The sequence below is a fragment of the Piliocolobus tephrosceles genome, chromosome 2 (assembly GCF_002776525.5).
Source record: "Piliocolobus tephrosceles isolate RC106 chromosome 2, ASM277652v3, whole genome shotgun sequence".
Taxonomy (NCBI): domain Eukaryota; kingdom Metazoa; phylum Chordata; class Mammalia; order Primates; family Cercopithecidae; genus Piliocolobus; species Piliocolobus tephrosceles.
The window spans coordinates 142,857,686-142,929,774 of NC_045435.1; the positions used below are offsets into that span (position 1 = coordinate 142,857,686).

The 72,089-nt window shown below is 37.6% G+C and overlaps 1 protein-coding gene across 1 annotated transcript; it reads right to left on the minus strand.

Annotated features, from left to right (window-relative positions):
* Positions 1 to 35,616: 35,616 nt before the first annotated feature.
* Positions 35,617 to 35,971, minus strand: LOC111539464 (cytochrome c-like). The gene is made up of 2 exons (XM_023207283.1): positions 35,730 to 35,971; positions 35,617 to 35,692 (listed from the first exon to the last, which is right to left on the minus strand). The coding sequence occupies exons 1-2, from the start codon at positions 35,969 to 35,971 to the stop codon at positions 35,617 to 35,619; spliced, it is 318 nt and encodes a 105-aa protein (XP_023063051.1).
* Positions 35,972 to 72,089: the final 36,118 nt, after the last annotated feature.

A 72,089-nucleotide genomic window follows, 5' to 3' on the forward strand; every position in this document is an offset into this window, starting at 1 on the left:
AGAACCAACAACAAAAATCACATGATTATCTCAAAGGAGAAAAGGCCTTCAACAAAATTCAACAGCCCTTCATGCTAAAAACTCTCAGTAAACTAGGTATAGACGGAATGTATCTCAAATTAGTAAGAGCTATTTATGGCAAATCCACGGCCAACTGAATGAGCAAAAATTGGAAGCATTCCCTTTGAAAACTGGCACAAGACAAGGATGCCCTCTCTCACCACTCCTATTCAACACAGTATTAGAAGTTCTGGCCAGGACAATCAGGCAAGAGAAAGAAATAAAGAGTATTCACTTAGGAAAAGAGGAAGTCAAATTGTCTCTGTTTGAAAATGACATGATTTTATATTTAGAAAACCCCATAGTCTCAGCCCAAAATCTTAAGCTGATAAGCAACTTCAGCAAAGTCTCAGGATACAAAATCAATGTAGAAAAATCACAAGCATTTTTTCATGTGTCTGTTGGCTGTATGAATGTCTTCTTTTGAGAAATGTCTGTTCATATCCTTTCCCCACTTTTTGACGGGGTTGTTTGTTTCATCATCACTGGCCATCAGAGAAATGCAAATCAAAACCACAATGAGATACCATCTCACACCAGTTAGAATGGCAATCATTAAAAAATCAGGAAACAACAGGTGTTGGAGAGGATGTGGAGAAATAGGAACACTTTTACACTGTTGGTGGGATTGTAAACTAGTTCAACCATTATGGAAAACAGAATGGCAATTCCTCAAGGATCTAGAACTAGATGTACCATATGACCCAGCCATCCCACTACTGGGTATATACCCAAAGGATTATAAATTATTCTACTACAAAGACACATGCACACATATGTTTATTGCGGCACTATTCACAATAGCAAAGACTTGGAATCAACCCAAATGTCCATCTGTGACAGACTGGATTAAGAAAATGTGGCACATATACACCATGGAATACTATGCAGCCATAAAAAAGGATGAGTTTGCGTCCTTTGTAGGGACATGGATGCAGCTGGAAACCATCATTCTTAGCAAACTATCACAAGAAGAGAAAACCAAACACCGCATGTTCTCACTCATAGGTGGGAACTGAACAATGAGTTCATTTGGACTCGGGAAGGGGAACACATCACACACTGGGGCCTATCATGGGGAGGGGGGAGGGGGGAGGAATTGCACTGGGGAGTTATACATGATATAAACGATGAATTGATGGGTGCTGACGAGTTGATGGGTGCAGCACACCAACACGGCACAAGTATACATATGTAACAAACCTGCACATTATGCACATGTACCCTAGAACTTAAAGTATAATAAAATAAAAAAATAAATAAAATAAAAAAAAAAGATTCGAGATGAAAAAAAAAAAAGATTCGAGATGAAAAAAAAAAAAAAAAGAAAAATCACAAGCATTCTTTTACACCAAGAACAGACAAACAGAGAGCCAAATCATGAGTGAACTCCCATTCACAATTGCTTCAAAGAGAATAAAATACCTAGGAACCCAACTTATAAGGGATGTGAAGGACCTCTTCAAGGAGAACTACAAACCACTGCTCAATGAAATAAAAGAAGACACAAACAAATGGAAGAATATTCCATGCTCATAGATAGGAAGAATCAATATTGTGAAAGTCTCCATACTGCCCAAAGTAATTTATAGATTCAATCCTATCCCCATCAAGCTACCACTGACTTTCTTCACACATTTGGAAAAAACTACTTTAAATTTCATGTGAAACCAAAAGAGAACCTATATAGCCAAGACAATCCTGAGCAAAAAGAACCAAGCTGGAGGCATCACACTCCCTGACTTCAAACTATACTGCAAGGCCAAAGAAACCAACACAGCATGATACTGGTACCAAAACAGATATGTAGACCAATGGAACAGAACAGAGGCCTCAGAAATTACATGACACATCTACAACCATCTGATCTTTGACAAACCTGACAAAAACAAGCAATGGGGAAATAATTTCCTATTTAATAAATGGTGCTGGGAAAACTGGCTAACCATATGCAGAAAACTGAAACTGGATCCCTTCCTTACACTTTACACAAAAATTAACTCAAGATGGATTAAAGACTTAAGTGTTAGACCTAAAACCATAAAATCTCTAGAAAGAAACCAAGGCAACACCATTCAGGACATAGGCAAGGGCAAAGACTTCATGACTAAAAGACCAAAAGTAATGGCAACAAAAGCCAAAATAGACAAATGGGACCTAATTAAACTAAAGAGCTTCTGCACAGCAAAAGAAACTATCACAGTGAACAGGCAACCTACACAATGGGAGAAAATTTTTGCAGTCTATCCATCTGATAAAGGGCTAATATCCAAAATCTACAAATAACTTAAATTTACAAGAAAAAAAAAAAAACCTTCAAAAAGTGGGCAAAGGATATGAACAGACACTTCTCAAAAGAAGACATATATGCAGCCAACAGACATATGAAAAAATGCCCGTCATCACTGGTCATCAGAGAAATGCAAATCAAAAGCACAAGATACCATCTCACGCCAGTTAGAATGGCAATCATTAAAAAGTCAGGAAACAACAGATGTTGGAAAGGATGTGGAGAAATAAGAATGCTTTTACACTGTTGGTGGGAGTGTAAATTAGTTCAACCATTGTGGAAGACAGTGTGGTGATTCCTCAAGGATGTAGAACTAGAAATACCATTTGACCCAGCAATCCCATTACTGGGTATATACCCAAAGAATTATAAATCATGCTAATATAGAGACACATGCACATGTATGTTCGTGGCAGCACTATTCACAATAGTAAAGACTTGGAACCAACCCAAATGTCCATCAGTAATAGACTGGATTAAGAAAATGTGGCACATATACACCATGGAATACTAGAATACTACACAACCATAAAAAAGGAGGAGTTCATGTCCTTTGCAGAGACATGGATGAAGCTGGAAACCATCATTCTCAGTAGACTATCACAAGGACAGAAAACCAAACACTGCATGTTCTCACTCATAAGTGGGAGTTGAACAATAAGAAAACATGGACACAGGAAGGGGAACACCCCACACTGAGGCCTGTTGTAGGGTGGAGGGCTAGGGGAGGGATAGCGTTGGCAGAAATACCTAATGTAAATGATGAGTTGATGGGTGCAGCAAACCAACATGGCACATGTATACCTATGTAACAAACCTGCACATTGTGCATGTGTACCCTAGAATTTAATGTGTAATAACAAAAAAATCTTAGCCAACTCCCCAAAACAGAAAATTTAGCAGCAGCGTGACAAAAATACAAGAGATTGAATATTTTTACCTAAAGAAGTTGAGTTTAAGCCCTCCCTCATCCTGTATAACAGGGGAGGGAGGTTAGAGAAAACTATAGAAAACTTAAATGTATGTATTCTCTTTCTGCATCTCAGTGTAGCATGAACAAATTTGCATCTCATTAAATCATTTAATTAACATAACAATGATAATTCATTAGAATGTAAGCTCTTTGAAGGCAGGGATTTTATCTGAGCTGTTTTCACATACCTCCCCAACACCGAAAACAGTGCCTGGAGTGTTGTAAGTAGGTGCACAGGAATTTTTCCTGAGTCAACAAAAACCGAAAAAAAACCAGTAATGTTAATTTTATAAATAACAGTTATAATAGTAATTATCATTTATTGAGCAACTAACATTAGGGAGATAGAATTAGGACTATCAGCGCATGCTACTTCTCACCATGACAGCCAGGATTTGATTTCAATAGATAAACTGATATTCATGATACAGATTCTAACCCCAAATCCCTATGCCATACTATTCACTTTAAATGAAGTCCAAGTACATTATTGTTTCAATCTATTTCAGGAACTCATTTCAACTTAATTAAAATTAAAGACAATTTAAAATTCACTGCCTAAGTCACACTAGCCACATTTCAAGTCACCAGTCAATAGCCATAGGTGTCTGTGGCTACCATACTGATTGGCCAGTGTGCCTCTAAAAGCTAAACAATCCAACCTTGTATAACCTTTCCATCAAACTTTTATTGGACAGCACTGACTAGAGTGCAAATGAAGCTTCCATCTATGTCTAAAGACCTTTCCAAAGCTTTCATCTTCTTTAAAATGTTAATGGTTGAGAGTGTTCCTTATACTTGTTTCAGTGGCTAAGAAAGGTGTAAGTTTATATTTGCTGATACTCATTTATAATTTCTTATGTATTTCTTTCTGTATTAAGGCTTAGGGATACTATATATCTGTTAATGCACATATTGATTTGATTTACCATATTAGGAGCCTAACGAATCCATAGACAGCCTTATTGGGAGGGAATACCATTATTTAACAGAGATTATTGATGTAATGGTGAATAAAATAAGGAGATTTGCTTCATCTCTTTTTCAGAGGCCTATGCTGAGTCACTTGATGCGTTTCATCATGTATTTTAACATCCATGACACTGGAACCAAGAAAGACAATGTGGCAAACAAATTAATAGAACAACTCCTGTGCAAAACTCTTATCCTCCAGGTGGGCTCCTTTTCAAAAACAAAACTTCTAAAAGTTAGTATTTATTCATGATACAAGAATCCTCAATAAAATACTAGGCAAACTAAATTCAACAATGTGTTTAAAAAATTATTCACCATGATCAAGTGGAATTCATCCCAGGGATGCAAGGATAATTCTACATATGCAAATCGATAAATAACAGAACCAAGAACATAAACCGTATGATCATTTCAATTGATGCTGGAAAAGCATTTGATAAAATTCAACATCTCTTTATGTTAAAACCACAAAGAACTGGGTATAGAAAGAACACACCTCAAAATAATAAGGGCCATATATGACAAACCCACAGCCACCATCACATTGGACAGGGAAAAATTAAAAGCCTTTCCTCCAAGATCTGGAACAAGACAAGAATATACACTTTCACCACTTTTATTCAACACAGTACTGAAAGTTAGAGCAATCAGGCAAGAGAAAGAAGTAAAGGGCACCCAAATTGGAAAGGAAGAAGTCAAATTAGCCTTGTATGCAGATGACATAATCTTATATTTTAAAAAATCTAAAGGCTCCACCAAAAAACTGTTAGACCTGATAAACGAATTCAGTAAAGTTGCAGGATACAAAATCAATGTACAAAAATCAGTAGTATTTAGATATGCCGACAGCAAACACTCTGAAATTACAAAAGCAATCCCATTTACAGTAGCTGCAAAGAATATAAAATACCTAGAAATAAATTTAACCAAAGATGTGAAAGATCTGTATAAAGAAAACTATAAAACACTTCAAAGAAATTGAAGACATGCAAAAAAGTGGAAAGATATTCCATGCTCATAGATTAGAATATTGTTAAAATGAGACTAAACAAAGCAGTGTACAATTGAATGCAATCCGTAACAAAATATGAGTTACATTCTCCATAGAAATAAAAATATTCTAAAATTTATATAGAATCATAAAAGACCTCAAATAGTCAAAGCAATGCTGATCAAAAAGAAGTTGGAGGCATTATACTATCATGCTTCAAAATATACTACAAAGTTATAGTAACCAAAATAGCATGGTATTGACATAAAAGCAGATCAATGGGACAGAATAGAGAATCCAGATATAAAGCTACACTTTTACAGCCAACTTAGTTTTGACAAAAGTGCCAAGTACATACAATGGGAAAGATCAATCTCTTCAATAAACAGTGCTGGGAGAATTGAATAACCAAATGTAGAAGAATGAAACTAGACCCCTATCTCTCACCATACACAAAAAATCAAATAAAAATGGATTAAAGACTTAAATCTAAGACCTAAACTATGAAACTCGTAGAAGAAACTTTTGGGGAAATACTTCAGGACATTGGTCTGGGCAAAGCTTTTTTGTGAAAAACCTTAAAAGCACAAGCAACCCAAGCAAAAAATAGACATGTGGGATTTAGATCAAACTAAAAAAGTTCTGCATAACAAAGGAAACAATCAAAATGAAGAGACAACACATTGAATGAGAGAAAATATTTGCAAACTATCTATATGACAGGGGATTAATAACCAGAATAAAGAGCCCAAACAACTCAGAATACTTACAAATGGCCATGGGGTATATGAAAAAATGCTTAATATCACTAATCATCTGAAAAATGCAAGTCAAAACCACAGTGAGATACCCATCTCACCCCAGTTAACATGGTTTTTATCAAAAAGTCTGGAAATAACAGATGCTGGCAAGGATGTGGAGAAAGGGGAACCCTTGTACACTGTTGGTGGGACTGTATATTAGTATAGCCACTACAGAAAACTGTACGGAGGTTCCTCAGAAAGCTAAGAATAGAACTACCATATGAACTAGCAATTCCACTGATGGTACACATCCAAAAGAAAAAAAAACAATATAGCAAAGAAATATCTCTACTGCAATGTTTGTTGCAGCACAATTCACAAGAGCCAAAATGTGAAATCAACTTAAGTGACCATCGGTAGATGAATGAATAAAAAGAAAGTGCAGTATATATACACAATGGAATATTATTCAGCCACAAAAGAAAGGAAATCTTGTCACTTACAGCAACACAAATGGAACTGGGAGTTATTATATGAAGTGAAATAAATCAGGCACAGAAAGACAAATATCACATGTTCTCACTCATATGTGAGAGCTCCAAGAGTGGGTTTCATGAAGACAGAGAGTAGATTGGTGGTGATAAGAGGCCAGGAAGGGTGGTGGGGAAGGGGGGCTGAAGACAGGTTGATGAGTGGGTGCAAATACTCAGTTAGACAGAAGAAAGGACATCTGGTGTTCAATAGATCCATAGGCTGACTACAGTTAACATTAATCCATTATACATTTCAAAATAGCTAGAAGAGAATAACTCAAATGTTCTTAAAGAAAAATAAATATTTAAGGTGACAGGTAACCCAATTACCCTGATTTGATTATACACATGTATCAAATTATCACATGTAGCCCAAAAATATGTATATCTATTATGCATCAATATAAACAAAAATATATTTATTCATAATACTGAGAATATACCGATGCTTGTCATGGAATCACAAAATTTTGCTTAACCTCAACATAGAAGGATTATAGGATAAAATTTTGTATTTTATACACCAAATAGCCAGCCTATACCAAGCCCAAGTTATGCTAATAAAAATGTTGATTATCCTTACTCTTCCAGAAAGCTGAAGCCACTGCTCTGATCATGTAATCACCCTCTTTTTTGGTACTTTTAAAGCAGCTATGTGTTGCAAATTTTTTAGAAAGCTACCAATGTATCTTCTAAAACAGCACTTTAAAAAAAAAAAAAAAAAAACAGCTTTGGCACTTAAAGAGTAAGCTTTAAAAATGTAGAAATATCATTACAAGTAATACTTCACAATATCAGATAAATAAGGAATGACTGGCATTGGTCTACTAGAGTTAAAACACTGTTATCCTAAATCTTTTACTAAAATTATGCCTATCTTCAAAAACTTCTATGGATAATTATTATTCAAAACACTACATACACAATTTTGCTTCTCATGTTTTGCTTTCAAATAACATCAATCTAGAGTCCAAACATCAGGGAAAAAGTAAATAGCTAAGAATTAAATGACTAACCTCCTAGTCTCAGCTTCCTTATCCATTGAATAAGAATAATAATGGTATCCATTTCATAGATTTGTTTTGAAAACTAAATGATATAATGGAGACAATTGACATGGTACTTAACACATTATAAGCCTTCAATAGATATCATTAGAAATGTCATTTATATGATCTCACCTGTTAGGCTCTGATTATCTTTGCCACATTTAAAATGATATCCATGTCTCCTGTAATGCATATAACCTGATAAGAAAGTACATTGGAACACTAGAACAATGATACTGGGAGCACCAAGATGAAGAACTAGTACCAGGGTGAGCAGTTAGTTGAAAGGAGTACAATTGTAACTGATGAGCTGACTCATTAGAGAAAATAGTCTAAGCATCAAGTAGAAAGTTATTCAATTGACATGAAAGTCAACAAGCTCCTTAGAAGTCTTTCTATTCTCGTGACTTGGAATTTAGAGTAGGTAAAACAGCAGTCTTTAAATCAAGCAGTGGGACACGTAAGTTGATGAACTAGAATTACTCCATGACAAAGTATTCATGAAGAATGAGGAAAATACATTTTACACAATGCTGTATTTTTTTTTTTCCAATTAAAAGGACTATCCTTTAGGTCTTCTCTGAGTACTAAAATGAAGTGTCTTTCTTGTGCTACAGGTGGTAGCTGAGGGTGTGTGTGTGTTTACATGACTTGGTGGAATTTATTTTAATTAGCAACTGTTGGTCTGATACATTTTCTGGTCTTTGACATTTAAAAGTCCAGTTCACTACACCATTATCAATATCCAGTCTTCAAATATCAAGGACCCACAGAGTAGACTCCCCAGTATGGACTAATCATAAAGAAGACAGAATTGTCTTCTTGTATGGTTATCTTAAAATGCCTGTGGATAGCATCACATTCCAGAGGAAGCTGAAATACTCGTGGTGGTTTGGTGGTTTCGTTCTCACCGCTACAAACAGCTATAACTACATCTTAAACTTTCTTAGAAAATAAACGTTCTTTGCTTTGCTGATTGCTTAAAAGATTTAGAATTCCTTCTAAATCAGCAGTGGGTAAGCTACAGCCACAGGCCGAATCTGACTGACTGTTGCTTTGATAAAGTTTAATTGAAACATAGCTTCAGCCATTCAGTTATCTGTTGTCTGTGGCTACTTTGCCTACAAAAACAAAGTTGACTCATTTAACCAGAGACCTTATAGCCCACACAGCTCCTGGTCTTTTATAGAAAGTTTGCTGACTCCTGTTTTAGGTGATCATTTTTTTTTTTTTTTTTTCCTTTAAAATTAGGTCGTGGTACATAGTGTCCTATCCAATCTAAGATTAAACTGACAGCTCTGAGCGTTTTTGTAGTAGTAGAGCTCTTTACACACAAAGTTTGATAGAGAAGGAAATACATAGCTAAAAGTATATTTAACAATGAAACTGTAATGGTCTAAATGGACACGCCACTCTTGAGGAAACCTCTTCTCCACATCTCCTATTATCCAAAGCTCTGAAGCAGAACTTCCTGCCTCATTGCAGTCATCGGGAATTACACAGAAGCCTTAGTGAGGAAATAGTAATTGAAATTCAACACACTGTCTAGCTCTCTTCTCCTTCTTAAAACAAAATTAGTTGGCACTTTGATGTATTGAGAAAGACATAAGTATCTAAGCTCTGGTATGGTGAAATGAGATGGCACATAAATAAAAGACAGAGTAACCTTACATAAAATTATACAGAGATTGAGCTCAACACCTGAAAGTGGACAAGTTATAGAAAAACAATGGCTGGCCTAGAGAGAGTTGTGGCTCTTGTATAATCGAAATGTCACTTCTGGGAAATAAGCTGTTACTGACATCATTACTATTATTTAACAACAATAACAACAGCAGTGGCATGAGGCACTGTGGTTCATAATAATGCCCCTCACAGAGCATTTAGATGGTGCTTTCTTTATGCTAGGCACTAGGCTAAGCTTTTCGCTGATTTCGATAACAATTGTATAGGGAAGGTACTTTTGCTATATTCTTTTTATAGTTAAGAAAACAGATTGAGAGGGAAATAAACACGTATAAACATCTGACAAATACAAATACTTCTACATTTATGTAATATTTATATACATAGATTTATACAACTTCAGAAACTTTACCATTTATTCAAAATTTTGTGAATAATTCTAAATGAATATTGTATCAGAATTACAAATCACAATTTTTCTATCCTGTGCCTGGCAGGTAACTTGATTGTAGAAAGTCTCACTCTAAGGAAAAAAAAACATGACCAAATATACCTAAAATTACCCAGAAAAGTACTTAGCACATAGAAGGTATTTGATAAATGTGAACTGATTGATATGTATCTGAACCCTTGTGGTAGACAGAGTAATGACCTCTCATTTATATATGTTTCCTTGCATCCAAGTCTGTTTGTAGTCTACCCACTCACACTGACTCTGGGCTTAGTCACATGACTTGCTTCAGCCAATGGTTCAATAGCAATTGTAAGGCAGAAACTTAAATATTTGCACATTGGAACTTGCCCTGTCTTCCTGTCTTTAGAACCCCTTGAATCCTATGAGCAAGTCTGGGTTAGCCTATGGGAGAATGAGAGAGATGTTATCCATTTACCCATAATGCCATAGCCACCCACCAGATATGTGAGTGAGGCCATAAGGGACCGATCAACTCCTAGGTCACCTGTCAATTGTCCACAGAAACAAGAGGTACTCCAGCTAAAATCAGCCCAACTGATCCCAGCCGAGAACTGTCCAGCAGACTCATGAGCTAAATAAATGGTTATTTTAATTATTAACCACCACTAATTTCTAAGGTGGTTTATTACACGGCAAAGTTAACTGATTCTCTAACCCCAAAAGTATGTTATTTTAGTCATGGGAAACAAGAGAACTATAGTCTTGGCAAAAGAATGAAGATCTTTTACCAGTCATTACAGAGGACATTGCTTCAGGGAGCCCTTTAAAACTGATTTACTTAGTAGAGCTATAAAGACAACTAGTCACTTTGGACAATGTGGCAGATGCCATTAGATTTACACATATTTATGTAGCACACCCTTAATTGTCTGCTTTACTGTCCATCTTTGGCCCTCAAGTAGATGATTATTTTCAAGAATTATAATACTTTAACTGATGCTCCAAACACAGCTTCTTCCTTTCGATGCACTAGGAAAAAAACCAAACCAAACAAAAAAGACACCAAAGCTCCAAAGAGCTATTATAATTGTTTTACAGTTTCATTAGAAAACATCCTGTCTGTTATGCTTGCTTCCGGAAACTCTAATGATAATAGTGTTTGTTGCTACTGCTTAATTCCCCCTTAGGGTGTCTGCCTTTTACAGTTACAATTACAATTGGAAAGTCATTCAACCACATGTTCACATCAATTTATCCATTAATTTATTTGACCTGTTAATCCATTAGTTACTCATCCAATAATCCAATAAACTGCTTAAAATAATGTTTGCAGTCTCTAGTGTGGGATGCCTTTGGGTCAAAGATGACGAATCCAAATTATTAATGATGAAGCTATTTTATTCATTTTGGAAACTTTGATAGTGCTATAAAGCAAACTGTGAATGTCTTCTTAATTACATGACTGCAGAGCAGCTCATAAAGGGCAGTGGTAGGGTAATAACTCATTCCTAGGCTCTTACTATCACTCAACCAGTTCATTCTCTATCCTGGCAAATCTGCTGAAAGATGTATGTATGTGGGAGAAACACTCTACTTGGTACTATCAGAGACAAAGTGGGAAGGAATGAACTAGATTCTACTCCTAGAAGTTGACCATCTCAGTTGAGGAGACAAATTTACAAAACAACTACTTATAATTTGCGGGGGTAGTGAAGAAACACAACGCTAATGGAAACAGAGGCTTAGGCAAATATAGGTAGCCTTGAGAGATAATCTGGCTTCTACTGCAAGGTCATAAGCTCAAATCTTACAGGAGACAGATGCTTTCAGAGAATGAATCTAGCTGAAGGAAGAAAAGTAAATGGGAGTGATACCAACTGTGACCAACCAGAAGCTTATCTCCTGTCAAAGTAACGGCCACAAGGCAGCTCTGGCCATTACTATGGAAGCCCATGATCTTCTGATTTTTCAAGATAATATGGAAATTTCTATGTGAAATTGTTGACTTTTGAAGGCTATGTGTCTAATTCAAAACAGTAAATAAAACTGCACAAAGTAAATGAAAGACATGGACACATTTAATTTTGCATGTGGGCATCTGGCTTGTGACTTCCATGATAGAAAGCATTCCAGGATGAGCCAAGTATGCGAAATTAAAATGTATGGTGAATTCAGGGCGGGGTGTGTGCTTCAATACAGTCAAAACGTGTAGGACTTTATTAATTAATGGATATAATGATCACCTGAATGATTTTAACATAGTACAGTTATCTATAGAATATTTTAAGAATTCATGCTGATCATCAGAAAGACAAAAATTTAATGTGAATCTTGCTGTTGTTGTTCTTTAAAGTGGGTGAACCCATACTTTAGACAACCCTGGTCTGTTAAACATCTGCCCAGTGTCTTTACTGTTCTGCTTCTTGTTAGAGACTTCGGGGCCGGCGGGGGGGAGATGGATGTAAACCAAGGTCAGACACAGATGACCGTAGAAATGACCTTTGACATTCCTGTACTTAATCAGACCAAGGAGTGTGCTAAGAAAAACACACACTGAGGTGTGGAAACCATAAAATATCACCAGGGAAATAAGAGAGAAGGGTTGGTTTGAAATGCAAGCCACCTGCTGATAATGCACAAGTGATAGTAAGACACAGATAGGAATAGAAATCCCCAAGTGTTAAACCAATACTCACCTCCTTTCATTTGTTAAAATTGTTTCTTTTAAGTAATTAGGCATTAATCTCCTACAACTCCCACATCCCAGGCATCATCAATCTCACCCTTGGGCTGATCTAACAGTCTCTTTTACCTCCCCCTCCTTCTGGTTTCCCAAATTCCAATAATAGTTACATGTCCACTCTCTCCTTTGGAATGTCTCTACAATTAAGTATTAAAAAATGCCAAAGGTCAATGCCAAAGAAAAATAATTTAACAAGCTAAAACAACAACAACAACAAAAGATTCAAAGATAAAGGTGCCTTTTTAGTTGCATTTCTAAACTTTCTGAATGTTTCCCAACTTATTTGCTTTAATAAGGCTAACCAGGCCAATGAGACTTTCCATGTAAACCTGCGTGTTTTTTCTAATACAAAACTTAGATGTGCACAAAAAATGTAACACTGATACCACATTACTTTTCTTCAGTGTTTTGCAATGACAAATTCTTTCACAATTATCCTGTATTCCTTATAAGAAGAGTATGACGTATCATTTTTTTCTGGAGGGTCGGGGGGATGAGGAAACGGGCTCAGCTAAAGCAACATTTCCAATAAAAGTGACAGAATCATAAGACTATCATAATAATGAATGGATCTGAGGTTTGACTATGCAGCAGGCATCCTCTAAACATTTCATGTGTATTATTTCATTTAATCCTTATAACTATGTGAGGCAGATACTAAATTTTTCTGTATTTTATAGCTAGCAAATCAGAAGGACAGAGGAGTAACTTGATGAAGGTCATCCAGCAACCTTTAGGTTCGTATTGGAATGTAAATGAACAATCTGGCCTGGAGTCCATGAGCCTCATGGTCATAAAATATCACCTCTCCATTATGAAAACCCTGATTCTCTGATTCTAAATCTATTCTTCTTTTAGCTTTACCCTGATTGTTTTACTCATAAACCTGGATGACAAAGCCTACCTACTTTTTCCATAGACTGAGAGTCAGTCATCAGTCTTGCTCAAAATGACCTCAATTAATGTATTTCTGGTTTCAAATACTTTGACATTTGTTGTTCTGCTTTGGCATGACCACTCTATTCCAGGATTTGGAGATTCCATACATTTATTTTTATACTCTCCTAGGCACCCAGATGGCTACAAATTCCTGACAAAAATACATTCAACACAAGAAATTAAGTGGGAAAAAATGAGAACTCCACACATGTTGATGTCATGAGATCTTATGCCCTTAACCGGAAGTGAACCTGGTAAACATGGCTCTAAAATTTCTTGCACCCAATGTAGAAAGGATAATCAATTACATGGGCTAGTGTTTCTGTAAATCTAGAACTTGGTTCCAGTTCTGTCTTTAGAATCAAAGCAATTCATCTTCATAGTATCTTTGGTTGCCAATACTTTTAATCACTATATATAGTTCATAGATGAGACCAGTACAAATGAGTTTCTTCCTATGTGATGTGAATTAAGAAACCTATCCACAAATACCTTTCCCACCAGCCTGAGGGTACCCAATAGCCCTGCTATTAAATAACTCCCTTGAGGGAGAACATAAAGGAGGGGCATCGCCTTTAGGGGACATCAATAAGCATGTGCAGAATGCCTGGCAAGGAGACAATTGCTCAGGTACATTTCTACGTATCTGTGAAACATACCTCAGCACTGAAAAATCATCAGATTAGTCAATGGTTACTCTCAACTTCATTGGCTTATAGGTACCAACTTGTGGACAGGGCATGCATAAGCATCAACATATACCCCAAACCATCTAAATCTCTGCCTGTATGTGTACACAATAATCGCACACCAGCTATTCTCAATCGTGAGTGTGCTTTCAAGATCTAAAGTTTTCTGAATGTTAAAAGGGTTAGAATATAAAATGGAGAGTGGTGGGTTGATTAAAATGTTCTCTTAGGCAACCCGGTCTTGAAAAGATGACTCTAATGGTTTATGCTAGAGGCCAATACCAACAGTATTACAAAGCTAATGCTTCATGTGATATATGCAGGAAAAAAAAAAAGAGGCTATTTCTCTCTTAATGAGGATTAGCAATGAACAGATTCCTATTTAATTTGTAAATCAAATTTGTAAATTTGATTTGTACATTCCTACAAAATATCAATTCCTATACGCATAGCCTTTATATAACCAAATTAGCAGAAAACATTTCCACAATGCTAACCTTACTTTTTATACACAAAAAAGGGCTGGTTATACCTTATACAGTATATGGGGTGGGGGTGGAAATCAACATTTTGTAGTTCAGTAAAATCTCAACTTGAAAGGACTTTGGCAATCAAAACAGAAGGAAAACAAGGAGAATGAAAAACAATGATCAAATACTGAGAAATTCTGTGTCCCTTTTGTTCTGTTCTGGCATCATTTGTCAGGTATGGAAGCCCTCTGCTGGTCAAGATTATATACAAGGCAATTCACTAAAACTCTGGAAAGGGCTTTTAAAAGGGAAGGTAAATAATTTTTTTCTCCCAAAATGCAGTTGGACTTGTCTCTGAAATTTCTTTTAAAGATTAATCAAATATTGATTGCACCTAAGCAAGTTATTTTCAGAAAAGACGACACTTATTCTAAGTTCCTAATTGTATTACGTATTTTCTCACAGGTGCATTCCTGTGACTGAAAGCATGAACTCTACTCTGGCAGAGACCCCAGGCCCACACTGCCTTGTTCCTCTCCACTTAGTGCTTAGGAAACGTTCCTCGTCTGTGTGACTGGTGAGCTTTAGCCAGGTTTCTTGAATTCTCCAAGGCCAGTAGGTTTTTCAGGATTTGGAGAATTTATTTCTAAAAGTTATTCTGCTTCCTGAATTTGGGTTATTAAGCAAATAATAGCCATAATGTAATGGAAAATAATCTCATTTTCAGGGGAGGCGAGTGTAAGACCAAAGCAAGCATGAGAAGGCAAACTAGATCAAGAGGCCATGAGCGTGACAAGGAGGGGAAGCCATTAGGCCCTAATGCTTTAGCTATAGCACAGCTGACCAAGGACAAAAATAGATGTGTTTCCAGTGTCTTGCCTCTGTGAGAGCATTTCCAATTAACTCACTGGCATTTATATCAATGCACTCCTTTGCTTGATGTTGCAAAGGAACTTGCCCAGAGCTTACCCCCTTTCAAACAGCCAAGGGGCTAAGGACAGATTCACCATGCCCTGTGGATCAATATGTAACTTTCTTTTAAAAAAGAGAGATCATCATCAACACCAAATCAGTTTAAAAACTGGAAACAACATCAAGAACAAATCCTCAGATATTTGAAGAGAAGTCCTCAAAGTTTATGGTTCATCAGGAGGCACAAACCACTTCTGTAGAACAAAAAGGAATAAACAGTTAAGATTATAGGGATCCACAGGCAGGCTGAAGGAATTAAATTATGGATGGGCAACTTCTGCAAAGTACTTAACCACCGGTATCAGTTCCTCATCTGAAAAATGGGGATGATAATAATGGAATCTACCTTAAAAAGCAGCTAAGAGGATTAAATGAGTTAACACATAAAAATGGGCATAAAAGGGTGTGTGACACATGATAGTACTCATTGATACCATTTAGTGCAGCAGCCCCCAACCTTTTTGGGAGCAGAGACTGCTTTCGTGGATTTAGGATGAAACTGTTCCACCTCAGATCATCAGGCATTAGTTAGATTCTCATAAGGACATGCAACCTAGATCCCTTCCACGTGCAGTTCATGACAGGGTTCGTGCTCCTATGAGAATCGAATGCCACCACTGATATGACAGGAGGTGGAGCTCAGGCAGTAATGCTGGCTGGCTTGCTGCTTAACTCCTACTGCGCAGCCTGGTTCCTAACAGGCCATGGACTGGTATCAGTCTGTGGCCCAGGGATTGGGGACCTCTCATTTAGTGTAGCAGTTTTTAAGCCAGAGTGGTTTTGCTCTCAGAAAATATTCAGCAGTGCCTAGAGACATATCTGATTGTCAGGACTGAGGGCTGGAATGTTAACTAAATATCCTACAAGGCATGGGCAGCCCACAGCAATCAAGAATTATCTGGCCCAAAATGTCAACAGTGCCAAGGTTGAGAAACCCTGATCTTTCGAAGGATATTCTTTAAAAGACACTCAAAGGGAACACTAAGGATTTTACGGCTATTTTTTCTCACATACACACTTATAAGAAAACCAAAATGCTTTGTTTTTGTAGACGTTAAGTACAGGGTGTTCTCAAGCCTAGATTAAATGGAGATAAATCAAATTAATCCATTTGAGTCGTCAGCTTTGCTGATTGTCCAATGGTGTTTTGGAGCCTCAGTTTCCTATAACATTAACTCCCTGTTCTGAGTTGATCCATCACTTCCAATAGTCTGAGATACCTCGATCCTCAGAACTCCGTGCCCTGCCGCCCCGCCCTCCCTCCCCACAGTGTGGCAAGGTTCACTGAATTCATCTGTCTGAACAACCTGGAAAGTCTCAAATGATTCGTTCCATAGATAAAGAGTTATTACCATTATTAGTAGAGGATTGCTTGATCTAAAAAAATTAATTCTGCTTTTACAAACTGTCTCAGATACAGAGAACAGCCAATTGTAATGTGATTTATCAATTTCAGCATCAGTTAATGTCCATGAAACTGAGTGATGAAGCCGTTAGTCTGTTAGGGAGATTTCAGTGAGAACGTGAATGTTATTTCCAGTTATTCATTGCACAATATTTGCATATTTATTCTTGGTCTGGAAAAAGGTGGAAAAATTAGAGCTACTGTATAACTATTCTAGCAGGGTACCTGGTACAGTAGATGTTCAATAAATATTTATTTTTTTAATTGAACAACAGAAACTCTTTGGTGTCTCAACTAAAATTTGCAGTTGAATTCTAGATTCCTATTTATCATTAATTATAATCACAAAGTAACTTATAATGACAGAATAGGTTTTTTAGTTTTCAAAATGCTTTCTCAAGTCTCTTATTTAATAGTTTTATCAAAACAGATTGCATTAAATAAATGTGACAAATAAGAAAATAGACCTAAGAGAAGTTAATTCCTACCCCCTGCCAGTCCCTCTCACACGCCCGCCACTAGTTACCATCAAGATTTCACAAAATGTTCTTTTCCATTCTGTCATTCCTAGTCATTGCTCCCAATCCTACCAAACATTTTTATGTTGATGTCAAGATACACTCTGCCTAAAAATCATATATTCTAAGATTTATTTTTTTATTTTTATTTTTTTATTATACTTTAAGTTCTAGGGTACATGTGCATAACGTGCAGGTTTGTTACATATGTATACATGTGCCATGTTGGTGTGCTGCACCCATCAACTCGTCTAAAAAAAGGAAAGTGTCAATGTGACACACCAAAGTTAAAAAAAAAAAAAAATCCAAAGGTCCAATTCTCAACTGGCAATTACAATTTTCTATTCCTTTACACAACGTATGATTGTAGCTACCTTGCCAGGTGTTAAATCATTCCATTCACCGCATTTTATTTTGGTTTTGTTTTAATCAGAAGGAATAGATCACATATTTCAATTTAGCATACCTGGAGGGTGTCCACAATTTTCCATTTTCCACATTGTCTCTTGTCACCACCTCCTCTGCCTTACTCTGCCTGTGAGCCCAAGTATAGATACAAAGATGTGAGTACCCACAGGCACACACTCACACAAACTGGCGGGATGTCTGTTCAATTGAAAAGAATGGAGCCCATCATAGGTTGGGAGAAAATATTTTCAGTGAGATTTTCTTTTCCTAGGAAACAAAATGTTTCTCCCAGGAAAACACCTCAACATTTATAAAAGTCATCGTGCTGCATAACTTACTTTAGCAGGTAGTACATAGATATATTCATAGAATACACCAATTTCATAAGATATATTATCAAATAACATTTTAAAGGCAGCCATCTGATATTCACAGATGTGTGCCCTAAAAACTCCAATTTAAGTATTAGAGGAGGTTTTCCTCAAAATATAAGGCCATAATCCCATTATAACTATCAGGAGGTAGAACCTGAAAGGGAAGGAACATTGTAGGAGAAACTAGAAGAGCAGGAGGTAGAACCTGAAAGGGAAGGAACATTGTAGGAGAAACTAGAAGAGCAGGAGGTCTCCACATGTTCAGTTCCATCTTTTCCCCTGCTGTGATTTATTGATAGTTCGTTCTTTGTACCACTTCTTTTCAGGATTAGCCACTGTCTTGGGATTGGATGGACTGGAACCCAAATCCTAAATCCAACAATTAACTGAGAGATCTTGAATAGGTCTCCAAGCTTCTCTGAGCAACCATGTCTTAAAATGTAAAGATAATAATGCCAATTTCCTAGGGTTCTTGTGGACATTAAATAAGATCACTATAAACAAAGGGCTTAGATTAGGTGCTTCTCTTTCCTGTCTCATTCCCCTTGTTCTTTGCTTGTAGTCTCCCTTCCCCTTTCTTTTTTGTTAAACATAAAGGAAATATCTCATTGTCAATTATCCTCTGGCTTTTCATTTTGTTTTAATCTCAGCCACATGTGATAGGGCCAGGAGGCAGAGAAATTCTAGACAGAAAAGGACAGTGTCCCTGGCAAGGGCCCCACCCTCAAGCCTGGAACCTCAGCCCAATGTGAGAACTTTACATCCCCATCTTCCCACTAGAATTCTGCCTTTTCCAAAACTACTCCTGGCCTACCATGCCCCACTCCATCCTATACCCATAAAAACCCCATGTTCCACTGGTAGAGAGCAGAGAAGGGGAGAAAAGAAGCAGCAGCTGTATGTTGGAGAGATGTTTGACTCCAGAGGGATGGCTTGATGGTAGGACTTCAGGGGAAGAATACCTTCCTGCTCCATCCCCTTTCCAGCTCCCCTTCCCACTGAGAGCCACTTCCATGGGCAATCAAATCCTCTGCATTGACCACCCTTCAAAATTCATTCATGTGACCTGATTTTTCCTGGATGCAGAACAAGAGCTCAGGGGCTATGTGTGCAGATGCTAAAGGCTGTCACACTGCTGGCAGAGAGCAACTGCCTCACATGAAAAGGCAGAGGGCCCACTCAGCTGTTTACCACTTAAGCTGTCCATGGAGGCCGAAGCTAAAAGAGCGCACTGTAATGCATGCCCTCTGGGGCTTCAGGAGTTGCTGGTACTCCCCCTCCAGAAGCTACTGTGGGGCCTGCACTGAGTTTTGCTCCTGCTGATGCTTAGAAGCACTTGCCCTGGCTCCTGCACAAGCTCACCTGTGTGATCCGCCTTCCACAAGGGATTGAGGGCTGCGGGCTGAGTAAGCAAGGCACCCTGTCCTGAGGTCCGTGAAGGAGTCAGGGAAAATTTCCTGTTTCACATGTTTGACTTAAAATACTGCTAGAAAAGACATGAAAAATCTCAAGTGCAAATCTAAGGTAGGAGCTATGTTTTCATGGCCAAAGACTTATCTCATCAGACATCAAGAAACATCTGATTAACAAATCTAAAATTTTACAAACTCCAGGACTCGATAACTTCTATTTAATTAAACACATGCTTTAGTTCTCTGCTTCTGAGTGGTCACTTCCGTGAGGTTTACCCCTCATTATGTGCAAACTCGCGCTGCCTACGGTCAGCCTGAAAGAAAGCACAGATAAACTCCTAACCAGTGAATGAAAAGGAAAAAGTGAAACCTAAAGAGAGCAGCGTGCGTTTCTAAAAATCAGGGTGTAAGAGAATTTTAATGACTCTGTTTGTTTTAATTAAATTGCCTTTATACTTGCTTTGGCAGACATCTGGGAACCAAATGACTAATTAAGAACAGAAAGAACGGTTTTCTCCTTGCCTTTATTAGAGGGCATATAAGGAGAATGAGTTTTCAGTAAACTATTAATTCCAAAGTTCACTGAGTGCTCCATGACAGCTCAAAAAAAAAAAAAAAAAAGAAAAAGAAAAAAAAAAACAACCTGAGCAGTTCAGGAAGCTTCAGGTCTTCCTCAGATTCTGTGATTTTTTAACATGTCCAACACTTGAATGCCTCCCTGTTATCCTTTACTATGAGAGTTCAAAAATGTAACTATCAAAAGCTGCTGAGCCAGGGCTCCAAGAGCCCTGTCGGAGTGTGTTGAACCTGGCTTGTCTGGGTTCACAAGAGCCAGATGTGAAATTTTTAGGATTTTGGTGAGCAGGTTGTTAAACACAGGCACCAACAAAAATTATTATATTAACTTACAATCAAATTATGCTAAGACAAAGTCAATACATTCTCAAAACTCCTATTTGCTAACTGTTGGTCGTATTTTACTATTACCTTGGAGTGATATACACTTGTTTTATCTGTGTGGTATCAATACTGTACTATGGGAGTGAGCACTGCTGTGATTATACTGGAGATATGATCACTTTTTGCCCTGCCTCCCCACTCTTTTCTAAGGGGATCTAACTCTGCCTGCATCATAGACAGCCACTTTTTACACTCTGACTGTCCCTTTCTGAGAGCTGGTTGGATGCAGATGAGGCCAAATTTGAGTAAGTTACCTGAAAATGCTAGTAATTGGCAAAGAACTTTGCTTGAAACCTCCAAATACTCAAAATGATAGACTATTATAGTTTTAAGGCTCAAAGCATCTGAATAACAATGTTGATTTTTCAAATTCTGTAAATAATCATAGCTTTCCTGAGAACCATCTTTTCTTCTTCTTCACAATTCTGATTGTGTACCCTGGATCTTTAGCCTTGGTCACTCTCCCAAAAGAACAGTAAAGCAAACTGGGAGAACATTTGACATCTTTCCACTTCCATAGACTGACAACTCTTACGGGCTGTGGTCAGCTAGGGTTCCAAGTAAGACCCCTCAATAATATTTATAAAATAATGATTTTTGTTAAAACTTGAAGGTCTGGTTTTACATTTCTGAGGGAAGGACAAAACACTACTTTGGCGGTCATTGTAGGTCTCGCGGTATCCTGAGAACAGCAAAGCAGTACTCCCTAGGCCACTGTAATATATTTGGAAACAACGAGGGCTTCTGCGTTGGATTCTTGCTGCTTTGTCCAGATTCCACTTCAGAAGTGAGGCACTCATTAGCCCTGCTGGAATGCTGTCTGCTCACAGCTCTTGGTGAAGGCCCTCTCTGGCAATTTCCCTCAGCAGAAGACAGTCACCTTGTTCAATATTACTCCCTCTCTCCAGGGGCAGCCAGCATGTAATAGCTGATTGGTATGAAATACAGAGATCCATCCCTTTGCCTCAGTTCTCAACCATTCAAAATAGCATCTCGACTCCATAACTCAGAGGGATTGGCCGATAACTGTACTGGCTGTTGCAACTGTATTGAATTCTTCCTTCTCTCTGGTCCAGCTTTCCTCATTCCCTTACAGGCATAGAACCCAAGGAAACTTTTCAATAACCTTCCTGTGTACAAATATCTAGCGGACAGTCTGTTTCCTGGGGAAGTTGACTTAAGTTCACTTCCTAAGCCTTTGTATGACCTGTGAACATGATCAGACACTACAATGTGAAGAAGATCCAGTGTACCGTCTTCATTAGACTTGAGACAAAGTTAAAGGTAATTTCATACATGTGGCCCTATTTAGTCATTTTTGGCAAATAGTCAACATGTCTATATATTACCTTCCCAGAGTAGTTTCAAGCCACAAATTGTGTCTGAGATTATAACGACAAGAGACACACAGCTTGAGGCCAGGTTTCAGATCCTGGTTTCAGAGCCAGGCAGAATTTGTTTGTACTTCACTAACCTTCAAAGTGTGAAAAACCAGCCCCAGCAACTCCAGACCATTGATAGGTGAGTATTGTTCATGTGAGGGTGGCTACAAAGAGTTCAGTCACAAATCCAAAACAGCATTAGTTACTATTTGTTTAGTACATGGTATATATTAAGCTCTCTAAATAACATTCTCATTCATGACATCTAACTTGTGATGCAGGTATTATTATTCCCACATTTTACAAATGAGAAAACTGAGACCTGGAAATGTTTCTAATTATTATCTTCTTTGTCCCCTTCTCTCATCCTCCTCAGAGTGAACTTCAGTGTCTCTCTTGTTGAAGCACAGAAAATGATTACCCAAAACATAGCACTTCAGTAGTCTTAGTACTTGGAAAATGGAAAGGCTCAGAAATGAGCCTCAGAACCAAGGTTTCTCTCTTTCTAACCCCGCTCTCCACCCCAAGCCCTCCATTCAGAGATCAGGGACTCTCTGAATTTCCTAATCTGACTAAGACAGCCTGAGTGCAATTGTTTTAAGACTCCCTCCCTAGGAATTTCATCAAATAATCAAGAAAGATTCCAGCTCAACCTCAAGAGGAGACTGGATGTCATCCCTATGCCCAGAGAGACATTTTACCAAGGGCAGTACTAAGAGATCAGCCAGGGGACTTGATCTACATAATAAGACCACCTTTATTCCTGTGCAGCTCCACTCCTTGCCTTTCCTAAGGTCTGCCTTCCACCTCCAGGTACATTTATTCTCCCTGATGAGTTGCTCTCCCAAAAAATTGTTAACATCCCCAGCTCCCTTCCATCCCCTATGAAAAATGGCATATAAGCTTGTGCACATTAGGGTAATCATTTTCCCAAGGATTCCACATAGAAATAAAATTTTATATGCCTTTTCTCCTATTAATCTGCCTTTTTTTCAGGTGCTTTTCAGCAAAGCCTCCGAGGACAAAGGGGAAGCTTTCTCTTGGCCCCTATGCTGTTGATATGGACAGGAGGCAGGGAAATACTGGATAGGAGAAGGTGGTTCCCTGGCAAAGGCCCCACCCTCAAGCCTGGAAACCACAGCCCTAAATGAGAACAGTTATCCCTGTTTTCCCATCCAAATGTTGCCTTTTTTGGCCTGCCCCACCCCTATCCTGTGTTTATATAAACTCCAGACCTCAGCTGTCAAAGAGACAAGTGGCTGAATGTCGAGAGGAGAAGCAACTGAGTGCTGGAGACTACAGACAGACGCAGCTTAACTTCAGATGGCATGACTTCAGAGAGGAGCCTGGCTAGAGACAGTTGAGCTTACCCTTCTTCTTACACCATTCCCTTTCCAGCTCCCCTTCTGCTGAGAGCCACTTCTGCTGCTTCATAAAATCCTCCACTGAATAAAATCCTCTGCATTCATCACCACTCAAACCCTTCATGCTACCCGATTTGTCCTGACTGCCAAAAAATAACTTGGGTACCAAGAGGGCAGGATGTAAAAGGCTGTCACCCTGACTCTCCACTGATCTGGTTAACACTTAGCAGTCCATTGACAGCAACTGCTAAAAGAGCATTATCTGTAATATACCCCTAGACACTGTCATGAGACCAGAGCCCCAAAACACTCCCCTGGCTCCTGCAACCACTTACCTGCATGCTCCCCACTCCTGTAAGGGGTTTGAGCTCCTGACAGCCAGGTAAAGGAGCTACACCCTTGTTGCAGGTCCTATGAGGGAGTCAAGGGAATTCTTCCATCTCATTCTTATCTTAGAACTGCTTCCTTTCTCCACTTTCCTTCAGCTTGGGGAAAGACCCCCAAATTCTACTATTAAATCCATTAGCAATAATGACTCTATCCCCTTCTCTCCCTATCTATTGTCTCTCACAGCTTTCCATAATGTGGACTTAGTCACTTGATTACAAGTCAATATCCCTGGGTTCTAGATTGATGGAACTGCCATTTATAAAACTTTGAGTAAATCACAAGTTCTGTGCACCCCAATTTTTAAATCTGTAAAATGAGGGGATTAAATTTATTCTATGCTTTTTCTAAAGATGACTCAGGGACCACATCTTGACTTCTGATTTTGTTGTAATTTCACATGTAGGACTCACCTGCTGCTTAAGTCTGATTTTTTCAAGCTGTCAAGTTGCACTGCAGAGGAAATAATAGAATTCAGCCCCAATTCTTACCCACTAATTCCACAAAGTCCTTTCCTATTATCCATACCAGCAGACACATGATGAATTTTGAGGAGGACTTTTCAAGGTCCTACCTCACCATCATTTTATAAAACATGTATATGTATGACTGAAATTGTCTATTGTTGTTTCAAGAATTGACTGGCCTCACAATCTGGCAGGAGTGTTAGAATTTCTATAATTCCCAGAGGTACCTATAAAAAGAGCAGGAACAGAAAACAATGAGGCAGGAAAGTCAGACACATATGGGAAAAAGAATAGGGAGAAACAGGAAAATAAGGAGAAAGAGAGAAAGAAACAAGTAAAAAGTAAGGAAAAGGACAAAGAGACAAAACTCATCTGAGTACTCAGAAAAGAAAATAAGAACAAACAAAGCTCAATTTATTATAAAATAAAGAAACCCTAGTGGTCCCGTGTCTACCCTTTTCCCTCTAGCACTGGTCACATCCAAGCCTTTGAAGAAAGTTAACCTCCTGGACAAGAAATCAAGTAGGAGTTGAATGGGCACGGCACATCATAAATGTGATAAGAAAATGCTTTGGAAGAGTAGGGGAATATATATGAGGTAGGAATAAAGAGAGTTCTATTTTTGATTTGACAGAAGAATTGTTTTTGAAAAAAAATCTGTAATTTCCTAGGCACAAAGGCCTCTTCTGACATATGAGATCATTTATCTACTATCTATTCAGTGTCTATCTATCATCTAGCTATCTATCATCCAGTTATCTCTATGGCAACGATAACCATTGCAGGTAGGTGTTTTGACACTCCAGAGCCAAGCTTTGAGTTCATGGGATCTGTCGCCTGAGGTGAACACAATGCAAGAAAGTGCTCTCAGTCCTTTCTTAAATGCACTCGTGTTTCCAGAAGACTGTATTGCTCAGGGGTACTAAGTGAGGCCCTGGTTCTTTAAAGCAATTCTAACCAAGATGTTTCCATTTATTTTAGAAAATAAATCAGGTATAGATTGCTTTTTCAGGTTTTTGCTTCCTAATTTTCATTTCTTTTTTTTTTTTTTTTCTGATCTCCTTTTGAATATGCATTTCTTCCTCCCACCGTGCCTGCTGGCAAACTTCCAAGGATTTTTATCAAATGTTCTAGGGAGTGAATTACTCATTTTTGGTTATTTAAATGAAAGAGATGCATAATACCACTTCACATTCAAATTTCATGAAACCCTGCCCATGAACTCTTTTATCTACATGCATTATATGCCCCCAAACCCCAGCTCCAGCTCGCTATTAGCTTTCCCTAGAAGATGTAACAGCTAAATGGAGTTCATTTAATACTAAACAAGCAAAGGGTTTTTGGCCACGAGTAGATTCAATAGGCTATACTATATAAATATTCTTTCATACTTAGCATGCTTTGCGAGCTATGTTATGCCCTGACATTATGCAGCTTCTGATGCAAAAAAACAAAACAAACAAACAAAAAAAAAAACACCAACCCTCCCCACACCCCACACCCAAAAAAAAAAACAAACAAAAAAAAAAAACAAAAAATCTCACCAGTTTTACTGTTGGGGGTTGTTACCTTAAAAGGTAACAACCTTAAATTCAATGAGTTACATAGACAATTTAGAGAAACTGAGAATTGGGTTTAATGTTTTTGTAATGAATCTATCAGGGAAAGGGAGAAAAAAAGAGGGTGAGAGGAGATAATGGGAGAGGCAGAGATTTGAAAAGCAGGTACACAAAGCAGCAGCAGTCTTCAGTAGCAATTAATTGGTTTAATGAATGTTTACTGAGCACCTGCTGTGCCAGGCACGGAGCTAGATAGAGACTGAGGGTGAGTAAAGCCCATGTGGTCTTTTCCTTCTAGGACTTGAAGCAGAGGCCATTCGAACTAGACAAAGGGTTAAGTCATGGTAAGCAGTTAGCGCTGGAGTGTAGGTAGTGGGGGATGGGGGAGTGTCATTAGCAGAGAATACAATATATTTTAGTAAAGGAAACCCTAGAAAAGAATTCTTGAGAGGGTCAAAAACAAGTTTAAAATCTCAGATAATGTGTATTTCATTGGGTGGGGGGGTATAAAAGTTGGGGGTAAGCTCCTTCAATTAAATAAAAAGAAAGTATTTGTTAGACTACATCTCACTAATCATTAATTGTCTAAATTTAAACCACTGAAAAAAACAAATGTTACTTCGAAAAAAAAAGAGACAGGGTCTCACTATGTTACCCAGACTGGCCTCGAACTCTTGGCTCAAAGGATCCCTTCCATCTTAGCCTCCCAAAGTGGTAGGATTATAGCATGAGCCACCACACCTAGCTGCAAATGTTACTTTCAAAAAAAGAAAAGTTATGGAGAAAGCTATTTTAGCTATTTGTGTCTAGCTGAACAGATAGTAAAAGAGTGTGATAATCACTCGAATACAGGGCAATTTGCAATGCACTGCATAGAGCAAGGGTGCATTATGTTTCCTATAATCCAAACTTGCAGAAACTATTCTCCAAAAACAAAGGTGAGTCAAATCCCTCCTGGTGTTACCTGTAAGGTTAATCAATAAATTGTTTATCCTGAATATATTTGTGTCCAAAAAAGTAGGGATCAAATGACCAAAGGAGCAGCATCTCTCCTCTCGCATCTTGTGCCCCTTTGGGGGGTCACTGGCATTGGTTTCCTATTGACTAAATAATTTTTATTCTCTCAAGTGTCTACAGACACATCTTTTGGACAAGTGTTCTAGAGTGAGTGTGCCAGAGACAGGCCCCAGAGCCCCACAATGGATGCCTAGTAGAGGGATGTAAGCCATTATTGATCTTATGTATCATCGGACCCAAAACTTTGTCACTAGGAACACCGATCTTATGACACTTCTCAGCAAGCATTTAACTAGTCATGTAATTGTCACAGATTGTAAGTACATCACTCTCAGGATTACAACACTCTTCCTCTGGAGTGTCCGATGCCCTAGGACACAGCCTAACTTGTCAGCACTGCACACGTGGCCTGTTCTCTGGCCATGGCTTCCTCCTCTCTCTGTGTTCTGGATGCACTGACTCACATCCAGTTCTTCAGAGTACCGTGATTTTCCTCCTCTGCACCGGATGTGTCTTCTACAAGGAGCCTCCTTTCTGCTTCCCCTCCTAGAGATCTTGCCTACTTGTAACACCATGACTTGGAGCCTGGTTGGAAATGCGACCATCCTTCCTTGAGTGGTAAGTGCGTGCACATAAAGCCCTCTGTTGGATAAGCTTCTCTCCCTGCCTCGTCATCATAAAAGTCATTGAAAAGGTACTTTCAAAGCATTTTATCCAGAGGGAAGAAGTATTCCCATAGATCACTACTAGCTTGCCCTGTTCTTCTTGTCCTTCAGGTCTCCAATTCTCCCAATCCTGCAACTGGGCTTGGTGACACACAGAGAAACCCTCCTGAGATCATCTAGAAGTGTTGATCGGATTTCAGGGTGTCCCGTCACCATTGTTTGATTCAGCAGGGTGGAGGTATTTGCATTTCTATGCCAGGCATGTTGATGGTGCTGGCCCAGGGACCACACTTTTAAAAAATCACTGCTCTACATTATGCTTTATTTTTATTAGTTGGTGTGTTCAAGCTCTTATTTGTATAATATTTATATAATATCCTCTCTTTCTCTTGCCAAATCACCTACTTTTTTTTTTTTTTTCTTTTCCTGCTTCCTCTTCTCCTGCCTATGCCCTAGGTCTTCCAGTAACCCTGCTGGGTGTTGTTTAGCTGTGCTCATAGCAAACATGACAACAATTGTTCCCATCTCTGGCTCTGTTATGTTCACCTCTAAAATATCAGATGTAGCTGTGCATTCTGCCAGCCAAGCTAATGTGTGATATTTCAAATGCATTTCCTGGACCAGAAAAAACTAGCATATTTGAGCAAAGCTGTGTTCTGGATATATTAAAGTGTAAAAAACTGGCATGAAAATCAGGTCTCATGTAAACAGGAGATTATTATTACTTAGAATCCTATAATGTGCCCATCATATGGATCTCTAGGGCATTTGCAAACCCATTTTTACATAATTATGTGAAGAACATGTATTTTATATGAGATGGCGAAATTAAATACAAAATAGGGCATTTTGAAATGGCTGTAATGTTTTAAATGAAGAAATGAAACTGTTTCGAGACATATGTAGGAGAGAAAATTTATAGACGGCAGTTTTTAAGAGGCTCTATTAATTCCGAAGAAAACACAGAATGAAAATGAAATACCTAAAGAATAAAATGAGAGGTCTCCCATAAAAATCAGTCTTTGTGATTCAAGCGATTAGGCTTGCTTTCTCACAATGTGAATTTTACAAGGTGATGCTCACCTACATTAACATTTCAATGGCACAATATTTTTGTTACACATTGTTGCAACTGCTATAATCTGCCCTTTCACTCTTCCCTCTGATCTTGGGTGTGATCCAAAGGTACAAAATATGACTGGCTGGTGAATCTGGTGTCAGTTTCCTTACCAGTGCCAATGTAGGCTAGTATTTATTTTTACCCAGTTGCCGGATATTGGAGGAAAAAGTAAAGGAACAAATCAAATTCATCTTGTGACCGTTCAGAAAGCAACCAATTGATAAACTAGCTTTTGGAATTAAAGAGTACTTTATCCTATCTCAGAGACTCTAGTGTAATGTCCAGCACAGAGGGGAATCCCAGGAATGCTAAGACCTGAATACATTTTAGACAGAATCGAAGGATTCAAGAAGTACATATTCTCACTTCAAAATTTCATAGTCACATTTTGTTTTCAATGGAATCAAAGGATCCAAGAAATATGTATTCTCGCTTCAAAATTTAATAGTCACTTTTTGTTTTCAATTTTCTAATGCAACATATATCCTTATAGGGAGCATAAAAATGTAAATGTGAAATCACATTACAAACTTTAAATTGCTATGAAGTGAGTTATTTTAACAATTTCCCTTTCCTCCTATTTGATCTTCGATTTTACCATGCACCCTCTTCCTAGTAGGTGAATTGAAGGTCTACCTACTTGCACAATATGTTCAGCAGGGCAAGGGGGAAGATAGAATATCTTTTCCTATCTCAGAGGAGGTCCTTCGGCTGCCTACATCAGCTCTGACCAGGAAAGATGTGTGTTTCTGTTACACTTTTTCCCATCTGCAACACAGCTGCAAGAGAATCATGACTGTTCACCCCTGGTCAGCAAACACTCCAACACCTGAGGTCACCGGCAGGGAATAGCTACACCCCTCTTTACAGGGGGAGTTATAATTGTTGCTTTGACGTTGGAAAGCTCTGGTTCTAAAAGATGGTGAGAAGGAAGTGCAGTGAGGTTTCCCAAGTTGGTAGGCAGATGCTGACATGCGCCAAATGGTAACCAGGGCTGAGAAGACCCCAGTCTTTCGGCAGGAACAGAATATGTCCTGTGACCTTCCTCTGCAGAAGAGATAACTGCTGTAATGGTTCATTTATGTGTCACTATAAAGGTACATCTAAGACTGGATAATTTATAAAGAAATTATAATTATCATGGTTCTGCAGGCTCTACAGGAAGCACAGTGCTGGTATCTGCTTCTGGTGAGGGCCACAGGATGCTTCCAATCATGGCAGAAAGCAAAAGGGAACAGGCAAGTCACACATGGCAAGAAGGGAATCAAGAGTGAGAAGGGGGAGGTCCCGCCAGATCTCACATGAACTGAGTGAGAACTCATTCATCACCAAGAAGACAGTGCTAAACCACTCATGAGGGATCTGCCCGCATGATCCAATCCCCTTCCACCAGGCCCACCTCCAATATTTTGACATGAGATTCAGAGAGGGCAGACATCCAAACCACTAAGACAGAGTTTCTCCATGGGGAATAGGTAGGGAAGGGATGGGCCGTTAAATAACACTCAATCACAGCCTAAGAATATTTTTACCTCTTCAGTTGTCTTTCAGTCTGGATGAATAGAAGGTCTAGAAGTTTGCTAGCCTAAAAGAAAGGAACTTGATGGAAATGATGGGCAGAAGCAAACATCTTTTTAGCTTCTATTTATCCACACTCTGTGTGGTCTACTTTCCACCTCTTGCAGATGAAAAGAAAACAATGTCACCTAGCTAGGAAATGGAGGATCTAGAACTTGAATCCAGAATTTCAGTCATATGTGTATTTCTTTTCCTGTATCTCTATCTGACCACCCCTCTGCCTGGACTTCTCCCATCACCGTGGGCAGGGGGATGTGCTTCCCATACCTGGCCTTCCTCTAGTGGGTACACTGAGACTTCAGGTCTTCAAGGCTGCCAGTGCTTCCTACTCAAAGACCCTTTCAACAGTCTGAAGTAATCTGAGCACAACTCCCCAAACCCACTGGCCTGAGAGATGAGCCTTGAATCCTGGCCAGAAAAGGCTCATGTGATTATATGAACAAAGACATTATCAAGTAGGTACTTGTCTAGATGGAGCAAAAAGAGCTGACAGACCTATACATGTTCTTTACATAGCCACTTTCTGGAAAAAAAAAAAAAATAGGTAACATAATTATCATTAGGCATGCACTACAAGCCTTGCCTTATTCTTAACCACCTTATTGAGGTCCATATTTTACAGATATGAAGAGAAAGAAATGATTCTAAATAACTGGGTCAGAGTCACACAAAGCTACTAAATGGCAGTGTTGAGACCTGATTGCAGTTCTATTTGACTTGAGAATCTGGTCTTCTCGGTATCCTTACCCAAGTTCCTCCCTTCTTCACATACTATGGCTAAAGACCATGCTTTACTAGGGTAAGGAAACCAACCATGCTACTGTTACCATACCAGACTGGATGGAGAATCTTTGACACATACCATTGTCACCGAAGGTCATCTGTACTTGTGAGCCTTTCTTGCAGCTATAAAAATGTATCCCCATGGAGCACCATAAATAAAGATGTCCATGCTTCCACAAAGTGGAAGAGATGTTGGCTCACAGCCTGAGCCTTCCTTAGTCCAACTTCATGATTTACACATGTTCTACTTCTCAAAATGAAGTAACACTCCTCTGAACACATATAATATCCAAAATTTAATCTTGCGAATTACCTTTCCAATGTCCTGATAAACTCAGTAATTTTGCTATAAAATGTGCATCTGTAACACCAATTAACACGATAGAACTGGTAAACAGAGAAATGATGTCATCTTAAAGGAAGATATTATATCGGTTCATGTATGACTTTTCCCAGTACATTCATATTTTTCAGTAAGACACAGAAGATAAACACAAGATATTCTAGTACAGAAAGCTGTGGAAGAATGTACTCTATATAATTTGCCCATGTTTCTCCTCTTGGCTCAATGTAGACATATGTCTTGTCTTGGAAAGGCTTATCATATGCTTCTCCCCATTTAGTCTTATCTCTAACTCAGCAGCCTCAATTCTTCCATCAAATTACCTTCATTTTTATTAAAGGTCAAGTTTCCAATATATAATGCACTATTATGAGAAATTCAGCAAGTCTTTTCAATGGCACTAATTTTTAATTAGGTTTATGCATGCTGAGATTCATGCCTATCTTTTGAGTGGTCTGTTTTTTCCATGAGCCTTGCTATTATTATTATTATTATTATTATTATTATTATTACTATTTTTATTATTAGATACAGGGTCTCACTCTGTCATCCAGGCTGGAGTGCAGGGGGCACTATCATTGCTCACTGCAGACTCAACCCTCTCGGCTCAAATGATCTTCCCACCTCAGTCTCCCAGGAGCTGGGACTACAGGTATACCACATCTGGCTGTTTTACCTATTTTTTGTAGAGACAGGATTTCACTATGTTGCCTAAGCTGGTCTCGAACTCCTGGGCTCAAGTAATCTTCCCGCCTCAGTCTCCCCAAGTGCCAAGATTACCTGTGTGAGCCACCACACCCAACCAAGCCTTGCCAATGTTAATGTATCATTTTTTAGAACTCTAGGTTTTTTTAAGAACACACACGTTGTGTTATAGTAAAAACATCTGCATTATAAATAGCTTGGCAACCATATTTGCAAGACATTTTGCAAAGAAAGAACAGCACTCTTCATTATATGCTGTCTCCAACTTCCCACCACCTTCTAATTTCTAAAGGCAATGAATTAAGTTATAAAATTATCACTCTGAACTGGCTGAGTTTTCAAAAAAATTAACCCAACTCTGGAAAAAATACTATATTGTCCATCAACTATACTTGAATTTCAAAGATTTTTTTTTGGTTTTTAAGACGGAGTCTCACTCTGTCCCCCAGGCTGGAGTGCAGTGGTGCGATCTCGGCTCACTGCAAGCTCTGCCTCCTGGGTTCATGCCATTCTCCTGCCTCAGCCTCCTGAGTAGCTAGGACTACAGGTGCCCGCCACCACGCCCGACTAATTTTTTGTATTTTTAGTAGAGATGGGGTTGCAGCATGTTAGCGAGGATGGTCTTGATCTCCTGATCTGCCCGCCTCAGCCTCCCAAAGTGCTGGGATTACAGGTGTGAGCCACCGTGCCCGGCCTTCAGCGATTCTTAAGTAATACATTAGAGTCAGTGAATTCCAAAGAGAACACGTGGTAGATAAACTTTGGAGGATGACTTACCAGTTTGAAGGCAAAATATTAACTATGATGCATTAGCCTTGTTGTTCACCATCCTCAAGCCCTGTGGATGCCTCACTGACTTTAAAGAGAAGTAATGCCGCAGGGAGTTGTATAAGGTGTCAAGGAGAACAAGAAATACATCTATTTCAGGTTTGCTCTCTGTTGGCTGGAGGCCAGCATATAAAGATGCTTCAGCAATCAAATGTGCCAAGGGAATTCCCTTTTAATTCTTGCCAAAGAGAATCACCAAGGATAACATTCTGGAAATACGCTCATTCAAAGAAGCCATCTTTCTTCAGTACTACAGGAATTGGACAAACAAGATACCCAGAGAAAGAATTATATGGGAGAGGCAAGCTGCTTCATGAATTGTTTGAATCAAGAGCTAAATAGGTTGGCCCCAAGATATGCTAGTCAACCATCCCCTCAAACTCCCACTGCTATCACTTGTGTCTCAAAGGCATTTGCAGGTGCATGTGTGCATGCACACACACTGCTGTTATCCTGATTTAGCTTCAGTTCAGTCTCTGGGGATCATGGTATGCCCAAAGACAGATGTAGGCAACTCTCACCTCAAAGGGTGTACAGATCCCTTTAAAAGGGAGAGAGAAAAAGAGATTATGGCTCTCTCCCAAATCTTGACAGACCTATTCTTACATAAATATACACAAATATGAAATTGCAAACTCTTTATGTCTAAGGTGCACTATGGCCATAAAACCGAAAGAAGTTTACAAAGAAAAGCAAACCCATGAGACTATAGAAAACTAAATTTACCACATAACTTCAACATAATAGATAATATTAGTTTTATTAAAACTATATCACTGTTTCCCAAAAACTATGTCACTGTTCTCCATGTGAATGTTCCCAACTGGAAAGCCACACATGTTCACACACGTGTATTTTCACTTCATCATTGCTTTGTGTTTTGTGGGCATTTTTTCCCAATTTCTCTGTTGAAGCTCCTCCAAACCCTTAATGTTACTAACCTTCAATGGCATAAACCTATTATCTTCATATCTACTTTGCCTCTGTTCCTCCCTGAATCATGTTCTATCATTGAAGCAACACTAGTTGGCACTAACATCATAGTAAACACCACCACAATATGGTCACCCAGATGATCAAGAATATGCTCATACCTGTTCTACTTAGAATACCATTCCAATAAAAACAAATGCACAACAAGTCACCCAAGGAAAAACGCACCAGTCCTCAAGAATATATACAGACCCAAATTTGAGGATAATCACCTTTGCACATAAGTGTCTAAAGGACAGAATCCACACTCTGTATGACTGAATGACAGGCACAGGGTCAGGCATTTGCAGGTTTAAATTCCAGCTCTATTACTTCTACTTGTGTAATTTTAGACAAACTATTTGGTTAATCTCCCTTAGACTTAGTTTCCACATCTGCAAAGCAACAAAGGCAATGCCTAAGAACACATCAGTATGGATTAAATGAGATGATGTGAATCAAGTATTGAATACATAGTTGAATCCTCTAGAAATGTTAGCTATTTCCATGCTTTCAACAACAATTATACAGCAAACGCTTATTATGTATCAAGCACTGGACTCTGTGCTTGAGACCTAGAAAGAAAAGGCAGAATTCACATCCCCAAGGGGATCAACGTCTATGGAGAACAAATGAGAAGGCCAAAGAGATAAACCTCAAGAAGTCCATGACTGAGAGAAACAAGAATGTAAGTGAAGTCTGCCATGGGCTTTGCACCAGGCAATCACTGTCCCATCTAGGACTTCATAATATCCAGTAAAGAGGATGAGTCAGGCTTCAACCAGGACAGGGTTCAGGGTCCGAAATTCTCCCTTGGTCACTTCATTTAATCTATTACAAGGCAATATTTTCCTGAATGACTATATACAGAGAAAGTGTTATTCACAATATTATTATTCACTCTTGCTCTGAATCGGAACCATTTTTCTTTTTCCCCTTCTCATTTTCTTTTTTTTTTTTTTTTTTTTTTTTTTTGAATCTGTGGTTTTCTTTTTAATTATCTTTAGTCTTGCGATCACACATAATTTTAAAATTTGTGTATATCTCCGCTACTTTAATCCTTTTAAGTTGGCAAAAGCACCATTCCCAATCACAAATACACAGTTCTACAGATTTATGTTTCTGAATGGCTGTTTAAAGACAATCCTAAATTATAACTTAGTTTGACTTAGATTGTAAAGAATTCAGAGTGAAGTTTAACTTGCTACTATTTTAAAAGCAGGTGACCTTATAGATTTGTAAGATGTGAGAAGTGTTGAATAATCTTTAATATTACACATAAACCATACTAAAATGCTTTTCAATAAGTAAAAGGAACCATTTTAAATACAGGGAATTATAATTAGATTGGTGTCGTTAAGGCCAAAATTCTAGACATTGCTACCTTATTTATCTTCAACCCTTGCCTTAAGAGGCAAATGAACACAAAACACACGTGAATCTTGCTTGGTTCTGAGACAGTGAAGGAATTTCCCCAGTATTTAAATATATTCACATAACCAGCTATATAAATCTAAATATAAAACCAATCTCCAGTAAGTTTTAAGATGGTACTCACCACCTTTGCGAAAAATTGAACATTACTAATAAAGTCTAATCATATCTTTAGAAGGGGTAAACAGTGATAGCATTTACTGAATTGGAATTACTATTAAAATTCAAAAATTGAACATATTCATTTAACCACAAGCCAGTCTTAGTTTTAAATCAGGACTGCCCAACAAAATATTCTGTCAGTCATTCATGATCTGAATTCTGGTGTATGAGATCTATTAAAGTATGGTACACATAAAAAAGTCATGAGACATTTGTTTTGTAATAAACAAGGCAGCGGCCAATTATTACTCATTAGTAGCTTTTTTGAGATAAGCTATCAAGTCTGCCCTTTCTTCCTTCTTCTTAATGCCGACAAAGATCCATTTTTGTTTTGGACCATTTTGATCCATTTTGTTCCATTTTTGTTCCAGGAATGTACTTCTTGGGATTCTCCAAATACTCCATCAGTGTATGCTCTCCCCAGGTGATGCCTTTGTTCTTATTGGCGGCTGTGTAAGAGTATCCAGGGGCCTGACCTGTCTTCCGCCCTAAGAGACCATGGAGATTTGGCCCCGTCTTGTGCTTGCCTCCCTTTTCAACGGTGTGGCATTGGGAACACTTCATAATAAAAATCTTCTTGCCTTTCTCAACATCACCCATATTTAATTATTTTTTTAGTCGCTGGCGCAACAAAGATTCCGCTCCGAAGCAGGACGTCCCCACTCTCTACCCCCTTCTCACTTTCACTTTGAAAATTAAAATGCAAGAATGTCTGACACTGAAATATCCTTCTAGAAGTCTTCAGCCTCTGTGACATAATGACCATGACAACTGACCCCATTGAATGCTAAGTTTTCAAATGCATAGAAGACTGCAGATTCTAATCTTTGATATTCTGTCATTTCACTCTGCTTATTCAGAAAATGGATCCATCTGTAGGTGCAAAATGCAATTTGCAGGAAAATGGCACCTTAAAATATTCTGACACAATATTCCATCAGTAGTCCTTATAGTTAGACAAATAAAGACAATGAAGAGGCTTGCAGACCTGTTAACATCTGCTCAAAACCTGCACCCGCGTTTCCTTGCCTCTGCTAGCACTAACTCAAGCTAGAATTCATTTAGATAATTCCTTAAGCTCGGAATGCTTAGCATGTCACATTTCCACCAAGTCTCATTTATATAATTAGTGCTAACATATGGCCCACAATCAACATTGGAGATTTGGAATCATTTTTAGCATGCCATTAGACCTAAAGGGGTATGGATTCAATATGGAGGGAAGAGAATTAGGCATGCAAATTCCATTTACGATAACAAGAGCGTAGCAATGGAAATTTACCCCCAAAAGGTTTGGCTGCTAATCACATTGCAAGCAGAAAGAATTACATTCTTAATAACCTTCACCAAGTGCAATAAAAGGAAATAGAAGTTTGTTTTATGTGATGCTTTTGGTTACTATTTCTCCCCCTAAACTCAGAAGTATTTTACAAAATAGTACTAACAATTGAGATTACCCCAACAAAATTCTCCCATACGTAGTCCGATTTAGGAATCTAAGTCAAGAAACTGTCTTGGTGTCATCCACTAGGAGTTCATGGACTATATGCCATAGAATTCACAGTGGTCACTCTTTCTTTGGATTGTACTAGCTGGTCTTCCTACGGACTTTTCATTCAATTCTTATTCCAAATATTGATCTTTCCAAAACTTTTGATAGCCCAAATCTACCTTGTTTCTCTTACATTTTTATTAATAATTTTTAAAATGAGGTAACAGGAAGATAAAAGAAAAACAGCTAAATGATGGAGCCAGGTTCTAGATGATTTTGTGAAATCTTACGGATTCAGATATTGAATCCATAAGTTGAGAGAGAAAGAACTCCCCTAAACCAACATACCTCACTTTTTTCCTCTATCAATGTTACTAATGCTCTTGACAGTAATCTTTACTGAGTACTTACTATGTGCCAGGCAACATAGTGTGTATTTAACAAGCATAATACCATTTGATACTCAAAAACCCCTCAGAATTGAAATGATCTTGACTACAAAGAGGAATGAACTGAGGTTACACGATTTGACTAAGGTCACTTAGGTAGTAATGGCACAGAACTCCTAGGTCCATGCTTATCATTCTGTGTTCAAGTTCTTAATTCTCTATATATCTTGGATTTCTCTATCTTTAAACCTTCATGGTTAGTCGACCATCGGATCTTGTTAACTCTTAATACCAACATTACTCAAATCTGTGTTCATCCCAAGCCCCCTCTTCAGATGAGGGCCTCGTTTCCCTACATATGAATTAGAGTAAATAAACCCTAAGGCCCATTTCAAATTTAAGATTTGATACTTTTATCATTATTGCTTTCTAGATGATGCCATCCTCCCAATTCTAACAATTATGAGCATAGTTACAGAACTATTTTGGTTTTTTTAATATCCCAGCACCTAATGCAGTGACAGCATACAGGAGGTGTTAAAATGAGTGAATGTTTAGCTGAACCGGGAACCATGAAACCTGGTTTCAATCCCAGTTTTACCACACAATAGCTGTGTGACCTTGAACAAGTCCCTTAACACTTCTACACTTAAATGAAAACATCTGTGAAATGAGGCCATCGGACCAAAAATTATCTAAGAGAGCTTTCACATCAATATGGCCAAATCATTTCTGTGCTGCGGAAATTTCTTCCCCACTCTGGGGGAAAAAAATACATGTTTCAGCCTGGGATCCTGATTAGCAACACTTTCTCATGAGAAAATCTGATGAGGTGAGAAGAGAACTGCAAATTCAAAAGATTAAGTTTACACTGAAGTTTTTGGCCTCTCAACTGTGTAAACTGGGCAAGCTACTTCCTATAGATACTGGTATCCTTAGCTTTATGAGGAGTGGAATCTGGATTCAATATTCTAAAATGTTAGTGAACGAAGTGTTCTACAGTCCACAGAAAAATGAGGCAAAGATAAAGATAACGTAGTGAATTTTTCATAAAGCTATTTTATTCTGTTTAAAAGACTGTCTTTTGGCCGGGCACAGTGGCTCATGCCTGTAATCTCAGCACTTTGGGAGGCCGAGGTGGGCGGATTACAGGTCAGGAGTTCGAGACCAACCTGGCCAACATGGTTGAACGTTTAGAAACCCTGTCTACTAAAAATACAAAAATTAGCCGGGCATGCCGGCAAGTGCCTGTAATCCCAGGTACTCAGGAGGCTGAAGCAGGAGAATCACTTGAACCAGGGAGGTGGAGGTTGCAGTGAGCAAAGATTGTGCCACTGCACTCCAGCCTAGGTGAAGAAGTGAGACTGTCTCAAAAAAAAAAAAAAAAAAAAAAAAGAAGAAGGACTGCCTTTTATTAGGATTGTCTCATATTTTTACATTAAAATATTTAAGAAAGAATTATGTTTTTTGAAAACATCCTTTAGACGTAATAAAAATTGTCAACGCATAGTCCAATCTCTCCAAGAATGCTAAGGAAGGCCCCATTTCCCTAACAATCACTTTATTTAGTTTTCTGATTCTGATGAATTTCCCTATCCACCCTCCATCCTTCTATTCATTTCTGCAGTCTCTATTAGTTCAAAAGTCGAACTCCTTTCCTTTACCTCATCCCCATTCTAAATGAAAGTATCAGCAATAACAATAATAATTTCCTCATACAAGTTAATAGTAACGGAAAGGGAGTTCTATTTCAACATAGGATGGTAAATGATTCAAAATTTAATGTTGGTTGGCCCTGTTCTTAAAAGTTCCTTAGGAATTATCTGGGATGAATTTACCTCACTGACCATCTCTCCCTGGTCCCAGCTCCCATTTTCTCCCTAAATTCCTATATTTTTCACAAAGAACATATAAGATGGAAAAGCTTACTGCTTCAAAAACTTAACTGACTTGCCTAAGTTGACAACGTCAGTAAGGGACTGAAGCCGACCGACCTCAATCCCTGAGCCTTGTGACTCCAGAGCCTATGCTTTCCCCACTTCTTGTCACTGCCAAGCAGCAGAATGGTAGTCTATGGTCCATGCCTTTCCCTCAGCATGTGGTAAGTTAGATTGGCTGGTTATTCTAAGAACACACATGGACAGGAACTCAATTTGGTCCAGCTAAAGGAGGGTGCCCTGGGGAGTATTGCCATAGAGATGCAAGACAAGGAAAAAACATAGGAAAGGAATTGGATGGAGAGGAAATTTGAGTTGTTGCTTAGCCAGGCAGTTCACTTGAATGACTATTTTTAAAACTAAAATGCTATGAAATCCTTCCTATCCCCTTCTCTTGTTGTATAAAGAGGAAATGAAATTAATTTAGGTCTTTAAACAAAAGACATTGTTCCTCCCTTTCCACATTGAATCTCCTCTCTACGTCGCCAGCATCACAGACCTGTATCTTAGTCCTGAGTCTTTTTGAGCCCATGAAGAAATTCCCACCCACTGAGCTGTTCCCATTATTTCCATGGGTGAATAGAAAGAACTATTCAGTATGAAATTGTTAAATGAAACTCCTTTTGTACTATGAAAAGATGAAACGACGTGCCACACCTTTGATTGCAGACACAGACCACCGCCACCATTTAAAGGAGACGTGTCTCGATTACCGCCAACAATGACATTTCTTTTCTACTGAAATAAATAGTGAAGGGTTTCAGAGCTTACGTTAACTCTACACAGTCATCCTCAGAGCTCATTTACATAATAACATTAAAGAGTGCTTAAATGAGTGAGAACATTGTTTTGATTGGAATCACAAAATTTATCTAAAATGAGTGACGTTTGCTTATAAGGAGATGTATGGTACAACATGTTATTTGTGTATATAGACTGTATTGAGAACTTTCTCCTCAGTGTTATGTATATTATTCATGGTCATAACACACATGTTTATGTATGATTACATAAAGGCACTTTTAATACAGAATGCATTGTAGGGTACTAACAAATTAACTTCCAGTATTAGAACAATGAAAGCCCAGAGGAGTGTAATTGTTAGCTTTACAAGGAACATGCTCATCAGCCTGATGGTTTTCATAGAGGAATTAAAATGTAAAAATTCATCACCAGAACAGTTCATCTGAAACCAAAATGTGCTGTATATGAGCTTGAAAAAAGAAAACGATGGTGTTGATCTAAGTTTGACCCCAGTGAAACTTATTTTGACTAGAATATTTAAAAAGAGTTTGCCTTTTTCTGACCCAACAAATCTTTTCTATGGCAAAACAAAAGAAGAGCCTGGCTTTATTGTGATATAAAAGAGAAGTACTATAGTACTGTACCTGGATTTAAAAAGACTATATAATGCAGCTTGCGTTTGTCACCTCTATAAAATATGTAACAATTTGACAGTTCCTCAAAAAGTTAAACACAGAATTAACACATGATCCAGCATTCCATTTCTAGGGATGTGCTCAAAAGAATTGAAAGGCGGGACCCAAACAGACACTGTACATGAAAGTTCACTTAAGCATTGTTCACAAAATGTGGAAACAAATTAAACGCCCATTCAGACCACTTGAGGTCAGAAATTCGAGGCCAGCCTGGCAACACAATGAAACCCCATCTCTACTAAAAATACAAAAAATTAGACAGATGTGGTGGTGCACGCCTGTAATCCCAGCTACTCAGGAGGCTGAGATAGGGGAATCACTTGAACCTGGGAGGTGGAGGTTGCAGTGAGCTGAGACCACGTCAATGCACTCTAGGTTGGGCAACAGAGTGAGAGACTGTCTAAAAAAACAAAGAAACAACAACAACAAAATCCTCATTAACAGATAAATGAACAAAATGTGATAAATGTGAAAAATGGTGTATTATTCAGCCTTAAAAAGGAATAAAACTTTGATACATGCTACAACATTGATAAACCTCAAAAACATTATGCTAAGTGAAATAAGCCAGATACAAAAGGACAAATATTGTATGATTCTACTTATGTGAGATACCTAGAATAGGCTAATTCATGGAGACAAAGAAGAGAATGAACATCACCGGGGACTGAGGGCGGGCAGAAGGTAGATTCACTTAATGGGTACACAGTTTCTGTTTGGGATGATAGAAAAGTTTCAGAAATGGATAGTGGTGATAGTTGTTCAACATTGTGAATGTGCTTTATGCCACTTAATTGTTCATTTAAAATTTACCATTTTAACTATTTTTATGTTGTGTATATTTTAAGTGGGGGGAAATAGATTGTAGATATAAAACTGCCAGTGTTCAGTTGATGTTGACCTAAAAGTGTCAACTTCATATGGTTCGACTTAACACCTGGAAGGCTACCTTACCATACACTCCCTTCTTTCATCTTAACATTGGCCCAGCCAAGGTTAATCTTAATCACCTCTCAAGCTCTCCATCCCTCCCTCAAACAATCACCACCACCACCACCATGCAAATCATTCAGAGTGTGTGTGCATGTGTATGCACAGGGGGTACACATTCCAATCCATATAGAGACCAGGAAGAAATGTACTGAATCAAGTGAGTCATCAGTAAATACAGTCGCCCTTGTCATGCGTAGCCTCCTCAGATTTAACTCAGAGAACACAGACACCCTGTTGGCCCTCTTCTGGATTTTTCAAAAGAAACAAAAAATCTAGATTTGGGATTAAAATCTCTTAATTTTTAAAGTGTTGTCCCATTTTTTACAAAAAAAAAAAAAAAAATTCTGCATGTCAAACAATATCTGTGGGCCAACTCGCTCCACCCACCTGTCAGTGTGTGTCCTCTGCTGTATAAGGATACCCCAACAGTGAGGAGCAACTGCCTGAATAAATGTTTTGATGCTGTCTCCCTGAATGGTTCTAAAGTTTCCTTTGTTAAGCCAAACCACAGAAAAATGAGGGCCTTTCCCATACTGCACCCTGCTTGCTTGCTTGTTTGCTTCCTGCCTTCCCCTTCAGTTGGTCCAGGCCCTAGGATTTGCCTTGGGATCTGGAATGGAAAGGAGTTTTATGTCATCTGGCACATATGTACATGTGGGTGGGGAAGCGTTGCTGGGAAAGGGTAGTAAGGATGAAAAGTAAGATAAAGTAGGACAGTCTCAAGTTATCTCTGGAATCAGGGCAGGTTTTGGCACCAGGGTAAGACTCTTCCTGCAAGAGAATTGGGTGTGTTGAGAGCCCCTCTCCAGCATACTGCACTGCACATAGAAGCGAATTCTTCAACATACATTGAACCAAATTGAGTGGCAACTAGTTTCTGGCAGAGAATGGAGATGTGTTACAGGAAAAGATAAAAGCAAAAATAAAGAGAAGGAAGACACGACTTTAATTTTCATTTCCATATAATAAATCTGCTTTACCGGTTATTAGAAACTAGGACATGCCTTATATGAGACAATCACTTTTTGAAGTAATATTCTTAAATTACACAAAAAGATGAATGTTATATTCTTCTCCAGACAATAGTCAAGAAAGTTTCATTTTTATTTCTCATGACAGCTTCAACAGTCATATATGACTGGCACTGAAGACTTATCCAGGCTCCTCATAGATATTTAACCCAGAAATGGTCTTTTCCTTCGGAATTTTGGCAAAGCACACCATACACACTCCACAGCATTTAATTAACCGGAGACCATTCTCAAGTACACTTAATTATAGGTCAGTATTCTGACTATATAAATCATGGAAGAGGAAAGGAAATGACACAAAAGCCCTAGACTAATATAATTTATAGCTATCTGAACTAACACAAGGAAGAATGGTACTGTGCTATAATTAAAGATTAGGTTAGTGCCAAAAATCTTAATTTTCTGCCTGGCTTTAAAAGCAAATGTCATGTTAATGACAGTTAACTTTTGATTAGGCGGAGATGATTATATATAGTTTGTGGATTATCTATGCCCTCATTTTCTTTCCCTCTTTCTCATGTTGCTTTATTGCTAATTAATCCCTCTATCAGAATTCTGATTAAGGAAGAGAAGTAGAAAATCAAATTAGTCATTTGAGCTGATTGTTAGCTGCCTCGGTTAAGACTCTTGGTTAAGCTAATATGAAAAATGCCTTTCTGGATTTCAATCCTCTATACTATTCTGTGACTTTTAAACAGATTATCTGAAGTTGAGTATCGTGGGAAGATACACAGATTATAGTCTTGGGATATTTTAATTTTATTGTGTGATCTGAGACCCTAACATGTAAAATTTAGAAAACTCTTCTACTCAATATGTTAATTTGTAAAATAGAATCTCAGGAATATTTCTGTGTTCCATCACCATCACACATCTCCAAATTATGATGCTATCTATGAAGTATTTGCACCCATTCCATACTCTATACAAACATGGACCTTGGACGGGGTGATACAATTTCTAATCATAAAACACATTTCAAAGAGTGTCTCTAGAATATAATTCTGGAAACCTAAGAGGCTTTCCTAAAAAGGTATGTTTTGGATCCTCAGCAACTACACTATTTTCAAACGGTGACGTTCCAGAAGACATCCAGATCCCCTCAAATTAAGTTTTCAATTTATACATTTTCCTAACATATCATGAAACAAAATTCACCTACTCTGTGCCAATTTATTGGTGGTTAAAATGAGAGAAGATTAAACATGAGTAGAAACAATAAACAATTGGACAGAGCTCTCTGCCAACAGGCCTGCAATAAAAATAAGCCAACAGACTGCCATGTTGTTGCAATTCAGTTACGATTATGCCATATTAGAGTAATCACACAGGCAAGTGAAAACAAACAATCCAATTTTTGAATTTTAACAAGATTTTCTCATCCTGCCAGGCCTACTTGAAAACACTCCACCGATTTCCCATCATAAGTCATCTTCCTCTAACATATGGCAGTGCATTCTACGTCCTAGGGATTGTGAAAAATCAGCATAAAACTAGTTTTCCAATATTTGCCTATAGATTAGGGGTGTGAATATTTCAGAGCATTAACACAACAGATTTTTAAAATTAAGCCCACTTCTGCTGTGAAATCATAACAGACTACTGTATGAGCAAGGGTTGAAGCAATACAAAAGAAGGCTCAGACACAAAGTAACAGAGCTGAAATAGGATAGATTTTTCAGGTTTTCATAAAATGCTGTAGTGTGTCTGAGAGTGTGGGTGTGTGTGTGTTTTAAAGATTTCTGTTTGCCTTTGGAGGTCATATACCAGGGAAGGAAATAAATTAAGTACTGTTTTCTTTTTTTAACGACTTGAGCTCAGTGGGATATATTAATATACACATGTAGGATGACATAATGCCTTTGTTCTATACCTAAATGTAACAAAGCAATTTGACTTCTGTTTAAAACCTGCAACAGAGTATGAAAGTGCCTTATGGATTAAATCAGCCAGCTACAGCACATTACTGAGCTTTATGAAGAAAATGACAAAACATTAATAAACAGCCACCTTTCAAAAATATCCACCCCTGGAAAACATACGTTAATGCAATCATAGTCCAAAAGGGATGTAAACCAACATTATAGTACCACATGATAGGGTTCGTTAAACACTTCAAGTCTTTAGGGTGCTTTTTGGAATTGCAAACTATTTCTGTCACATCCCCATGGTAATTTGGTACTCCAAAATACCATTAACTTTTAAATGTACCAATTTGCTTTTTGCTGCTTGATAAATCATAGTCGTCATTCATAGGCTTTAAATTCATTTTGTGCTTTATAATAGCTCACTCAAAAACTTTTTCCAGTGCAGGGAATTTCTCAATAAAAACCTTGGAAATAAAATGGCATTTGGTCATAACAATATAGGAATATGGCCAAACATTTTCTTCTTAGACATTAAAATTGATTTATAGGAAGAAAAACATTCATACTTTGAATATGAAAACAACCAAAACTTTTACTAAAACTAAATATAGCTACAGTATAACCAGTGTGAAATTATCAGTTTCATGCATAAAACTACAAAAGGACAGACGTTTCTATCAACAGAGATGAGATTTGGGGCTTATTCTTATATAATTTCTAGACCAAGACCAAATTCAGTTTCATAAAAGAAATTCATAGTATATGTATGGTATGATCCCTCAGCAAATATGTAACTAAGAAAGACAAAAGTAATTTAAATCTTCAAAGTCATCCAAACACTACATGAAAAAGAGCTATTCTTACCAGAAAAACCTGCCAGAATATTCTGGGCTACACTGATTCAGCCTGAGATGTGCCAGTAACTCTTCCAACCCCTCAGCAGAATGGTAGGTAAGAAGTTTTCAGACTAACAACTGGAAAAGCACGGCATTTGAATTTTCATTCTAGGAAGAGCCACAATGAAATGTCTTGGCTGGTTCCCTCCTCTGGCTAGCTAGTACCAAGGACACAGCTGAACTTCACAAGTCATGATGAACACAAAACCGCAGACAATACCTTTTGGCAAAATAACAATTGGAAAAGCTGTTATTTATCATCACGCTCTTCAAAGGGAACTTCTTTGAGAAGCTGTGGGAAGTCTGCTTAACAGAACAAAGCAAAACATTGTTCGATAAGGATTCCAAGGATATTAAAAAGTATTTTTATTCTCTTATTAGAATGTATACAGTTGATTACCTTTTTGGAATATACAGAGAAATACAAATGCATGTCTATTTGTATGTGTACTTCAACGTCTAACAATTTTTTTGTTTAATACTTTGTTCAATCCCTTATTTTACATTACATCTTACACACTACAAAACAAAGATAAAAAGATTATGGGAAAAGTGATTACAAAAAGTCTATTTACTGATATTTTATTTTTCAAGTAAATTGCTTTAAAAATTGTTAAAGTGGCCATCTTATAAAGGCCGCTGGCCTCCTAGAACATTTGTTTCTTTCTCCAAGTGCTGTAATAATTTCTGCTCTTGAAGAATGCAGCTGTGAGTGTATGTCTTAGGCACAGAGTCCTCATTTGCTCTACCCATCAGCCCTTACTGCCTCTCCTGGCTGGAAGAGGTCAGATCTGCAAAAGCAAAACTCTGAAGGCCAAGACTCACTAAAGAACCTAACAAACTTAACGAGTTTGAAAACACAATTTTATTTGAACTGACTTCTTGAAAAATTTCTTGTCAGGGTGCAAAAACTGCACTTGTGGAAATTTTTTAATTGGCTTAGAAACAGTGTAGAAGACATCAGATATGTTTCCTAATAAATTCATTTTTCAAGTATTTTCATGAAGCTCTGTAAAAAAATGTATAGTGAAATATAGTTACTGTTTTTTTTTTCCTCAAACTGAAAACCAACGATTCTCATTTCAGAGCCTAAAAAGATGCAGAGTTATTTGAAGGAATGTGTTTATAGGATTTGCATATTTTTATTGCTTTCTTTTAAAAAAGGATTCATATTACAGGGAAATAAACAACTTATTTTTTCTGCTGAATTATGTTTTCTCCTGAGAAAATCATTTTTCCCTTATTTATGAAAATACAGCTATACATTGAAATGTCACAAATCTGGGTTACATTTTATTTACATTTTCTGAAAGAAGATAAATTTCTTCTGCCCACTTAAATGAATCCACCAGTTTTCTCATTTAAGGCTATTTTATTCATAAATAAATTGTATGGGTTTTCTCTCTTCCATAATCATTAATTACTTTCTGAGCAGGAAAAGGAAGATAATAGAACAGAGATTAGCACCTCCATGAATTCTGTAAGTAAGTGTGGTAGTTTTCTCAACAAAAGTAACAATTAGGATATAATCCCACAGAATGTTTCTTGCTTAATAAATACTATTTTCCTGGCCACATATCAGAAACCTCTATTAACAGTCCTCTCTGAATAACTCGATGAAAGCAATGCTATTGGCCCTCATTTTTTTCCAATTCTAAAAATATCAAATTAGGTAAGTCAGAACCACTTAACCATGATAAATGTATAGAAGACTTTGAGCTTACTGTAAAATTACGACAGAAATATTCAATATATAGTCATAGGTATGTGTGTAAAAATGCATAGGCATATATAGAGTACACTAATGAGCACTTTAGAGTTGCTATTATTATTTCAATGCCAATGAAAATGATTTAAAAAGTATTAGCAATGTAAACAACTCTAGCAGTAGATGTCCCTACACAAACGAGAGCTGTTGCAAAAATCTAAGTCTAAGGGACATTATTCATATCATAGTGCCAGATTTTCCCAGACACCCCATTCTGGTGCGGAGGAGCTAAAAGCAGGAGAGGGCCCCAGTCCAGTTTTAGGATGGTGACTTCAAGACACTTCTAGGAGTTACTGCTTCCTCCCCTTTTTCTCTGCTTGCCCTATAGATCAAGGACATGCCTCCAAGCATCCTGAGTGAAAGGGCCAAACTTGGAAGCCCATCACTGCTTTCTCGTTAGAGCATATGGTACTTTGACCACGTAAACAAATCAAAACACTTTTTCTTCCAAGCAGGCTCCCGAAGTTGGGAGTTTCTATTTGTCATGGAAATCAAAGGTATCCAAAGATGGCATTTGGCATTCAGTTGGAATCACCTCTATTTTTCTATCAAATCAAGTTTTGTGGAAGGAGATGTAAGTTTAGGAACAAGTCCGGAAACTGGCTGCATAGTCACTACTCACCAAACAACTAACAGAAGCAGAGTCACACTTGACACCCTCTGGCCTTGTGAACACAAGTAACTACCTCTCATTCTACAAAATCTTGTTGAGCCCCTACTATTTGCTAGCAAGTTTGCCCTGTATTGCTATGGCAGTGGCACTGATCAAGTCTAAGTGACACCATTTATATCACAGACTATGGGATGCCATAAACAGGTATGAACACATGTGCACCGGTGCTTGCAAAGACACGTTGTGAGGTCTACAGGAGTTGTTCAGTGCAAAGTTTTGTGATTGTACCTATCAGTCTGTTGTATCAGACACTTTGCTATGCTCTGCATTATATATACAAATTAGATAATTCTCTGTAGACTTTACCAGGTGACATATAATCTGGTCTTGATGAATCTACAGAACTTGGCCAAGATAAAAATGGGGTTGGGCAAAGGGAAGTAAAGAGCACTGAGGTACAGAACAGCCTATTGAGAGCAATGAGGTATTTTATGCATCTTGTACGCTAGCTATAGGGGAAGTACAGAGAAATAAGGTAGGAAATAGGTCCAAATAGGAAAAACCTTAAGTGACATGCCAAGAAGTATAAGCTTTGCCTCGTGTAGTTGGAGGAATAGGAAATTTTCAGGCAGCAGAGAGAAATAATTGCTTAAAAACTACACTTACACTTAAAACATTTTAAATATATATGCATGGAGACTGGAGACACTAATAATATGAACCAATGGCTCTCCCTAGAATATATGCAGTTCAACGAGGCATAGCAGAGTACTTAGAAGTATAGACTGTAAAGCCAGACTGTCTGGGTTTGAATTGCAGCTTCTCTACTTAACAGTTGTGTGACCTTGAACAAATCACTTAACTTCTTAGTGTTTAAATTTCCTCTTTTCTTTTTTCAGAGACAGAATCTCACTCTGTCACCTAGTGTGGAGTGCAATGGCACAATAATAGCTAACTGCAAATGGGCACCACCACACCTGGCTAATTTTTAAAATAAAATTTTGTGGAGACACAGTCTCACTATGTTGCCCAGTCTGGTCGCTAACTCCTGGCCTCAGGCAATCCTTCTGTCTTGGCCTCCTAAAATGCTGGGATTACAGGCACAGGCCACCATGCCTGACCAGATCTCCTCATTTTTATTAGGGTACATATCTTACATTATTGCTATAAGGATTAAGCAATGTTTGAAAAGCATTTGGAACCGTGTTGGGCACATAGTAGACACTATATAAATGTCTGATAGATAAGCATGTATTATAATATTAGTAGAACTCCTCTTATGTGTCAGGCATTGGGGATAAAACATTGAAGGAGAGGTAAGGAAGCACCTGCTATAATGGAATTTACAACAAAGCAAGATTCAAGGCCCTATTGAATGGCTTTCATTGGTTTTATCTCATGATTGTGAATTGAAGTTACTTTGGTTTGGGGAATATTGTTAAGAATTTTATGATGCTAGGTATAACCATATTTTGCAGTTCTAGCAGCACTCACAAACGCAGTTAATGGTGGTAAAGCTTACGCCGCTGGATGCATCCCACCTCTAATCCACTTCCCTTTCATTCAGAATCATAAAAGAATAAGACTCCTCAAAAGCAGCCCTCAAAGGAGAGCTCTCTACATTCTGCCTAAATTCAGACAGCTGTTGTGTTAATTTTCCTTTATATTTCTTGTTGTCATTAATTCTGTTTTAATAGACCTGTTTCTACTTTGTGTGTTAGAATGTTCTTAGGCAATATGACCAATAAAAAAATCCCTCTATTATTTTTCCATTCAAATTAATATATTTCACATCAAAAGAAGTTGCAGGATATTGTCAATAGCCCTTTAAAATATAAAATATCCAGACTTATAACTTACAGAGCTATCATACTCTGTACCAAATCATTTAACAATCAGAAACAAGAGAAAAAACTCTTAAGAACAGCGTTAAAATAGGTAAAACAAGATACACATTATTCTTTGGAATTTTTTGTTAAGAATTACTTTTCATAATTACTAAGTTCTTTATCAAGGTTAAGAATTTTTTTAAAGGAGTCAACTCAAAACAGCAGCTTATGTAGCAGTACTGCCCAGGCATTACAGCCAGGCCACATTGACAACAGCTGGGAAGCTCTGCTCCCTCTAGAAGTGCTAGCGGGGCAGATCTCAGAGACCAAATAAAAAGTAGAGAGGAATAAGAATTTAGCAGCTTAGCTGCTAGAAATGAGCCACAAATTACTATTGCTTCTTTTGTACCCTAAATTTTCAGAATCTAGTATGGCGTTTATAATCATGTAAGGGGACTCACCAATTATTTGTAGAATGAATGAATAATGACCAGTCTATGGTGGCTTTTTTCCTAAAAAAACATTTTTAGGTAGAATAAAACCACTCTTTGCTCTTTCATAAGTGATATTTCCAAAACCATATTATAAACTACAGCTCAGAACATTTTTCCCCTTAAAACGCATTTTTATTGAATATCATCGGTCACTTTTCTGCTTACTCTCAGAGCATGGTTAGATCTTCCTATAATTTATCCATAAGAATAGCTAGTGTAATGTGCAAACGCAGAGATTTCACTATGCAGTCTAACTTCTAAATCATTTATTAAAATATTAAGTAAGGCTAGTACCCGGGTTCATCTCCTAGGAGGCTCCATTAGTAACCTGTTGTTCTGTTTCCTCTTGAAATATTTGAAAATACGTTCCCTTTATACATTTGTTTACTAATTAAATATATTATTTTCAAATGATATTAAAAATTTGGCAGGATAATAGTAGGAAAACTATTTATATCATTATCTCATTACTTTTACATGGTATCTTTTCTAAAGCTCCTTTTTAAAACACAATAGACATTTCAATGTATGCAATAAACACCAGGAGAAAACATGATCAAAATACTAGTGGTGATCATCTCTGAGTGAAAATATTCTCTTTCTTTTCTGTTTCAAGGTTTGGTGTATCTAAGTACATAGTTGCTTTCTTCAAACCAACTCAATTTCTAGGAATTATTAATATGAAATAAGGATGCTTTGTTAAGCCATATTATTTACAATCACTACATATAATCTTAGAAACAAGAGAACCTCTAAGTGGAAGAAAAATTGTCTTATCATTGGAGACAATCTAAGTGAGGATTTGGGAGCTGAGAAAGTGAATTATCCCCAAGTATCTGTCTGTGGAGGGACATACAGGCCTTACTTGGCTACTATAAAAGACCCTGAAAAGCATAAGCCGACAATGAAATAGCACTTTTTGCTGAGAAGCTTAAAGCTGAAAAAACACAACCACAAAAAAGAACTTTCAGAAGTCGAGTCTAAATTAAAAAATAATTAAGATTACAGAACAAGAAGGAATAATCAATCATTTGGCTAAGAAAAGCAATCTATTAAAACAAAATTTCCTTTAAGTGCAACACATTTCAGGAGGTAGAGTTCATTTGCTGCACCTAGGTCTCTCCATCTTGGTTTGATGGTGCACTGAAAGTTAAAGCATGGTGTCTTACTTACAGAATGGGTTATATTTTATTGTAAGTATGAATTACAATTTTGGTACGTAATAGATGGATCACACTTTTGGTACAAAAGGCATGTGATCGTTGAAATCCAGTCCACCAAGACCAGAGATACTTCTATAAGGGGTGAATTAACCCCTTTCATTTATGATACTGCATAAGCAACAGAAACACCTACAATTAACATTGACTTTATACCTATCGACTTACGATGGCATAAACCCACTTAGACCTCAAAATTCTACCATGTGAATTGTGCTTTTGTGAATTGATTTTCTACTCTCAGAAAACGTTAACTTCGACTTGAAATGCTCTGTTCAAAAATATTTATAACCCCTTGGGTGTCTCCTTTCCTATTAGATCCAACAATAAAGCAATCTCATTGTGCAAAGATGGTAAGGATTTGGTTTGGGAATACATCTGCGTTACAGGAAACAAAGTAATCCTTTGACACGTGTTTGTCACTTTTGCAGCAGAGCACAGTCAATTTTCTTACCCTCTGCCAGCTGGCATTAGTGTATACTGAAAACATGAAAAATTTCTAGCACCTACTCACACCAACTCATTTGAAGGCATGGCAAAATCAGCATCAGTGATTCTACTTTAAAAGATACACTTTAACAAGATTAGCATATTGAGGGAAAAAATAGACTGGTGAATCTATATAATAATACACCGATCAATTATGGGTAACAGTGTTTCTTAGTATGTGTTGAGGGTATGAATAGTTCTTGGCTACACAAACTTTAAAAGCCACAGTCTTCTCTGCATGTTTCTGGGGCTGTAGCCATACACTTCAACTCTTACCTGAACTACTGAAGATACCCGAATTTTTAAGGGCTGATAATTAAGCAGATGTCACATAGAGCTTTCAATCTCAATACATCCCTAACCAAAGACAAAAATCTTGGTAACTGTATTCCATTGCTGTGCAGAAACCACATGAGTTACAGGATTGCCTTATAAAATACAAATTCCTTATTTGTAGCTTTTTAAAAAATTATGCTTTTAGAAACAATGGAATACAAACTTACTCTGGGATTCAGAACTAAGGAACTCAGAACAAATTAAGACATTCCTATATAAAGATAAATACATTTAATGATAGTTAAACTGTGGCATGGAAATCTTCAGGTTTTACTTTTTTCTAATTTTGTAATGCAAATCTAAGAGTTTTACTGGATAACAAAGATACTGGATGAAATATTTGGCACTATAAGGACAAAAACGGTTCTGCACAAAAAAAAGAAGTATAATTTGAGAATGTGTGAGGTTAAAGTAACAACATTACTGGATCAAGCTGCCATGCTGGGGTACTAACTAGGCAGAGATGACAGGAATCCATTCTTCTCCATCTTTGAGAGTCTTACATGTACTTTAAATTAATGAAATCAGCCCTAATGACTCTCATTTGGAAGTTCAGCTGAGGTATGACAAGAAAACTCTCAAACTAGTCTTTTCACTTAATTTCTTAAGATGAGCACATTTGTTTTGTGAATAACTTAATGGGAGTATATATATTAAACCTCATTTGGGGAATTTATTATAACTGTACAACTATTCGAACAATATAGTTTGTTCTTCTAGCAGCCTAGAATATAGTACCCAGAAGCTCTGATTTGTAAGGGCATGCTATACCTTTATTTATGCCTGTCCAGGTGTCATCTCCATTATGATATACCTCAAATCAAACTCCTGATTCTTACTGCAAGTAGCTCTCAACTTCCATCTTTCTCCTTGCCACCCCCAGCTTCTCAATTATCCTCAAACACCTCGAAGCATCACCAACTCATCCTTTTTGCTTAACAGCTATATCATAAGTCATCAAGTCCTGGTGATTTGACTACGTTTCAGGTGATATTTTAGCACTATCTATAGACAACAGTTCCACTTCTCAACTCAGATATATTTGTGAGTCAACAATCTCTCTTCAACTGAACCTATATTTGATGGCAAAACTGTTGCCATTTGTATTTAAAGCACCACATAATTTAGCAAGTTGTGGAGAATAAATTAGTTCCTCTGAAACAATACTTTGATATTCACATGGTACCCTATACTTTTAAAAGTAGGCTTCAATTTTACACACTCTCCACTGCAATCTGTCTCAACCTTACTAGTAACTTCTTCTTCCCTAACGTTTAATGTAAATTAAGTGTCTTATTGCTACTAAGCATCCTACTGCTTTGCCTCACTCTCTTTGGTCAAACAAAACTCATTATTAGGGTCCTGTAAATCAAAGCACATTAAGAAACTGAAATTTAAAAAACGTGACAAAGACCATATTTTCTACAAATGCCAAAGGCTTGTGAGTTACCAACAATAAATTCACTTTGCAAGGAAGTATTCTTAGATCACCTACTGTGTGCTTCTGTTACAGACAGGACTGTGTGTGTTCCTAGAGATAGTAGACATCAACTTCAAAGGATAAGTCACTACAAAACCAAAATAACTTACATGTTGGTAAATACAAGCTAGTTAAGAGACAAGCCCACAAATGGAAAGGTTGAGAAAATTGGAATGAGATTGTAGAATAACGAATGCTCTGTTTTCACATGAAAGGTATTTTGTAGGCAAGAGTAAGCTATTGAAAGTTTTGAACCTGAAAATACTAAGACAGAGATCTCTATTAATAGCTTGCTGCATTTCAAAAAGAGTAGAGAGGGTTGAAAAACCATATGCCATGAGATTTTTTTTTTTTTTTTTTTTTAAGACAGGATCTAGCTCTGTCACCTAGGCCAGAGTGCAATACTGAGCTCTCAGCTCACTGCAGCCTCCCTCGATCTCCTGGGATCAAGAATTCCTCCCACCTCAGCATCTAGAGCGGCTGAGACCACAGACATGAACCACCATGTCCAGCTAAATTTTGTATTTATTGTAGAGGCAGGGTTTTGTCATGTTTCCCAGGCTGGTCTCAAATTCCTGAGCTCAAGCAGCCCTCCGTATTCAACCTCCCAAAGTGCTGGGATTATAGGCTTGAGTCACCGTGCCAGGCCTGAGATTTCTTTTCAAGGACATATCTACAACAAAATGGCAAAATATCAACAATCTGTAAACCTAACTGTGAATAATGGAGTTTGTCATATTTTCTGGATTTTTATGTGATAACTAGTATTTTGCAATTAATAGTACATTTAAAAAGGGAAAATGACATCTTCTTTCCTTTAGTAAATATTGGAGTACCTTGAGTATGCCAAGTAGGGTGTGAAGTTGTGGGGATATCGTTTTTGTTTCATTTCACTGGTTGATGCATATGAGAGGGCTGGGAAAAGAAAAATGAGAGTGCCAAGATTGCCCTTTTGTTACCAGGTGCTCATTTGTGCCAAAGAATATGGGTGAAGGGGCAGGGAACAGTGGTAGTGGTCAGCCCAGAAACAGGCGATACAAGCTTGTGTTGCCTATAGTGGTCGACTACCATGTATTCACCATCTTCTATGTGCCGGCATCATCTTCAGCAATTCACATCTATTAATTCCTTCACTCATCTATACTTTTTACAGCACCCCTATAAGGGTAAGGGGTATTACCCCACAAGAGGTTAAGATACTTGCCTGAGTCCACACATGGTAGAGCTAGGTTTTGAGCTCGGACCCTACAGATCATGCCCTGGAAAGTACAATGCTATACTCCTCCCAAAATACAGGATTGAGACTAAAACATTCAGTCATATTCAAAGGCAATAGCATAACCTCATTGACATCAATAGTATAACATATGACACAACTGTGATGTAGCTTTATATACTGAGTAAAAATATTCAGAGCTATGCTGTCCAATATGATATCTATTAGCCATATTTGTCTCTTTAAAGTTAATTAAGAGAAAAAAATAAATGAAAATTTTACTTCTTCTCACATTATCCATATTTCCAGTACTCAGCAGCCATATCTAGCTACTGGCTACCATACCGAGGGGCACGGATATAAACATTTTCTTTGTCACAGAAAGTTATCTTGGACAGCACAAGTATGAAACATTTCCGGTGTCACAGAAAATCCTATTTGACTGTCCTGTTCTAGAGTCCAAGGATTTTTTCAATCACAATTCTTCAGCTGAGCTAAAGAATATAGAAATTCATTTGAATGACTATTTTATCAAAGATGGTACATGGTTATTACCATTTTAGATGCAAAAGATACCTTATGAAATTGAAGGCTTACTTCTCTCTAGGAATTCCTGTTAAGAGCAGCCAATTCCAAACTCCTGCAAAAATAGAGAGTTTATTTCTGGGATGCCTCTGGTATGAAAAAAAAAATAGTTTATGACTAGAAGGCTACGGTTTTTGGAGTGCAGACTTTTGGAATCTAGACCTGGCTGGGTCACCAGATTGCATACTTCAACAAGCCATACAACCTTAATAGATCACAGATTTAATTATGTAAAATGATATTATTTCACCTGTTAATTTCTATGATTTCATTCTGTTGAAATATCTAAAAATCTACAACCACAGAAACCATCCTCTTCACTTCCTCTCACTCCAAATTTACTATTAGTACTTTTAAAGATTAAACATTCACCACAATCTAGGAACAGGAATTTCTAGTTATTTCTTCATGCTCTACCAGTCTTTAAGCTTCATAAGCTACTAAACTCTGGGTTTGCTCAGGCCGGTTTATGTTCACAAGCCTTCCTAATAATTTCACGTGATTCAGCCAGCTGTCTTCAGGATTAAACAGTCCTCTTTAAGGTAATTCTTATACCTTGCCCTAAGCAAAGGGTTTCTATGGTTAGTGCTAAGTCCACTGAGGTTTATTCTTGTTACCTTTGCCCAGTATCTCAAAAAGCAAATTGTCAGAGCTAGAGCTTTGCCTCTACATGTTGAAGACTCAAAATAGAAACGAAAAAAAAAAAAAAGAAAAAGAAAAAAGAGTGCCTATATAAGGTTTTAAAATAACGATTCTATAATTATTGGTAGATCTCAATGGATTTAGTACATCACTAATTATACTGCATTACTGTCAAATGAATTCTTTTAGCATGATTAATGTTATTATGCCAAATCCCAAATTAATTCACAATGAGTATCTTAAAGTCTCAGCAATGCTTTAAGAGGGAAGAAAGATGACAAATTAAGCTGGGCCATTATAGTGAAATACAGAGAGGTTTGCTATCTAAGCACTTCAAATATATTGCTAGAATTAACCTATATATTTATGAAGCACCTTTCTGATCTTGGTTCAGTTTTGCAGTAGATTTCCCAGCTGGAAAAATAATGTGCTAAATGGATAGCTCAAATACCCAGTCTCTTGACCTTTTACCCTTGTCTGAACATGTCTATTGTTTGTGTGTCCTTTGTTGTAACCTGCTGCAAGTCATCATTAGGGAAGTTGGCAGGATACAAATAAGGAATCCAAGAACAAAGAAAAAATACAGTCTCTTTGTCAGTTAAGCTTTTTGATTCATAATTACTAAATTACTTTTCTGATAAATGTAGTCTTCTCTAGCTGTCCCTAAGATTTTATTATCCCCAGCCAACTTGACCATGAAGACTCTAAGAGTCTACAACCCTGAGACGCCCTCCCCCAACTCCTTTTTTCAGTGAGACATGTTTGGCAGAGTTGGAAGCAGCCAGCAGTAGCAATGAATACTAAGTCTTTCTATTATGAATTGCAAGGCTCTGTATTTTAAATTCAAATTTGTAAATTGCCTACCCTAGCCTTCCTTTCCCTTGATCAACCTTTGGGCTGACCTGTCTTCTACACTTCTCTTCTTTCTACCACCATGAGGCAGCATAGAGGTTAAGTGTATTGATTTCGAGGCAGATTCCTTGTTTGTATATCCCAGCTCTTTCAAGCTGTGTGTGACTTTTGACAGGATACTTTTGTCAAACTCAGTTTCCTCATCTCTAAAATGGGGACAATAAACACCTCCTATAAATACCTATGGCCCAGGACTGCTGTGAGGATTAAATGACTTGATATCTTGATATGAACTCAGCACAATACCTGGAAAAGTCTAATTGCTTGATACACATTAGCTTTCATTATTCTCTCTTCCCTGAAGATAAAGAATGCAGAGACAAAAACCTAAAATCTCCATCATCGGCACCTTTTTCTCCAACATGCAGTTCTATGTACCAGGAATTGTACTTCACATTTTATAAATATTACTTCATTCAACCATTTTTACCTCCATTTCACAGGTTTATACAGATGGCAGTGACAGAACCAGGATTTGAACCTGGGTTGAATGCTGGAGCCTATGTTAACACTTGATACTAGAAGTGCTTCATAAAATACTTTCCTATATGAGTAAGATAGTGGCATATTTTACACATGGAGAAATGACATCTTAGCAAAATAAACTTATCTTAGCCCCAAGGGTCTAGCATGCAGACCTAGAGACTCTACTGCATCCTTGGCCCTACGACAGTATTGTCTGCTGAGATCTATGAGGTATGAAATAATGTTGGGCAGGTAAGCCTGCATCAGTCTGTAAACTTCAAGTCAGCAAATCATGAATTGCTTAATCCTAGAATCAGGGTATATGAAATGTATAATTTCTTAGGATTCTGCATGGTCTAATTATTGCTGCATTGGATTGCTAACTGCAGAGATTATTCTACACAAATTATTATATTTTTCCTATTTGACATTTTAGTCTAGGTCCAGATAAATTTAGTCTACGTAGAGGGCATTGCTGAAGATGAGGACTAGTATAGCTCTCTGGGGAGATGCTGAGGTCTGGGCTAGACTATGCAGAAGAGAGTTAAGAGGAGATGAGTGGGGACCTCCTTGCTGATTGGGTGCTGAGATAAGAAACGGAAAAGAACAAAGGTTGATGTGAAGAGCGAGGCAGGAAGCTCATTGGTAAACACCAGGCACGTGGTCGGAAGGACCTGTGGTGGGCTGTGTTGGTGCAAGGTCACCTAAACGCTTATCGCAGGATTGCTTCATTTTTATATAATTAAAGACAAAAATGTGCTCCAGAGTTTGGGGCAGGGCTGATTTTCTGTGACAGTGGAAGAAAACAGAAGCATGTAGTGCTTTCTTCTAATCACTCTAGCTTTAAGGAACAGAGTGATACAGAGAAGTTCATTACACTGGGATAAAATCAATTTTTTCAGCTATAGAATAAAAGTATGTAGCACGGTGCTGAACATACAGTAGGATCTCAATGTGTACATCTGGAGTGCAGTAATGAAGGAATTTAAAGAAGGAGTCAGGAACTGATAGTCTCATGGGCTATATTCAAACTGCTTGTACTAGTGTTAAAAAAAAATTCAGAATTCTCTTCCAGCATATACTAGTTAAGAGATTAGTAATCATTGTCTATAGAACAGACAGGTGCCACCTTGACCTGCTTGGGTTTTGTAGGCTTCTGCACCAGTAAGCCTTGACCTAAAGACATGACTATAATAGTGAAACTATTGGCCAGTATAAGGGGAAGTGACGCCATAGAAAGCTTAAGAGAGCCAATTAGGAGCAAAAGGACTTCAATTTGACACTCCAATCATATCAATTATGTAGGACTGTCTCATTCTGGTTCTTGAGAATGCTCTGTAAATGCAGCATCCGATTCAAAATTGATTGACAAAGGTGAGAGAGACTAATGACTGATAAAAGCTGAACCACAGACAGAAAGTTGGCTCTTTCGAGGAGTTTAAAGACTTGTGGAACCGAGGACAGAATGGAAGCCACGGTGGCATAACCAGAAATGGAACTCAACGCAGTATAGTAGATGGAAAACAAAATTGAGAGTCAGGAGAGAAGAGTTCTAGTCTAGGGCAGCTGCCAGGTGTTCTGACCGTGGACAAGGCCATACCACCCTCTCTTTGTTCTTTATCTGGAAAATGAGAGAATTGGAGTAGATTATTTAAATTCCCAGTTTTAACCTAACTTCCACAACCTTACAAAATTAACAGCTGAAGCTACAATGCTTAAGGGAGATCTGGAAAATTGGAGATGAAATGGGTATGGGAAAGACTACCATTTTTAATACAATATTTAGATTTCTTGAAGTTTTCTCATTTTAAATCTGAGATTATCCTCTCTGAGTGGGTTGCAATACCAACTTTTCATTAGATATTAAGGAAATATTTGTTCTACAATTTAGAAGGAGTAACAAAATTTGCATTGGAAATTGGCCCTAATTGGGGATAGAGGTGGACTGTTTTTAAGGACTTCAACACATTATTTGTATGCAAATGGTGCTGCTAAATGCCAGATTAAAAGTAATCCCAGCAGGACCTCTTCAAGAAAACACTTGGCTAACAGTTCACATTGTTAGTGTTATTGAAAACTAATGCAATTGTTTTTTAGTTTTAAATAATCTTAAATTCATTCTCCTTGGTTTGTATGACTAGCATCCTCCCAACCTCTCAAAGAGAAATTTAACTCAATAAGCAGTGCCCAACAGTTATTACAAAATGAACATGTTAAAACCCGCATATTTTAATTTGTAGGCAGAGACCACAGATCTTTGTTTTGCCATTTTGGACTTTTGTACCCAATTGCATCAAGACTGTTCAGAGTTCAACAGCACCCTGGAAGTTGTAAATGAGCAGAAAGAGGAAACGGCTAGAGACAGCACTTGGAAAAGTCTGATGAGAAGGAATTAAAGGCACCATGAAGAACAGCAAAATTAGAAGTCAGATAAGGAATTAGAAAAGCACACTGTTCTAGGTCCTTTTAGACGTACAGTAAATGGAAGTGAGGTACAGAAACAGCCGGATTGCTTACAGCTTGCTGTTCGCCTTATTTGAACAGAGTTTGAACAGTTGGCCGTCTTTGATTAGCCAAAACTCGATGATTGGCAAAAGGGTAGATTACAGTCTGTTCACACCTGCATTTCGGTTATGGTTCACTTTGTATGAAGAAACTTTTAGGCTGAACTTCATATATGTAAGGAGGCAACTTTAGGCTAAACTTAACACAACTCAATACCAAATCTTGGGAACAAGGACAGTCATCGAAGGTTAAGAACTTTTGATCCAAAAAGTAGTGAAATATTATGGTCAATGCCTCTACATCATTATCATAGTAGTAGGAGTTGACATTTATTAAGCTCTCAATGTGTTAATTGTGTGATAAGTACTGTTTATCTCCTGCAATTTTCTTAAAATTACTATGAGGGACATATTCTTATTGCCATTTCATGGAGGAGTAAAATAAATCATTGAGAGGCTAATTTCCAGAAGTCACACAGTAAGGATGAAGGAAATCACACTGTACCAAATTCAGTTCTCTTACCCACAAAACTCTACAATTTTGAGTTCCATCAGTCTAAGTTTTATTTTTTTATTTTTTATTTTTTATTTTTTGAGACTCTCGCTCTGTCGTCCAGGCTGGAATGCGATGGCACAATCTGGGCTCACTGCAACCTCTGCATCCTGGGTTCAAGCGATTCTCCTGCCTCAGCCTCCCGAGTAGCTGGGATTACAGGCGCCCACCACCACACCTGGCTAATTTTTATAGTTTTAGTAGAGACAGGGTTTCACCATGTTGGCCTGTGGGCCAGGATGGTCTTGAACTCCTGAGGTTCAGGCAATCCACCCACCTCGGCCTCTCATAGTGCTGGGATTACAGACGTGAGCCACCGTGCCCAGCCCTAGTCTAAGTTTTACACAATATTTTTAACAGCTTTGAGATGTTATTAACATACCATAACATTCACCTGTTAGAAGTGTATAATTTAATGATTTTCAGTAAATTTACAAAATTATGCAACCATCACCAGAATGGGTTTTTAAAATATCTCCCTCACCCCAAAAAGACACCACTTTCTCTTTTGCAGTTCATTCCCGTTCTCTCCCAGGCAACTTATACCTACTTTGTCTCTACAGATCTGCATTTTCTAGGTATTTCATAGAAATAAAGATTACAATATAAGGTCTTTTGATATCTGGTCTCTTTCAGTTAGAAAATGTTTTTGAAGTTCAACCAAATCAGGTTCTAGTTCAACCAGCATGTATTAGTAATGTGTTCATTTGCATTGCTGAATAATATTCCATTGCATGGATGTACCATCTTTTGCTTAGTCATTCACCAGTTGATAAACATTTGGATTGTTTTAATTTTTTAATTACTAAGAACAATGCTATTCTGAACATTCACCTTGAGGCCTTTGTGTGGATATGTGTTTTCCTTTCTTTTGCATAGCATACTAGGTGTATACTTGCTGGTTTGCATGGTAATGTTATATTTAACATTTCAGAAAACTGACAAACTGTTTCCTAAAGAAGCTGTACCACTTTGCATTTCCGTCAGCAATGTATGAGGGTTCCATATTCCCCACATCTTCACCAATACTTACTTCATCTTTTTGTTATAATCATTCTAGTGGGTGTAAAGTAGACCGTGGTTTTTCTCTAAAGACTAATGACATGGGCTGGGCACGGTGGCTCACGCCTGTAAGCCCAGCACTTTAGGAGGCAGATCACCCGAGGTCAGGATTTCAAGACCAGCCTGGCCAACATGGTGAAACCCCGTCTCTAGTAAAAATTGAAAAATTAGCCAGACATGGCACACATCTATAGTCCCAGCTACTCAGGAGACTGAGGCAGGATTTCTGGAACCCAGGAGGCGGAGATTGCAGACAGCCGAGATCGCACCACTGTACTCTAGTCTGGGTGATAAAGGCAAGACTCTGTCTCAAGACTAATCGCATTGGGCATATTTTTATGTCCTTATATTCTTTGATGAAGTGACTATTCAAATCTTTTGTCCATACTTAATTAGATTGTCTATCACTGAGCTGTGCTTCGTTTATTCTGGATACGAGTTCATCAAATATGCTATTTGAAAATATTTTCTTATAGTATGTGATCTTTTTTACTTAATGTATTTTGACATACATTTTTTAAGTTTAGTCAGTTTATCATTTTTTTTCCTCTATGAATCATGTTTTTCATGTCATATCTAAAACTTCTTAACCTAAGGTCATGAATTTTTTTTCTAAAAGTTTTATAATTTTAGCTCTTACATTTAGATTTGTTTGCATATGGCAAGGATAAGATCCTAAAGTAATTTGTTCCCACTAAGGTACCATTTTTGCAAATAATTCATACCCCCAAGGCTTTATTATAAAATTTTTTTAAATACACAAAAGTTGAAAAATGTTTTACAGTGAACACCCATGACAACTGTTAACATTTGCAGTATTCACTATTCTTCATAAATTAGTTATACCTGTGACAATTCACAAAAACTTCATACAAATGGAATAATTGAATATGTACTGTTTATGTTTCTTCTACTCAGCAAAATATTATAGAGATTCATCCAAGCTTTTGCTAAGTTTCATTATACAGATAGGCTGCAGTTTGTTTATGCATTATCCTTTTGATGGACACGTGGGCTATTTCCCATTTTGGGGTGTTAAAACATGTACCTTCTTGTACAGGGTTTTTTTTTTTTTTTTTTTTTTTTTCAACAGTAAACACATAGGAATGAGACTGCAATGCCATAGACTAAATGTATATTTAATTTTATAAGAAACTGGAATACTTTTTTTTTTCCAAAATGGTTATATCATTTTATACTGACATGAGCAACATAGAAGATTTCCAGTTTCTCTGTATCATCAATATACTTTCTGGGAAACATCACTCTCTGCAAGCGTATTTTACTCATTAGCACATCAGACATCATGGGTATCACAGAGGGTACAAGAATAGTTCTTCAATATACCTAGAGGGAGTAGCTAATAACCAATCTGGGCTTTCATTCTGCAAACAGAGGAGACCAGGATCTTCTCCTTAGCAGCATTTAGGAACACTAAAATGCTGCAGGAACAGCCCTGGAATAAAGCCTCATTGGTCAGAAGACATGGGATTATGTTAATCTTGGTCTCCTGATGTCCTTCTGTGGGGCCTGAAGAAAATCAGGTATAGTAGGGAAGGTTGGTTATCCTTAAGATTCTTTTCAACTTTCTCTTTTTGCACCTATGACGAGAATGGAGGGAAATGATATATATTTCCCTCAAAATCATAAAGACGGCTGTAGCTTCCACTGTGTCCTACTGCTTTCTGTGAGTCTTTCTGCCAACTCAGACATGAACACAGACATCTCTGCTTGTGCTCTCATTACACAGAAGTAAACTAGTATTGACAGGCCTAGCTTTTATTAATTCTCCTTGTCTACCACTTGAGTCAATCAACTTCTGTAAGGCTTCTGATTGCTTTCTACTTCTGAAGTGCTGTCTCACTCCACTCAGGCCTTGAATGTAGGTGCCTCTCTCCCTGACTCCTGTGAACCTGCTTTTCTGCAGCCTCTCCCTTGATGCACCAAGGTTTCCCCTTCCAGCTTTGTTTCTTGGCTTCAGAAATCCCATTCCTTCTACTGGAATGAAATCACTCCAGACGGATAGCTTATAGCTTAATAGTCACCTATATTTGTATAGACCCAGGATCAACATATTAGCATTCCCAGAAGAAAGCTATTTGGTGAGCTCACCATGGCTAAAAGTCACTTCATGTCATGTATCCGTTGAACCAGATCCAAGTCACATACAACACCCACAATGCTGTATAGCAAACATATATATAAAGTCTGAAAATGTTATTTCCCTTTCTCAGGGGTTAAAAACTTTTGTCATAAAACAACATTTGGGCATATATCTCCAGTTCAAAATTTCTCCAATGGATCAGGCATGATTTCCTAGCAATTTAGGAGCATTCTTTGGTCTGGAGCTGTCCTGTCCAGTTTGATAGCCCTTAGCCACATGTGGCTATTGAGCAGTGGGAATATAGCTCCTCAGAATTGAGATATACCATAAGTGTAAAATGCACACTAATTTTAAAGATGTAATACAAAAAATGATATGTGCCAGTTAAATTTTAATATTGACTGTGTGTTAAAATATTTCAAATATGTGAAGTTAAAATTAGTTTTTCCCTAGGTCTGTACTTTTACTGCTGTGACTACTAGAAAATCATTATGTATTTGACTTATATTTCTGTTGGACAGCACGGATCTATAGCATTTTAAAAGAAAATCTCTCTTTCAAAAACAAAAAAACAAAAATAGCTTGTCCTTGTTTTCTTCAACTTTTGTATCTCTTGTCTAAAACCAACAGGACTAGTTCTTCAGAAACACCTCTTGTAAAGACTGGTCCTCTCCTCCCTAACCACTAAGTGCATAGTTTGGAATGACTGCTTCTATGTTTCAAATCAGCTTTCTAAAGACAATATCAATCTCTATAATGCTATGTATGGAAGCTGGGTCCATCCTGCAAAGTCAAGTTATTATATTCACTTTAGGAAGCTGGACAACAAATCACAAACAGATCACAGCGAGGTACATCTGTAGCACACATGTAGTTAAGACAGGATAGTAGTATCTGTTAGTACTGAGATTACCACATCATTTTGGACACTGTACAGTGGGGCCCTCTCGAGTTCCACATCTTGGATTCAACCAGTTTCAGATTGAAAATATTGGGAAAACATGAATGGTTGTACCTGTAGTGAACACACACAGACTTTGTCATTCCATAAACAATACAGTAGTACAACTATTATATAGCATTTACATAGGACTAGGTAATCTGGAGATGATTTAAAGTATACAGGAGGATGTGTGCAGGTTATATGCAATTACTGCAGCATTTTCTATCAGGGACATGAGTATCATGGATTTTGGTACCTGAGTGGGAATCAGAACCAGTCCTTTATGGATACTGAAGATCAGCTGTACTTTACACATAATTGGCAGAAGATTTTCCATCTATCAAATCCGGAAGGTTGAATTGCCTCTTCCCATGAGCAAGCAGGATGAGGCGTATCTGAGAGGGCATACCTGTCCTGTCCTGCCCTGCTCCCAATATTCCTGCAGCAATCCCCACCTTTAAAAGCTTTGAAGCTTCAGTGAGTGGCAATATTCCAGGGCCCTAGAACCCATTTGTCACTGATATGTCACAGGTACGACATGGAAAATGTTACTTGTCAAGAGATTGGAGCACGTGTTGCTGTACCACTAGGGATGCTGGAAAAATTTAAGCATTTTGTGTCTCAGATCCCTGAACATGTTGGAGCATACAGAAGGTGGAATGGTACATGATTTGAGATTTTCCATTTGCAATCCTTTCTCTTTCTAATGCTGCTTAAGTAGCATCAGGGACAACAGGATTTAATGTGTGATTGGCGCCATCTTGGCCATACCCATTTCACTGTGGCTACCTTTTGCATCTGGCTGACTTGTGTGTATTTCCATTGCATAGAGACAAAGCCAGACAAGCTGATTTTAGATAGACTAGAGTTTAAATTCTAAGACAAATTATTCTGTTTCTAATACATAGTGAGTCAACCCAGAATAAGTGCTGGAGTACTATTTTTGACTGGACATCCACTTTTATGTTGCTTTTAGATTTATAAATTCATCTTTGTTGACCTGATCCTTAATCTTGATACCTTTTTCCCCAAAAACGTTCAAAATATGGGACTGTAAAGATGAATTTTTCTTACCAGCTTAATTTTATGCTGGCTGTTGAACAGACTCAGATGAGTGTTATCATTTCACGTTAAGATACAACTTTATTTTGATGAAAGAAATTTCTGGCATTTGATTGTCTACTAATTGAGAAAGATACAAGTTGGAACCCATTTTTGTAACAATATTTCCTGATAGTTATTTCAACTCTACTGCTGTAGAAATAAGTTAACACACAAATTTACTCTCTGAAATTGTATTTTTTCACTCTGCCCTTAAATTGAGAGAAATGTATGAGCTATATTTCTGAATTAGTACTACAGATGACCTCTGACCAAAAAAAAAAAAAAAAAAGAGAGAGAGAGAAAGAAGCATATATCACTTCATACATTTGTAAATTGTCCCTACAATTGTCTCTAAATTGAAGGAAATCTCAGTGGGAAAACCTTATGTTAAGAAAAGAATCAGTACTGGCTGGGCATAGAGGCTCACGCCTGTAATCCCAGCACTTTGGGAGGCCAGGGCAGGCAGATCAGGAGGTCAGGAGATCGAGACCATCCTGGCTAACATGGGGAAACCCCGTCTCTACTAAAAATACAAAAACAAACTTAGCCAGGCATGGTGGCGGGGGCCTGTAGTCCCAGCTACTCGAGAGGCTGAGGCAGGAGAATTGGCATGAACCCAGGAGGTGGAGCTTGCAGTGAACTGAGAAGGCGCCACTGCACTCCAGCCTGGGCGACAGAGCGAGACTGCGTCAAAAAAAAAAAAAAAAAAAAAAAAAAAGAAAGAAAAAAGAAAAGAAAAGAATCAGTACCTTATGTGTGTATTGCCACTTTAGATGACCATGGGTCAAGTTTCCTTAAGAGACAACATACCTGTATGGGATAATTTTCCTGTCTTTCAATCTCTTCCTGGATTTGAGAAACTTAAGTTACACTTTGAAAAACATTTTTCTGAGACACAGGGATAGAAAAAATATCAGATTCAGGTTCTTTCTTACCTCCTTTTCTATATGATAATTGTTAAACATACACAGAATGCTAACTTTAGATGAAATGTCAAATGCAACTTAGTTTAATCATGTAGAAAGATTTTTCTCTTCTCTGAGAAATAGTGGCTTCTTCTATTTAAATCCTCCCAGTGACGGGAGTTCATTGCCCTGTGCCCTGGTTCTATTTTTATCTTTTTCAAGGATTATTAAAAGATTGGCTATGTTAAGCTGAACTGCGCCTTCCTAAAACTCAGACCCATTGGTTTCTATTCTCCCTACAAGGCCACCTGCACTAAACCCAATGCATCTTACACCTGGAAGATACTCACATATTTGAGGACACCAAATCATAACGACCACTTATTGAGATTTTACTGTGTACCAGACATTGTATTAAGTATATTACATGTATTAACATATTCTTCATAATACGAAGAAACAGGCACATGAATCCTTTTATAGAACAAATGGAGGTACATAAATGTTCCCTAACTTACCCAAATTCAGATAGATAAAACATGGAAGAAGTAGAATGTACCTTGTATGCCTGATGCCAACAAAAGCTTGTGGACACTATCATGGATCCACATTTCCCCCTGCCTCATCATCTCCCTCATTCTCAAATTTCTAGCAACTCTCCCTCTATCTGTGGGATATGTAAGCACAGCAGGAGACATGGAAAAGGCACTCAAGCAATATTTGTTTAGCGACCATGTGCATAAGTAAACATTGCTAAAAATGGTTCTGAGGTCCCAAGTTTTTTTTTTTTATCATTGTAGGTCTGGAGACAAACTTCTTTAAAGCAATCCTATGTACTGTATTGTCACCAACATTAAGATTCATTCTTTTTACATGAGCACAGTCCTAAGCCTTCCTAAGAGAAGATCACAGGATGCTTTGAAAATCTAGTGAAGTCTATAGAAAATTCTTCCCAGAAAAAAACACACTCCCACAAAGACACATTTTAATCCACAATACGGTACTTTTTTTTTTTTTTTTTAAGAGACAGGGTCTTGCTATGTTGCCCAGGCTGGTCTTGATCTCCTGGCCTCAAGTGATCCTCCCATCTTGGCCTCCCAAAGTGCTAGGATTACAGGTGTGAGCCACTGTGTCCAGCCAGGGTTTGGCACATTCATACATTCCTCTGATACCATCCGTGGATAAACCACACAATCTAAATTTATTCAAATTTTTCCGTGTTAAGATGCTAGCATTTAATAGCAAAAGCAGACAAAAAATAAAAATAAAGACTGGGTAACTGTTTGACATTCAGTAACATTTGTGCTTGGTCCCAAACCATGGGACCACTCCTTCTCCATATTTCTGTGCATATGCATCAGAAATTGTTTCTAGAGTTTTCTTTCAGATGTCAGCTCATTCTAGGTTTAGCATCCTTAAAGTTACTAAAAGTTTGTACCATTCATTTTTATAGTTTGGTAAAAAAATTTTTTGATTTTATATAAATTCCTTTCTTTTACAATCAAACAGAACAATCCTGTCGATGTCACTTGTTGGGAGGTCTGTGTGTTCATTTCTAAAAAATTCTAATTCTCTTTTACTGAGTACTACGGCTCAGTAAAAGAGAGCCGTGTGAAGCTCAGTGAACAAAGCCAAGTACTTTCTTCCAAGAGAGAAGATGGTTTCATCCTAGAAATACTTTTAATTATTAAGTAGTCCAACTTAATTCATCATTAGTGCCCATAATGAAACACAATAAGGCAATTTAGAGGGAATGAAGCAGAGGTGCTATAAAATAAAATATGAAGTCATAACATTTATCACAGCTTGCCGAAGAGAAATTTATTCTGCTGGAAGCAATAGTTATAGGCATAAAACCTGAGCTGTTAAAGAACTTATGCTGGCCCTGTGGAAGAAATTGGCTATAACTATGCACAAAATCTAGTTCCTCTTCCTTTTGGGCACAGAGTAGACTACCAGCCTCCCTTGTGGTTAGGAGTAGCCACAAAACTGAGTGGTAGCCAGTGTAATGCAGCAGCAGCAATGTATGCCATTTGGGGGTTTCCACAGAAAATCCTCCCTCGTAATTCTCCATGGTCTTTTCTGTATCTGATTGACTACAATGAAGACCTCCCCAGGGTAACCTCAGACACAAGCATTGAAAAACATAGGGTTGAAAATGGAAGGAAATGGAGTCTCTGAATTCAATATTGAGAAAGAACTGCCAGACCAGGAGCACCCAAGTTAGACTGTTAAAGAGTGACAAATTTTTATTATATTGAGCCTCTGAGATATTGGATGGGAGAGTATCTGTGACAGCAACTAGGATTATTTTAACTAAAACAGATCTCCTTTGTAAACACAGATATTCACGGGTCCTAAAAAATTACAAAGCTCGTATATTTACTCTATATTTATCACAACATGTCATCCAATTATTTTGTATTTATTTACCTTAAATGAGATAATAAATTTCATTATTAGTGGGTTTGGCATAAAAAGAGCTAGACATTAGTGTTAATGGGACTGAACCTAAGTTGGGAAACTAGAAAATTTACTTTAAAGTCTTTGAAGGAATGGTGGCAAGGCAAATACAATTCAACATTTTTTTTGCCAGCACCCCCAACCCCTCTAAGTTCCTAGGCTTAGGAAGAACAGTTTTTCAATGTGAAATTATATTTAGCTTGTAAAAAATGGAAACATGGTAGAGTAAAAAAAGAGTCAGACTGCCTGAGGTTCAAATCCTTTGCCAAAACTGGGGATAGAAAGATCCAGATTTATGTGGTTGCTATGAGAATTAAATAAAATGATAACATACCTAGTATGTAGGAGCTTTTCAATAATTTCTGGCTAGAACAATTAAAAGCAGACTTTTCCAATTTTGTGACACAAATGTTTTGGGAAAAAATATATAGAAATTTGACACTTTACTGTGGAAAATACACACACACACACACAGACATGTTACTTGGCAAATAGACATTTATGCTAACATGCATACAAACATTAAAATTCTATGCCCTACACAATCAGACATCAAAAATAAGAGGTGACAGAACAAAAACAGGTCAGGGTAGACCACTCAATGTACATACCAGTCAACCAGAGCAAAAAAAGCATCATCATCTTAATTTAAAAATCCATCCCAGTTAAAAGACAGGATGGATCTCTAGTAAATAAAACTGACATATAGGACTAACAAATGTAAAAAAGGGCAGCGATAGCTTGATGGAAGGTTTAAGTCAAAGCTGAGTCTTGGAGATGAGGTAAAAATACAAAAAAAAAAAAAAAAAAAAAAAACCAGAAAGAAAAGATGAAAAAACTAGAATAATAAGTACTTCCAAGATGGAATACCTAGCGACACTGAGTCACAAGAAGGAACATAGGAGACAGGCCTCGTGTGCACACTCTGTTCTTTCATAGCTCCATGCAGTCACCTGAATTGGTGAACTTTAATACGTCAAAAACTAATGTGCTGGAAAGCACCAAGATGATCTCCATATTTTAGCAATATCGCTCTATTTACCAATCATGTGTGTGCTGATTCATCTGACAGAAATATGTGTTCTGGAAGAATATAGTAGGTGCTCAATGAATATTTTTTGAATGAATGAATGAATGAATGAATGGTTAAGTGCCCTAGTGGTTCAGCAAGAAGACAGGCAAGTAATAGAGGACAGAGTATAACATCTGCAGCATAAATCCTGACTCCGGCCCTCATCTACAACTTACTGGCTTTTAACCTCAGAGATTTGGTTTCCTCCTCCACCAAAAGGCCATTATAATAACCTGTCTCCTAGGGTCATGAAAAATAAAAATGATGCCTTTTGGAAAAAGCTCTAACATTTCTAATGTGTTATATAATGGGAGAGATCAATGTTATTAATTGCATTATTTCCTACTGAAGTCTTCAGCAAATTGACATATCATGGAAAAAATAGGATTTCAGTAGCCATTATGGGGAGTTGAATATGGAAAGTTGAAGGATCTGGGAAAGCAGAGAATATGGGTCAAGGCATAGAAACTGGGAAAAAAATAAATTTAAATTTTACTCGAATAGCAGTGAGTCCACTAGGTATGTTAATCTCAATGGTTTATAGAACTAGAAAGGTAACAGGTCTCTTAAGGGCCAGTACAGGGCACGGCATTTCCTTTTTCTTATTAATATCTCCCTAGACCTTCTGTATGATGTGAATTAAGTGTATGTTAGTCAAAAAATAAAAAAACACACCATTCTAGTTACCTCAAAATTATGAATTTTAGAGCTACAAAGCCTTCATGAGTATCTAGTCATTTACCTTCTATCCTCGAGGTGACCTCATTTCTGCTCTTCAAGAAAATGTTTCCAAACCAAACCAGCTAAATTTTGTTCATTATGTTGAACTGAACTGCATGCAAGTATTAGTCTTATCAAGGAGAAGATCCAAATTGTTAAGGTTCTTGCTTCATTGATTTTCCTTGATGGAAGCTGTAGGTGTATTGACTTTCAATGTACAGAGCCTATGGTGACTGCAATCTCTTCTTCTAGTATAGATTCCACTGGTTTATATTTTTAAGAAAATAGGCATTTGCAAAAAATATATAGCTACTGCATTTTACACAGAGGTTATCTTTAGGCAACTTTTCATAGAAAATTAAGAAAGCAAATGCCTTAAATCAATCACTCTAACAATAAAAATCCAAGTATACCTCCAGGAGACCAAATATCTGAAAAAGAATCAGTGCTTTTCTCCACCGGCCATCATTCAAAGGCTTGGAACCTGCTGTGCTACTACACAGATAGAATGCTTGGTACAGCATTTATGCATAGTCTGAGGAACAGGAAAGGAATACCTCTCAAATCCTGAGCTTCTCTGGGATGTCGATAAAGATAACGAAACCCCCTCACTCCAGTAACCTTCATTAACCAGTAAGATTTAGAATTGCAGAGGGAACATTTCCAAAGTGTGCTCCTTGGACCACTTGTCCCTACGAGAGCCATGCAGAAAAGTATTTCCTTGTCAAATAGTTGTGGTTAATATTGCTTACTAGATCCCCATCTTGGTAATATACAAAGTTCATTTGTATATTTAAAGGTATGGAGAAGTGCTGCTAAAAACAAATCTGTTTAGCTTTACCTTGGGCAGGGTTTACTAGATATTTACTTATTAAATCTTTCAAGTACAATTTATGTACCTACCAAAGCACTTTGGGGAAACGTGTTCAAAGATTCTGTTTATTCAGAAGAGAAGCAAATTTCTTAAGCTGACTACACATGCCATCCCATATCCTTATTCATCACATTCCAACAGTCATACTAACCATGCTTCCACTCAGCTTTTCTTGCCCTTTTAACTAAATCCACGGGATGCTTTGGAGTTAGTCTGACCTCTCAGCCTTTAACAACGTTTAATGATAATATACCTATTAATTCATTTTTAAAACTTTCATTTTCTTGGCTTCTCCCTATATCCCTTTAGTTCTTCCCTCT

Bases quoted from the DNA above. Each gene is read 5' to 3' on its own strand.
- LOC111539464 (XM_023207283.1), bottom strand. From the start codon at position 35,971: ATGGGTGATGTTGAGAAAGGCAAGAAGATTTTTATTATGAAGTGTTCC. The intron at 35,693-35,729 runs GGAACAAAATGG...AAAACAAAAATG, and splicing joins TACATTCCTGGAACAAAAAT to GATCTTTGTCGGCATTAAGA.